A 52,961-nucleotide genomic window follows, 5' to 3' on the forward strand; every position below is an offset into this window, starting at 1 on the left:
GTAAAACTGAATTAAGTTGCTTGTATAGTTTTACTGTGTAATTGGGACCGTGTGTTCATAAGTGTCTTTCACTGTTAAAGTTGTGATCAGTGTTGACTTACAGAGACACCATCATGTTCATTTTTACTGTCAAATGTCACTGCTCTGATCCCTTTGTGCTAGTGTCACTGCTCAGAGGTCAGAGTTTATACACACTTCATTTCCTACATTACTGATTTGTCTCTTATCTGATCATCAGCAGCTTCCCCCTTTAACCATCCTGCCCTTCCCTCCAGCATTGTCACACCCTGTTCACCTGCAGGCTGAATGTTAATCTCAGTCCACCTCCTCCACCTTTCTCTGTCTGGATGGCCGCCACTCCTGCTCCTCCTCCTCCTCCTCTTTTTCCTCTTTGCTCCTCCTTTTTTCTCTCAAGACTCTGAATGCTCCGGTGGAGTCCGGCCCCCTTTTACTCTCCTCAGCTGCAGGAATTGGATACATTCACACACACTCTCACACACCAGCGCTCGGCAGCCAGCAGGCAAAGAAACACAGGCATCATGACCCTGCCTGAGGACACAATCCATACTGAATCTTCCACGACTGAACATCAGGCAGAAGAGATCAACATGATGAGGAATTTCTAAGGAAGTTTTTTCTTCTTTAAAAAAAAAACAAAAACAACAACAACAACAAAACAACCCTAACCCTACAACAAGTTGTACACCTCAGGGATTGTTACAGCAACATGAGTGTCAAGAAGAAAAAGGCAGGGCTGGTCATCAGCTGGCAGAAGTCATTCTCTATCCTGGCTCCTTGGAGGAAAGGTACAGTCACCTTTTTATCTTTTTTTTTTTTTTTTACACGGCTGTATCAGTGGCTTAACCTTCCCTACCAGCTTGTTATGTCTGTGTCTGCTGTGAAACTGAGACATCACAGTTCTTTCAGTCACAGGGTGTGTTTTATTTAACATCGCTGATCTCACATCAGCAGAGAAATCCTCTCATCACAAAGCAATGCTGCCTCCCATCATTCATTCATGTGCTTTTGGCATCTGCAGGGCTTTTGTCTCAGTAAGCAGAGGGATGATAAGCCCTCTGTGCTGGGCTTTGTACTGTACCTCACTGACATTCTGATTAAGCAGATCTTAAAGCCGTGGGTCTACAGGGGCATTTTGATCTGTAGCAGCTCCATCATATGACTCAAGACTCAGCTTAATTTAGTTTAACTAGATTCCCAGACAGTACATTAACTTAAATAAAGTGCACCCTGTAAACAGTTCCAGTGGTTGTTAACCAACTTATTGGATCTTCTCTCGCTGTTAGTCATAAAACTTTTCATTTTGTTTAAAGATGTGGTGCAAATGAAAATTGAGAGCTATAAATATTGTGTGCATACATGACGAGCACGAATAGCAACTGCCAAAGAAGGACAATTCATACAACAATGCTGTGTAAGAGAGAACTGTGCCTTTATGTCAGCCATGAAAGGGCTCACTGTTACTCCAGCTGTGTGGTTGATTTTAATATGACAGAATAAACATAATACAGATGTGGATTTAATTACATTAATGGCTGATAATGTGTTAATTAATGACACAGCTGTAAAATATAACCTATGGTAGCATTATTCATCATCATGTTATAATTAGATTTTAAAGCTGCATTAGTTGATTTTATGGCCACTTTGAGGCAGCAGAAATAGCTAAAAACACACATCTGTCATATACATTTTTTGTTAGCATGTTAGCAGACAGTTGTAATAGATTTATAATGTGTTTTTACCATTTAATGAATGTAAATCATTCAAATTAGTCTCCAATTAGTTATCATGTGGGAATCTTTGGGTCTCTTTTAATTAAATTAAAGAGTACAGTTTAGACCTGCTCTATGTGTAAAGTACCTTGAGATGACTTTGTTGTGATTTGGCGCTATATAAATAAAGATTGATGGATTGATTGATTGATTGTTTAGAAAACCAAAACATTTAGCTTAAAGAAGCGTAAAAAGCCTGATAGAGAGGTAGAGTTAAAGATCATTGTGGATCTCTTTGGAGCAGCAAAATAAGTTATCAACACTGAGAAAAATATCTGTCTCTTTAGCTGCTGAATGTTCCTCTATGTTCACCAGCCAATCTCTAACTGTGTCTGTCTGCTGTTTGGTGAGCAGGTGTATAGTGGGTTTATATCAGTAGAGCTGCAAAGTTCATATTCATTTTAATACATCCATTGTTACTATAAAAATATTGAGTATTGATGTTTAAGGGTTTTTTGAACAGTTACATTATCGGTCTGACAGTTCTACTTCTCACCGTTCTTTCATTTCTAATCCTGGCGTCAGGTTTGCTGTGCATTCCTCATACAGTCCTCACTCAGATATCTCTCTCAGCTTATTTACAGTATGAGTCTCCACACCTGCTGAGGTGCAAATCCTCCAGTTGTTTTGTTGTGGGAGGGATGATAAATGTGTTCATTGTTGCAGCTGCGAGGGAGCCCCGACGCTCCTTTGACAGCAGTCACATTGTTTGGCCATGTTACTAGAGTAGGAAGAAGAGAGCCATTGTAAAGATAACACTTACATTGTGTACAGTGCAGCTGGGAGCAGCTCCTTATTGGTGCCTGTCCTTTTTTATCGTTTCATCACTGTTTAGGTTGAGGAGAGAGGGGGATATTATCTGGGGAAGGAAAAGAGGATGAAATACCACTGTCTCTTTACCAAACTTTAAACACAAAATCACCGGCTGTATGATGATATTCTTTGTTTCAGGAGACTGCAGAAAACAAGTAGAAAACCCTCTAAAAAAAGTGCCATGTTTAAAGTCTCTGCTCATCATTAGATGACTAAATCCCTGAAAAATGCAGGACTGAGACACATTCAGTGGAATTCTGTAACACACAGGATTATAATGTAGAGTAGGGTTGTCAGACATTATTCAGACATGAGGAATTTGAGTTTCACACATGTAGAGGAGAAGGTTTCACTCAATGATTCACACAGAAGGTTCAACAATCTTCTCAAAGGTTGACAACGCTGATGTTTAGTGCTTTTACTGTGTGTAACTTTACCATTTCAGCCTAAAAAAGGTAGCATTGTGAGGGTGTATAAATACCTGCTTTGGTCAATTTTGGTCCCAGTCACAGTGGAACTATGAGTTTTGCATTTATTTTCCTTTGGGTCCAGATGTTCCTCACCAACTGGTTAGTTTTCATGGGTCCACTTGTTTCTGAGGACCCCAGACCTGACCCAGGACCTGAGTTGGACTGGGTCCAAACTACTCAGTGTCACTGGGTTAGGTAGGGTCGTGTTTTTTTGCTGTGAATCTCGGGTCTGTATGTCAATATGTCCAATACCCAAGTGGATCCAAATGGACTGGAGTGTACATGGTATTAGCTTGGATCATACGTCACAATCACTGGAGAAAAAAATGGGAAAGGAACATGTTAAAAGGAACAAGGAGGTAAAACCAACACTCACATACTGATGCTATTTGGAGCTGTCTGATTCAAAGTGACTGATTGAACTTAAAGAGTAAAAGAATAAAAGCTCTGGATATTCAGTAAGTGTTTTGGATATATGCAGACCTTACTGACTATCCTGAAAATAACTGGATAACTGGAAAATGACTGGCCTACATCCTGTATTTTGGAGGGATGGGAAGTCAAACTCTAAACTGTCAGAGGAAATAAGCCCAAAGACTTGAGCTGACTTGAGTTACAGCGCTTCTGCACATTCTTGCCTTATCCTAATGGTTTCTGATAGGACAGAGTGGAGTTGGGGGGCCCCTGTTCACTTTGATAAAGAAAGGGAGTCTGGGTATCATCCTTAAGGTTGATGACGCCACGGGGGAGCAAGTGGTGGAAAACAGAGCAGGGATCCCAGCTGGGTAACGTGTTGAGAGATGGGTCCAGAGGTGGACTGCTTCTCCTGGGTTTAGAGGATGGTGATAGTTGTGGGGGATGGGGAGAAAGTGTGCAGTGGTACATCCCATCTCATGCATACATCTGCTTTATGTCACCTGTACTGGCACCAGAGCTGATTATTAACAGTTGTCTCCTATGACTACAGAAGAAAAACAGGGTGCTCAACCTTCCCTAAACCTGTGGGTCCTCCACTTAAAGGTTTCTACTGCAGCTCCAGCAGACCAGTGGTCAGTCTTGACCACTGACCACCCAGAGTGCTAAAAGGGAGTTGACATACCCATAACCCACCTGGGCTGTAAAAATAGCTGGCTTGTTACAGCCTGTTTTTGACCTCTTTACTCAGGATCTGAGAGGCCAACTTAACCGACCGTTCAGCCCGAGGGCTTACACATGCCTGCATGTGATGCTCCACGCCAACTCCCAAAACCTAAGAAAGCCTCCTAAAGCCTTTCTTCTGCATTAAGCAGCAGCCAGACAGCACACACCTGCTGCAGAGTGAAGACTCTATCTGTAAATGGTGTGAACAGAGGGGAAAACACTGCCTTTTTTCAGTTTCATGAGTCATTCTGAGCAGCTGGAAAACCAATTTAGCAGAATGAAAAGGATTTTGATTAAAAAGCATGTGTTAATATTTGCAAATAACTCAGACAATGAGCTGAATATCAACATGTTTATGTCTTCCATTTGTGGTTTTGAGATCCCTTTGCATGCAGTTATTATTTATGTTCCATACATAAATCATATTTGTCTTGGGAAACGTGACACATATGGCAGGGCTGGAATGTGGAATGATGGTAGAAAAACCCCTGCAGGAGTTTCTGTGGGCAACGTGAACACACACACTCACATGTTGTGGCTCTTCTTTTTTTTTTGCACTTTAACAAGCTGCTGGAAATATTCCATTATAATGTTGGTACATGTTGACTATAGCATGTCACTCAGTTCTATTAGGATTTTGTGGCATATGTAACCTGTTGTTCTTTACAACTTGTTCTGAAGATTCACAACCCCCTACAACATTTGAGCCATTTGGAATTAATTTGTATTATATTTCATCATAAATAAGCAATGCTGCTGCTAGCTAACCATCTAATGTTACTCCTGACTTTAAATCCTTTTCCATAACATTTGATTTCAGTATTGCTATTGTAGAAGTCAGAAACAAGCAAAATCAGATAACTGCTGGTAACAACTTGGTTTAGTGTGAATATTAACATATGCATTGTGGAACTATGAAAAAAAAAAAAAAAAGCATGACGCCCTGTGCACATTTTAACATTTAGTCTAAAAGCAGCCGCCTGCATGCTTTACACCTGTGCTATATTTATATGTGACTCACTGTCTGAAGTAGCACCACTGAGTGTATTTGCTCATGTGTTTTTTGACTCCCAACACCCACTGGGCTTTCTTAACCCTTAGGTGCAGGCTTCCAGCCCTGCAGGCAGCTTAGAGCTTTGTTCTTCTGGTGTCCAGGCCCAAGGTTTCAGAGAGGGCAACAGGGCAATCCACAGACTCCTTCTAGTCTTGAAGACTCTATAAGACTATTGACTTTATAAGGCAGAGTCTTGGATGACACTTGCAACACCTGGAATGTGAAATGAATATGATGGGAAATGGCTTGAGGACGTATTTAGACAGAAAAGAGGCTTTAGGATGAGTCTGGGGCGGGAGGGTGGACTGTCTATAATTATATGTTGTGGAGTTTAGTCGAGCACAGAGACTGGAAATAGGCTGAGTCAGCCAGTGTGGACAATTACAGGATAGAATATCTGTTTGTGTTGTTTGGGAGGGATGAGGACAGCTGGATCAGGGTAACACCTGTCCGGCTGACAGTGATTGCATGGAGAGGATTGAAGGGGAGGACGGGGATTGTATCACAATAGCAAGAAGTCAGATTACACGGCTGAGTTGGCCAGATGACTTCAGCATGCAATTAAAGTCAACCTGCTCTCCTTCTTATTGTATGCTGGTAACTCACAGGAACAGACACGCACTGGAAAACTATGTAGGAGAATAAACAAACCAGAGAGCAAGTAGAGTAAAAATCCTGATGTTTGGTCTCTAGAGGAACAATGTGTTGTTATTCTGCATAATACATTTCACAGCTTTCACGTCCTGTTCTTTGGAAACAAATTCGTATGCTGTTCTGTCACTGAAAATAGATTGGCTTCTACTTAACACTGTTAATTGAGTAAAGATGACTTGGAAGAAAGGACGCTTAAGACGATTTCAACAGAACTGCAGCATACGGGCCAGTATTCCGAGGAATTACGTTGTGCTTAAACAGGAAGTGTTGTGCTTTTTTAGAGAGGCAGGAAGTAGGGCTAGTGGATGAATGTGTAGATCAACATTTGTGGAGTAGCTCTGTGGATGCCTGTCAGTCAGTTGTTTGGTCCGTCCACTATTTAGGTCCAGACTGAAATATAATTGGATGCATTGGACAGAGGATGCATCCTATTGGCTTTGTTGATGCCTTTACATTTCCTCTAGCGCCACTAGCAGATCAAACTTTTTCACAACTTTCACACAACCAATGACAGAGGTTCAGTTCTGCAGGATAAGTCAGCTGTAGTGAAAGCTTTATTGCCTCTTACTCACTGTTGACATGTGCTGTGTAACTGACAGATGATTGTTGAAGTAGGTCAAGTGAACAATGCAAATGCCATATATATTCTCAGTGGTTTCTAACGGCTGGTATAAAGTAAAGAACTGGTTGCTTACACACATTCTCTTGTAAAAGATAAAACTCCTGAATAAAGTTATTTTTGGTAAAAGTAGGCTTGAAACAAAAAAGATGTTATCAGTTTTATATCTGGAGGAGATCTGAGATAGCCGCTGACCCACATTCTATTACTGGTATTTTGTTCCAACACATACCTCACTTGTATGGAAAGGTGCATTACAATGTTCTGCAATACTGAGATTCCAGGCTGGCCGGTGAGTTACTGTTTGACGTCTTTGGTGAGGGAATCCAGTCGTCAGGCTTTTCATTGAAACTCCAGATGGATTTAAGAAGTCGAATGCCTTCAATTCTTTAAAATTATGCCAATAAATTAGCATCAAAACTTTATATAGGCTGGAAAGTGGGTCAGTGTAGGGCAATTTCACAGTTTGTGTTAACATACATGACAACACCTGAATACATCATTCATGGATATTTGGTAGTTGCTTGTTAACATTGTTGGTAACTGCTTGTTAGTACATGTTCAAATCACTCTAACAGTGTTAAGAAAGGCAGGAATCTGTAGTTACTCCAATAAGGAGTTTCACTTGTTCTTATGCTCATTTGTCACAGTCACAAAATCTATTGATGTCAAGTTTTTCTGCTGTGTTTCATGGTGGAGACATCCATCCAGGGGGCCTCCAATCATGCAACCTCTAATCTTAGACTCACCCCCAGGGCCAGGCCCCTTTTAGTACAAGGACCTTTAAAATAAGACAGATTTGTTTTTCGTGTCTTATCTGCAGAGAAAAAGCTCAATTGCCTCTTACTCACTGTTGAGGCTCCTAGATATCATGCTTATATTAGGGGTGTAACAGTACACAAAAGTCACGGTTCTGGGGTCATGGTTTGGTATGTTTTGGGTACAGCAGAAAAAGACATTGGAAATCAAATGTGTTTTACGGTCATTCTGAAAGGTTTCACTCAAAGGAGGAGTGAAAAGCAGACCGTCACAGAGAGGGGAGGGGGGACAGAGAGATGGGATAATCGTGCATATTTTAATAATAGTGTTGCACATCCAGCTTGCCATTCCAACTGAACAGGTACCCAGACTAACTTTTTAAACAGTAATTGTTTGGGTCATGGGTCAACTGAACATCCTGTGCTGAATGATTCGAACAAATACACCCCATTACACCCTTAGTTCATATAGATCTAAGTTGGTTTCACAGTTACATTATGTTGGGCATACAAGATGTAGGAGTCAGGATGGTTGAACAATGATGTGTCAACATTGTTCAGCATCCTACTTTTTTTAAGTTTGGAATATTAATTGCAACGTTTGTTCCTGCCAGTGTTCTGTCAGTGTAAAGAGAGGACAGAGCCTCAAAAGACACTGTGCCATGTTTCCACAGCTTCATCTCTGTAAAAGTAACAGTTTAAACTGCAGGTAACTTTAGAATTTCAGTTTTCACTTCAGTGGAGATTTTCATATCACTGCACTGCATCTGTGTTTATTTGTTTACCTCAAGTTCACAATTACATACATTACTAAAACTTCCAAACTAAACATATCTGAGTAAAGCTGTTCATTAACTCTCCATGCCTGCCTACATAGTAGTTACTGTACTGTAGGTTATCGCTGCTGCTCTGTCGCCCTCTTAATTCTCCTATCTCCAGGCTAAGTGTAGAACACAGCAGTTCTCCTGACACTGGCACTCATTACACAGCTGACCGAACACTTGATGCAGCAATTATGAGATTATCAGGAGCGGCTGGAGACACTGGACAGGGGTGTTAAGCCTTTCTGTCTCAGTGTTTACAGTCCTGTCCAGAATGAAGTCTGTACTCTGATAATACAGAAAACGCCCGAGAGTAGTTAATATTTGTTTGTACTTTAAGATTTCTCATGGAAACGTAGGATTTTGAGGTGTGAATAGCTTTAAATCAAATGTTAAAATTCAACACATTGGAAGGAGAAACAACATTGATCTCTTTTTCAGTACATGGATGAGTGTTCATCTGATGTTGGAAAGTCAGTTACATTAACTCAGTTCACTTGTTACCTACAGTAAACAGTTGTGTTTCTGGGTCAATGACGTATAAGGATTTAGAACAACTCAATTGTAGAATAATAAAAAACAAGCATATCTAATGCAGTAGTTCAAACATTCAGAATGTTGTGTAACTGAAGATCCATATTATACTTTTAAATTAAGTGATTTTAGTGGGTTTTTCAAGATTAATTGGCACTGGCCTTAAAAAGAGTCATGTGGTGCAAACATGATTCATCTTGAAATAAATTAATTTACTTAACACGCTTCACATCTTTTTTTTTTTTTTTTACAAGTTTTCAGTAATATAAAGTGTTTGGAAACAAAGTATTTGAATTTTTTTTTTTTAATCTTTGTAAATGATGATCTTTTATTTAGAAAAGATATTTCAAGATGAATCGTGGTCGCACCAAATGACTTTTTTTTCCAGGCCAGTGCCAATTAATCTTGAAAAACCCACTAAAATCACTTTCAAATTGTAATATGAATTGTCAGGTACACAACATTCTGAATGTTTGAACTACTGCATTAGATATGCTTGTTTTTATTATTTAAAATTGAGTTGTTGAAAATCCTTATACGTCATTGACCCTTCTAGAGCTTTGTGGCATCATTTATTAGTCAGGAAGTTGATTAAATGTCATTATACAGGAGTAATCCAGCTCTCTTGCTAACTACAAATGACCAAGCTCGTTAGCTTGGTTGCTAACCAGTCAGTAAATGAACCTAGGTCAGACTCAGAGGATGCACCATGATGTACACTGTCTCACTGACTGCAAACCATGCTGCATTTCTTCTATTCCAGCAGGGAAAGCAATGGTGTGACACCATTTTGTAACCTATGTTTCTCTCTCTGCCTGTTCCCTCAAATGTCAGCACTGTCAAACATGGTTGGTCACAGTACTAATTGGCTTCTCAAGTCTCTACTCTCTGTTTCCAGTCAGATTTACAAATTCACTGATTATAGTGATTCCATTGAGATATATGGTTTCCATTCTGAAATACTGCTGTTACAAACGCTGGCGTGAGAGGGTCCTTTGTCCAGTGAATGCTTGAAGTATAACACGGCTGAAACACTTTAAGTAACACTATGTTACAGCAAAAGTGTTTTATACCTGAACCATTTGAAAAGTTGCTATCACAGAGAGGGGTGTGATGTGATGAATCATTAAAATGATGACAGCACACACTTTCAGACAAACTCTCCTCAAAGACATTCCAGGGCTTCACTCAGTTGTTCACATAGAAACAGACAGTAGAATGAACTATGTGTATAAATAAGTGTCAAAGCAGAAAGGTTCTGGAGAAAAAAGCAGAGAGAAGGTTTTTCCTAAATGGATAATACCTCTGTGAGCTGAAAGCATTTTGTATTTCAAGACTATTGTTTGCATTGCTGGTGACTCTAAATCATTTTACATCACATTCTGGCTTTATGGGGTATTGCTCAAGAGACAGTCAACACTGATTTAGGCTACCATAGACATAAACACAGAAAGGGCTTTTTAATTCCCTCCACACAGTGAGGTCATTTGGAAAAACAATAAGCCACAGTGGTGCCCTGCTGAAGCCACAATGAAAATAACTGCATGCATTCTACTGTTTTTTCCCAGTATTCAGCAAAAACAGGAAATGAGTTTTCTAGCCTACACAGAGGAGAATTTATTTTAAGAGTCGTCAGCTCGAGTTGAATTTTTCTTAAAACTTCTTTAAATTGGTGGAATCTAGTAAAATAAATGTCACTGTACAGTTGTGAAGTTACTCTGCAATTTCATGGTAAGCAGAGGAAAATATACAGAGGGCATCATCATATCACTGCCTTAATGAGGCCACAATGTGATTTAGTCAGTGAGTTAACAGAGTAAACAATGGAAATTTAATTTCCTTCAAAAAAAGGGTCAAGTTAAATTCTTTTGGAAATCTAATAATAATTTCTGCTTAACTGGCATTTTTACTGTCCAATGTGCTGATTCAGTAGGAATATTGAGTTCTACAATTGTGTGTGTGTGTGTGTGTGTATGTGTTTATGTGTGTGTGTGTGTGTGTGTGTGTGTGTGTGTGCAGCAACACATACAGTATGTGTGGAAATGTTTGTGCCACAATCCAACAATTCATTATGATATCTGAATTTTCTGATAACAAATGACCACAAGTAATGTAGATCAATTAATTGTGAATATTCACAGTCAAATAATGATGGTTTTGCTATTCAGTAATTGCTGTGTATATTCCAACAAGACAATTACATGACCAGAGACTTTCATAAGGTCAATTGCAGCAGAGTAAAAGCCATCAGGTAAGTGTTATTTTAATAAACTCCTGGTGTACTTACAAACTTTCCAATGCATCGATTTATGAGTAAAGACCCTATTTGTACTACTGTAGAAGTTTGATAACAATCCAGGCATTATTAGTGGAGTAATTTACGAGATACTCTGGTGGGTCCGTTAGCGCCTGTACTAAGCCATGCGGCTGATGGCTCTAACTCCACCAGTTTGCGACAAAATGAAAAAAAAAGATGGAGCGGGTGGTTAGATAGACGTCATGGTGCATATGATCGCTTTAACAATGATTAATTGTTTGTTATTTTTCCAATGTAGCCACAGATGTCTTTCAAATTTGGGGTTTTACAGTCATTAAATCTCACACCAATCCCTGTTGTAGTTATTTAGTATTTAGATAGTCTGACATTTCTAATTGATGATGATTAATATCGTGGAATTCTGGCACAAATTTTCCTCTGTATATAAGCACTGTGTAAAAACAAGGGGAAGCACGCTTTAGCTTTTAGAAAGAGGCTGAGCTCTTTGTTTTTGTGTTGAACCGCGCTGGCTAAACACAGGCTTTGTTTGAAATGGGAAGAGACCTGATTTCTGAGCCTTTGGAAGCTGATATGGTACAATCAAACACTTACTATCAGTGTTTTGGCAGGGCTTTTTCTATTCATCAGCAGGGTTATCAAAACAATGTTGATTTTCTAGGAGCGGGTGCATCGCTGTTTTGTTGAGTGATTGACTTTTAAATCAAAACAGGATGTTTTCTGAGGAAATATTGCTGCAATACAAAACCAGTGCTTCCAGTTTTCATCAATTTGATGTACGTGCAATTTCATTACAGGCAAATACGGAGTAGTTCTCTCATGGTCCAAATCATACATATTTATCATTTACAGCACATAAAAAGTTTTGCCCAGTTACAATTAAAGTTATAAAAGTCTCCAATCAGTTCCACTCAGCTAACCTCCGATGTTTCTAACTAATTACTTGTGAATCATTCATCATTCAGTGTGGGCCTCCACCCTTCACAATCACAACATCCCCTCTGCCTCATCTAAGCCACACACAAAGAATTCCACAGTGATTGTTCACATCCACACTGCATCATTACTTTTGCTTTTGCTTCACTGTGCTTACTATCAATAAGCCAAATACTTACAGGTCTGTTCAAGTTCTCACAACATGCTTTTGAGAAAAATTTGGTCTCCCTCCTCCAAAGTTCCCCTCAGAGAGGATAAAAGCGTTGGATATACCACTTCAAAGAACTTTTAATCTCATATTTGCTTTGGCAAGGTCTTCAATTCACCCTGCAGGAAGTCGCCCAATCTCCTCTATTGTTGAGGTGAGATCTTGCACTCTGGATTTATATTATTCCAAAAAATGGTGCTTAACTGCAGTTTCAGTTCAAGTATTTTGACTAAACAAATAAATCCACCTTAAGCTTAACCAGGGCCCCTGCATTTCTCCCTGGGACGCTTTTTTTCCTCTTTTCTTTTAAAATTCAAAGGTTGGAAGGAAAGAAATGTCATTTGATTGACAGCGAGACATATCAAATTGCCCACAGTAAGAAAGAGGAGAGGACACATATGACTGCTCCCTGTAATAGTCTTAACTGGAGCATCAGATCAAAGCTGGACAGTCAGATAGGGGACACTGACAAATTGTATGGTTCTTGTGGTATTTGCGTTAAAGAATGTAGGATTACATAAATACCAGTCCTCGGGTTTCACTCGAGCATGGATATAATGTCTGTTGGTGTGTCTGTGCAATCCATGGTCTAAAGACTGGAATGGTGTTGACAGAATGGTTGAAATACACAAAGACAGTCTTTCATGTTGTTCTTAAATTGCCCTTACAATTAATCATAGCCGTACATCAGCCAGGTATTATATAATTTGGCTATTGTTGTTGAAATACTTTAAGCAAGCAAATCTACTCTCTGGCAGTCCTAAGCTACATTTTACCTTTGGCTCAAAATCAGGCATTTCAAGGTTTTTCTTTTCCTTTGAAGTAGTTAAGACATATTTATTCCTGCGTGAAAACATTACAAACTGGAAGCCCAGGTATGCAGATGGAGTAGACGGTCCTCCCAAGAATAAAACCCAACATCAGTCATTTTAGCAAATGCCCAATAATGAGATATATGCTTATGACGCAGATGTATTTCTCCAACAGTGATTTGTACAGTTTTAAAAGGCACAGAGAACCAATTGGGTTGTCCAATCAGAAACGGCTTGCTTATGTCACTCTAGAGGGAAATTATAGACAATGTATTTTATCATTTAATATGGAGGATTTGTTGCATATTTTTAACCCAAACCATGATACACTACTTCATAAACCATAACCAAGCTGTTTTGTGCCTTATCCAAACTAAACTGATCAGAACATTCTTTGTGGGCTGTTGCAAATGATGTATTAGTTGTTTAACTTGAAGGGTTTGTTGAGATGCAGCTATTAGAATAAACTTGTATTTCTTGATCTGTCCCTATCAGGTAAAGGAGACACATTACTGGACAGTGAGGTTGTCCTGACAAAAATGAAGCTTTTCAGCAACTTCAGCGAAGGACTCCTTAACACTGATGACTCTATATCCACCACCTCCACAGTGTCGGTCTCCAAGCAGGACATCTCAGACCCCACCAAAGCTCCTGAGGTGAATTCCCACCTTTATGTAAAGTCCGGACAGTCTCGGATGGAGTCTGGCTCAGACTACCTGACGGCAATTTTCTCAGACTCTCAGCTTCCGAGGCTGTACAAGTTTGAGTCGGAGGACTCTGGAGTGGAGCTACCCAGTGGAGCTAACTCTCCGTCCACCCCGACAGGCTCTGAGCAGAGCTTTGTGGTCCACAGTCGAGAGTCATCTTGCGACTCCTGCAACTTAAACTCTGACCCTACCACTCTCCCTGATGAACTATCCACACATGGACAGAACCCTGAGATTAAACCAGTAGAGGACTTGGTGGATAACAGTCTGAGTACAGCAGTGGATACTCAGGACGATGTGCTCATACCCTCAAATGAACTACGTTTTTCAGCTGAGAGAATACAAATGCACATAGGTGAGGACCTGGACGAGGACCTGGATGAGGAACAGTGTAGGGCTTCAGGAATCAGCCCTGAAGGAGATGAAGAGACATCTGAACAGCTTGAGGAGAACAGTGCTGTAACTGAAAGGATCTGTTCAGAGAGTACGAGGCTCAGGTTACAATCGTTGACAGAAGCCTGTGACGACGTGACTGGCAATGACTTTGAGCCGGCGCCTTTAAGACGGAGTGCCACCAGTGACAGCCTTGAGGAGTACATGGATGAATGCTGCAGACTCAGTGAGGTAAGAAGAACATCATGTCTAAACATGTTTACTCCAAACACTGACCTCAATCAATTTTGCATCCAAATGCACTGGTGCTGCCTAAAAGGAAAACTATGGTTTAATACCACCTGGGTCTTATTTCCATAGTTCTACTAATTAGGTAAATCAGTCATGCTAACATTGTAGCTTCATCGTCAAAGTAATTGCTGGGAACTCAGACAGCAGAGACAAGAAACTCGAGCGGTCAGACAATCAGACAACACTTAAACCTGATTAGCTTCCATTTCATTCAAAGTGAGCACACCTGTGATTTTGTGAATCCCTCTTTGCACAGAAAACACACAGCTGTGGTAAAGTTGGTCAAAGTTTATACTGTAATAGCTGTTTACAACCCATTTTTTTCTCTTCCAAATAATTTTGACTAACCTGCTTATTTCCAACTTGCCTGATTGTCTGACTCCTTGTGTTTCTAGACATGTCTGACCTATTTTTAGTGTATCGTAGGAGTATTACAGCATCTCAGCAATTTCCTTTGAGAGCTCAAAGTCCAGGATAATTACCTTTATATACCATCAGTATGCTCTTAAAATTCAATATACATTCAGTCTTAACAAACTTTAAGAAAGATTGTCTAAACAAGGCTATGTTGTCTAAGTTGGATGTTCTTAGCGTCTCAGGATCAAACACTACTGCTGAAACACAGTGAAACCAACACTTTGCATTCATACTGGATCATCCTTTTTGTGTGTTTGTTTTGTTGAATAAGGACAATTGTGGTTCATTGATGTTTGAGGAAAGTCCCCTTTGGATGAGCAACAAATCCATTTTATGTCCTCTGTCATTCTCTCTAATTTTAGACTCTTTCCAGCCTTCATGTCACCAGGTAATTGCATCACTGCAACTAAAATAAGGTTTTCAGAGTCAGTACTTATCTGGAGTTTATCATGTAATGGGAAAGTGTCCTTCAGTTATCAGACATGCTGCTTAATTTAGCAGCTGAACAAAATAATGTAAATAGTGCTTTCTGCATCAGGGGCATGACCAAAAAAACAACTGTACTCATTCATAAGGACCTGCAGGGGCATGTTTCATTCATGTTACAGGAAAAAAAGAGAGCCACTTTACTGTTCACATCCAAAATGAAAGGACAGAGTGTGCTCTACAAGGAGAGCACCTGACAGCTGTGGGAGTTGCTGAGTCAAAATCACCTGTTTGATGTACTGGAAACATCACAAAGCCGAGCTCTGACACTGTCTTTCATTATAGGTAGCTATCACCGTGACAATCTGATACAGTCACAAGTTTTCCATACTAATAACATGTTTGACTTTTGTGAGACAAATTGTGGAAATCATAAAAAAAACTGATAAAACAAAATGTTTAATATACGTTTGAAGCAACAACTGGCATTCTAAACTGGGAGTATGGTTTAGTATGGTGAATTTATTGAATTGGCATTTTTTTCTATGGACCTTTTTTCCACCAGTTTAATCGTTAAAAAGGCCCAAAACCTATGTGTTAGAATTTGACTGGAACCTGACCTAACAAAAAAAAAAAAGAGTAGAAGTAAATAAATTAAATTGACTTAAAACCAAAAAAAAAAATAAAAATAAAAAATACAAACCCACAGAAACACAAAAAAAAATATCAAGAGGAGAAAAGAAAATATAATAGTCAATAAAACAACTGATTACATTATTATAACAGTATTATAATGATTATTACTTTCGAGACAATGTTACATTATGTGAAATTTGATGCTAGAAATCTATTGAGTTACTTCCTAGACCATTGGGAGTTCATATAAGAATACATATAAATATAATGAATAAATGAACAATTTGAACGATTTAATTCATATTAAAGATTGAGTTGGTCTGTACATGTTAAAAGCCAGCATAGTGCTACAGTAACTCTTTGTGTGTTTTAATTTCACCTTTACTTGCAACTTTTCAATAAACCTGTGGACAAGGGGGCAACTGTCTTCAGGGTCCTGATGTTAGGAAGTCATTTAATCTGTCAAGTTATATACAGCACATATACCGAGGGCAGCACAATGCCCCCATGCTGCAGATCTTGGTACAGGGGGCACGGGGGAGCAAGCTGTTAGCAGATCTGAGGGTGTAGATGGAAGTTATTGGTGTAACCAGTTCCTGTAGGTAGGGAGAAGCAGAACTTGTGTTATGTGTGTTTTTGCATCGTGATCTTGGCAGTGCTGTTCTGAATGTACTGGAGCTTCGGGAGGCTCCTGCCAGGGACCCATGTAAAGAACACGTTGCAGTAGTCCAGTTAATATGGTATCGACTATAGACTTTTTTAATGGAAGACAGTTTCACATGTTACAGTAGGAGAGAGGCCAGATGCATAAAACTGTGTAGATTCATGACTAAAACTGTGTGTGCTCACAAAGTCAGATTTATTCTTTTTCATCAGATGTATAAAGCTGTGCATACGCATGGTTCTGTTTTATAAATCATAAATAAGTCATTATAAATGAGTCATTGAAGAACTGTGCGCATGTGCACAGGACCCAATCCCACTCATTTCCCTTTTCCACAGTTAGTCATAATTAGATGATGACACACCCCGAACCAGCTGTTTTCATATCAGTTGAAAACCGCCCGCTCTGCCAGTCTGTGCACCTGTCAGTGAAACAAACAGGAAAGAAGAAGTGCTGAATCAGCATTGTGCTGCACCGTCGAGGTTCTCCAACAGTATGAACGGCTGTCATTATGCCTGACCATTACAAACAGCTGTGCAGCTCTTTATAGCGTCCATTAATTCATAGTATAGACCTGAAAACCACAGTCAGCAGTGATATCTCAGAAATGTAATCAAATCAATTAGTTTGTAACTCTCTTGTCTTATCTTCACAAGGTGTGAAAGATTTTCACTCATCACATCAGCCTCAGAACGCTTTAGAAACATTTGTATGATGTTACCCATCATTTACACATCTGACCCTTTGTGTTCATGCTGGTTCACCATTACACTGCCATGACTTACTGATACACTTGATTGCAAAGTGGTGCTCTTACTTATAAAATAATCACTTTTAAAATGTGAATTTAAAATTAGGCACCAAATGTGTCAACATACTAGAACACAGGGTTTAAACAGCTCAAACCTTTCAAGCTTTTACTGTATTTCGAAGCTACAAATGTTGCGCCGCATCCTTCCCATCTCTTCCTCAAAGTCCTTTCAAAACAATGCCATGTTCAAAGACCTTGCTGTAGACAAGGCTGGCAGTCAGACAGAGGCCGTGAGGTGGGGAGGGCATGCGTTACAGTGTGCGGCAGCTTTTTCCTTTGGCTTGCATGTCATGCAGCACCTGTTCATCTGTGCTCAGAGACTGGAGATTTTCTGATCCTGCAGATACTATTGCTGACCGCCAGCCCCTCTCTCTCATCTGGACCCTCCCTGCTTTCCAAGCCCAGAGCACGGCAGCCTACCTGAGTGTATCAAATAGGTGTCAAATACTTCAAATGGCTCACATATTTACCCAGATAAAGGCTCTTTGATAGGTCTCTGGGGCCCTTGTGAGGTAATGACGTGTGGCAGTGGCTTTTCGGGGCCCAGCATGACAGACTCTAGGGGTACATTGTTGAAAGGCAGTAAGGTGGTATGCCCCCCACCCCCATCATCATCACTTGTCACCACATCTAATAATGTAATTCCTTTCCCTGCTAAATGGGACTCTGTAGTCCTGGGCTGAAGGATATTAGACTTTTCTTGCCTCAGATATTTGAAGATCAAGAGCTTTTCTCAGTGTTTACGCCCACGTCTTTTCTCTCCTACTCTGTTCCACTCCGTCATGCTGCAGAAGCCAGTTTACTAATGTTACAATGACAAGAAAACTCAAACACTGCCAGGTTGAGTAAAATACATCAAGAAAAAAAATCTATAATGTCTGCAAATCCCAGTGCTGGAGATATTACGTGCATAGCTGTCATATTTCCATCATCAGGCAATAACAAGGATCATATACAACTGCTTAGCGGTGTGTTTAATCTTAGTATCCACTTTCAAAGCATTCTTAACTCATCAGCGCTAGTGTAAAGTGTTATTATTAAATGCATCTTGTTTACTTGCATTCCTCAGCTGAACTTCATAAATGAGAACAGCACACACATGTTCTTGCCAGCTCTTCTGGAATGTTGTTTTCATTCACATAGCTACTCCTTGGAGGAATTCAAGTCCCAGAGAGGACAGCTTTGGAAAGCTGCAGGTAAATGATGTATAGGTTATATAGCACTGTCTATGTTATATCTATCAGAGTGTTCATTTTATCAACAAGAACTACAGCAAGAGAAGTTTGCTGATGTCTTTTCAATGACTAAAACCTTACCTAAACTAAATAAAAAGTATGTTTTAATAAACTAAAACATATAAACATTATAAAATATATGTACCATTTAGCAAAAGGTTAAACACAACAACGTAACTTTAGCAAAATACAAGTTTGTAAATCACTTTTTATTGCTCGCCAAGCGACGCCACACCACACCATACTATACCATACTATACCATACCATACTATACCATACCATACTATACCATACCATACTATACCATACCATACTATACCATACCATACTATACCATACTATACTATACTATACCATACTATACCATACCATACTATACCATACCATACTATACCATACCATACTATACCATACTATACTATACTATACCATACTATACCATACCATACTATACCATACCATACTATACCATACTATACTATACCATACTATACTATACCATACTATACTATACCATACTATACTATACCATACTATACCATACCATACTATACCATACTATACTATACCATACTATACCATACTATACTATACCATACTATACTATACCATACTATACCATACCATACTATACCATACTATACTATACCATACTATACCATACTATACTATACTATACCATGCTATACCATACTATACCATACTATACCATACTATACCATACCATACTATACCATACCATACTATACCATACCATACTATACCATACTATACTATACTATACCATACTATACCATACCATACTATACCATACTATACTATACCATACTATACTATACCATACTATACTATACCATACTATACCATACTATACCATACCATACTATACCATACCATACTATACCATACTATACTATACTATACCATACTATACCATACCATACTATACCATACTATACCATACCATACTATACCATACTATACCATACCATACCATACCATACTATACTATACCATACTATACCATACTATACTATACCATACCATACTATACCATACTATACCATACTATACTATACCATACCATACTATACCATACTATACCATACCATACTATACTATACTATACCATACTATACCATACTATACCATGCTATACCATACTATACCATACTATACCATACTATACCATACTATACCATGCTATACCATACTATACTATACTATACCATACTATACTATACTATACCGCACCATACTATACTATACTATACCATACTATACCATACTATACCATGCTATACCATACTATACCATACTATACCATACTATACCATACTATACCATGCTATACCATACTATACTATACTATACCATACTATACTATACCATACTATACCATACTATACCATACCATACTATACCATACTATACTATACCATACCATACCATACTATACCATACTATACCATGCTATACCATACTATACCATACTATACCATACTATACCATACTATACCATGCTATACCATACTATACTATACTATACCATACTATACTATACCATACTATACCATACTATACCATACCATACTATACCATACTATACCATACTATACTATACCATACTATACCATACCATACTATACCATACTATACCATACTATACCATACTATACCATACTATACCATACTATACCATACCATACTATACCATACAATACCATACCATACCATACAATACCATACCATACCATACTATACCATACTATACCATACTATACCATACTATACCATACCATACTATACCATACTATACCATACTATACCATACCATACTATACCATACTATACCATACAATACCATACAATACCATACCATACCATACTATACCATACTATACCATACCATACCATACTATACCATACTATACCATACCATACCATACTATACCATACTATACCATACCATACTATACCATACTATACTATACCATACTATACCATACTATACAATACTATACCATACCATACTATACCATACTATACCATACTATACCATACCATACTATACCATACTATACCATACTATACCATACCATACTATACCATACTATACCATACTATACCATACCATACTATACCATACTATACCATACTATACCATACCATACTATACCATACAATACCATACCATACCATACTATACCATACTATACCATACTATACCATACTATACCATACCATACTATACCATACTATACCATACCATACTATACCATACCATACTATACCATACTATACCATACCATACCATACCATACTATACCATACCATACTATACCATACTATACCATACTATACCATACTATACCACACCATACTATACCATACTATACCATGCTATACCATACTATACCATACTATACCATACTATACCATACCATACAATACCATACTATACCATACCACACTATACCATACAATACCATACTATACCATACTATACCATACCATACCACACTACACTATACCATACTATACTATACTATACTATACCATACTATACCATACCACACCACACTATACCATGCTATACTATACTATACCATACCATACCATACCATGCCATGCCATGCCATGCCATGCCATGCCATGCCATGCCATAACATAACATACCATAACATAACATAACATAAACTAAACTGAAATGGCTTTATCTGCTAAACTATGACAATAATTAAAGAACTAAAATTGAATCAAAATCAGGGGCTAACAGTACCAGAAGAGCATATCCAGGCACATATGTAGTGTTTTCCAGTTCCTGTCTGGGTACTTAGACAGATATAGTGCAGGGAATTGACTGCTGTTATAAAAGGATCGGTGTCTGGCTGGGAGAAGCAGTGTATGTGATCTACGTGTACCTTCCTCCCTATCTGGATGCTCCACACACATCTGGTGCTTCATTCCTTTCTACCACTGTCATGTTTAGGAAAGTATTTTGGATGCGGCAGAGATAATGGAAACATCTACAAGAGAGGGCCAGAAGAGGCTTGGGTTTTATTGTTTTATCATGCTCATGTTTTAAATGATGATGTTTTAAATCACTGATGTGAAATAAGGATAATGAAATCATAAAACCATGGTAACAGGAAAGATATTGTCCAATGTTTCACAAAATAACAAGGATAGCCCTGGTAACAGCTATACAGCAAATAACACTCACTCATTTAAAATAACGTCTTCCACATTTAAACATGGAAGAGTAAAATCTGTGAATGACTGTGTAGCCATACAGAGAAAAACATGGTTTCACCTTGGATTTATGGTGCTGTTGGTACCTGTAATAACTCGAAAACATGGTCATTAGTTAAAATAAAACAGGCAGCACAACAGAAACCTTTCTAAGCTTTACTCCACACTTAAACCCCTGAAACCAATTGGTTGGTTGGCTGGTCCGCCAAGACTGAAATTCCTCACCAACTATTGGATTGATTACCATGAAATGTGGTTCAGACATTCATGGTTCTCTTACATTGGATCTTATCCAATGGTGCTCTCATGACTATTCCTCTTGCACCCCATGAGGTTGAAATGTTTGTTTTTGAATGAAATACTTTTCCAAAGGAGGTATCTCATCATTTTTTTCCAGCAGGTAAACCTACTTAAAAGATTGACACAAAATTTGGTACACACATCCATTGTTCCTTGACAAGAAATCCAATTCACTTTGGTGATCCTATGACACTTTTGGTTTTTGGACCAAATACCTCAACCGACATTCTAATGGATTGCGATATTTGGTGCGGACATTTTTGTTCCCCCTGTCAAGATGAATTATAATAACATCTAGCACCATGATCACATCAAAATGTCAGTCAGACAATACCTTGGTTTGCGACCAAACACCTGCAAAACTAATGAAATTCCTATCATCCCCAGCTGGATCTTTGTGTTTGGTGCCTAACACACAAGGTCTGTCCCAATCTCATACTAAATATTAACTGTATATAAAGTGTACTGTTTTTGCAGTTGGTATACAAGAAATGAACATACTTCACAGTTATATATTAATATTATTAACTAAATACTTTTAGTCCCAATTTAATTTCAATCTAGAACCAATCAACCCATCAGTTTAAGGGCTACTATTCAAACAATGTGGATGGTCAATTTTTTTTAAATGTTAGAATTATCATTTGGACACTCCTGCTTAGCTGCACCATAAATAACCCTCAGATGATGATATGTAACATATATATTTTGCTCCTGGCTCCTTTTCACTCACGAGGCTCCATTTATCATCTTCCTAACAGTGGAACGAGGGAATTCCTTATCTGATCTTATGTTCACCTCAGACAATATTAGATCCAGTGTTTCATACTGTGCAGTCGCTGTAGGCCTTTAATATTATTCATACTTTATTTGTTATATCAGACATGCAGCTTTTCACATCCCTGTCACCTCCTCAGTCAGTCCATGTGTGAGACACTGTTGCCCCTTGACTCATGGAAACACAGAGGAAGTACAGCAGGGTGTGTGTCTGTTTGTTTGTGTGTCTTTGCCTTTTTTTAAATGGCTCTGTGCACGCAAAAGGGGGCATTCCTTAATCTCACTATCTCTTCCCGACTGTGGATCACTCACTGGTCTCTGTGGGGCCACAGATAAGATCAGCCCCACCCTCACCCACGCCATGAACAAGTACCCCTGAGGAAGTGAGGGTCATCTCCTGGTAGGAAAACCCGTCCTTATCTTAATTAGTCACCAATAAACTACTACAGGTCTGATAGACTGGATGCGGTGAAGAGGTTCTAATGACTCGACAGGAAATCCATTGGCTTACAATGACATAAACCTTTTGAGCCCAATATTGTGTCAACAATCACACCCCTGCATCAAAAAGTCTTAACTCACATCTGCAAATATACATAGACATCATACACGCACTGCTAGAATCAGCACTGTCTTTCCAGAGAATAAAGATCCTTATAGATATTTTTGACTATCATAAGTAAGCCAGATGATGCTGTGTGGACATCCATGGTTACTGTGCTAATAGAAGCTTATGTAGCATAAATGTGTGGTGCAGATTTGCCAAAATATAAAGAAATACAGGCCAAAAATAGGACTAAGCTATTTATTTTTGTTATTATATAATCTCCTTTTAGCTAGGGTTTGGTCTCCATCAACTCCTGAGAAGAATATCTGGTTCTTAAGCTGCTAAATGTCCCACTGCGTTCACTTTGTCTGTCTGCTGTTTGGTGATGAGCAGGTAGTGTTTGTTTTTTTACTGAAACATATGTCTTCTGCTAGAAACCTGGTTTATGGGAGCAAAGGCCGTGATTAAAAAAAACCCAAACAATGTACTAAAAGATGCTAAAATGCTCTGCCGTTAGTATGAGTGACATGATATGAGTCATTTGATCCACTGATCATATAAAATCAAGTTTCTAACTTTGTTAAAAATATCAAAATATATATCAGACATTTCTCAAAATATCATATGAGCTGCCTATCTGTGCTTATGCCATATAAAATACTGTCAATGAAGTCATACAACAGATATTAAATGGAATTAAAACATTGACTTTTAGTGGAACAAGATCTAACTCCAGCTCAAAGTATGCTGAGTTCCTTATTATGTTCTATGACACAATTAAAGTGAGAGAGAAAGCTGGAGGTATAGTGTCCTCTGCTTCACTGCTGTGTGGGAACTGGTTCATGGTCAAGGGCCTGTGTGATCTTGGAGAAGTTTGTCCATCAGAGGAAATGAGTGATGTCAGTCTTCCAGCCTGTTATGGCTGCTGGCCCATTGTTCAGCCAGTGTTTCCATCACAGCCCCCAGCTGACTGGAGTTTCAGCGTCAGCAGCACAGGAAAGGGGTTTCAGAGGAGGGGGACAAAGACCACGACCTGAGCTCACATATCCTGCTTTTGTTGGGACACTTTTAGGAATGTTGATGACAGGATAAATATTTGCTCAAAATTTCCTTTTTTCATAGTGTTGAAAAATGTGAACATCTGCACCTGCACTCACATTATCCCAACCGTACCGTACTCAAGCACGGTTACCTCCCACAAATTGCACAAAAACATATAGACAGTTTACTCTCATAAAACATACACAGGTGTGCGTTGGCGTGCTGTGCGCCGGTAAAACACAACACAGCCGATCAAGTAACACAACTCACTATGATTAAAAAGTGCAAGCTTGTTCTTCTGAGTCATGCCTGTGTAGTATGCAGTACTACATACTGGTGTAAAAGCAGACGTCCTGATTCAACCCTTTACTCCAGTAAAAGTAAGACTTAGTTTAATGACTTAGAAGTCGTCAAATGACTTACTTTAACGAATTTCCTTAGTTTATATAATGCAGATTTGTAAAATATTACTTTTATGAAGGTCACAGTCACTGACAATAAACTTAGCATTTCATAATTGTGGTAGCAGCGGTGCAGCAGATGTAATGAAGTCCACGCAGCACGCTGGATGCAAACTAATATTAAGCCTATAGCCTTTTCATTATAATGTCGATGGACATAAATTGAGTTCTTTTGCCTCAATAATGATACAATAATACACAATCTATCTATCTATCTATCTATCTATCTATCTATCTATCTATCTATCTATCTATCTATCTATCTATCTATCTATCTATCTATCTATCTATCTATCTATCTATCTATCTATCTATCTATCTATCTATCTATCTATCTATCTATCTATCTAGTATACAGTATGTTACATACCTTTCTACATGGAGCCAGCATAACTCAAATATCTGTAGATTTCATTACAACACCTTCATTTGTACTGTACCATGGAAATGTGGAAAATGAGAAATGTCAAAATGACATGCAAGTTGATTCTGAAATGGATGTAATGATTATGCAATAAAGTCAGGATGAAGGTTGAAGCAAAGATAAAGAGCGACACCCCTACTGGATGGTGTTAACATTCATTTATCTGGAGACAAGCAGCCAGTGGTAATGGAATGCTTATGTGCAGCTTATGTGGTTCACTTGTGAAAATGCTTTTAGAAACCAGAACATAAGACAAGAGCATCAACAATAAGGTTAAGGTTTAAAGTTTCCCTGATGTAAATTGTTGAAGCAAAGACTTCTACTGAGTTATTTCTTTTAAATACATTTCCCAGGCAGGGTAGGACTCAAACCCCTAAACAGTCAGTGTAAGTTTACATGTTCTTCCACTCATTTAGTTTCTCATGTTTACGTATGCGGACACCACAAGAGCATCCATCACCTGCTCTTACAATCACGATAAAATAATACAATGTGTAATGGTGAAATTTCAGACAAGGTATGTGATTTAATATTTAGGCCTCTTAAGTTGTAAATACATTTAGTAAGTAAGGGGTCATTTTCATTTCAACTTCAAGAGATACGTCCACTGGGAACTGCTCAAGGCCCTGTAGCTACATTGTAGTCTACAACTGTAAGAAAGGTGTGTCCTTAATGGGGACTTATTCATGTAGTGCACAGCATATATATAACCCTTTGGCACTTGTTTAAAGAGTGATATATTTGTAATACGGTTTTAAATGGTATTAGTAGCTAGGTTTACAACCACAGACAAAACAAAAAAACACCCAGAAGTTGCACATTTGATTTTTTTAGTGTCCCACTCCTCTTGGTATATTGTTTATTGTGTTCTTTGATAGAAAAAAAGTCATTATGATTAGCTTAAAGCCAATCAGTGTAATATGTTCTGTTATGTGATTATAGCATCTCTCAAATTATATTGACGGGACAGACTTTAAGCTTATGACACAATAATGTGATGTGGACAAGCTATTCTGACACTAAACATATTTATCTGTATCAACAATCATGCATCTGTATCAATGTGAAACAGATGTGGAGGGTCATTCCGAAATGCCAAGTTCAGTGTCACTCTGGCTTGAGTCTGTGGAATGGAGTTTTGGCCACTCCATTTAGAATGGGCTGGAAAGGTAACTAAACAAAGGCTTACAGTGTATGAGTCTCTCCTGCCTTTGAAATGATGTGCAATCTGCTCTCCTGCACAGAACAGCTTGCTAGTCCGTTATATCAGTGTCTGTGGAAATTTTGTCCCATGATGTTTTGAAGCTTTTCCATCCGGACAATAATAATACTGATGTTGACTCACCTGAATCATCATCAACATCACAGGATCCCTGCTGGACCCCCTGCAGATTGCCTACCGGGAAAACAGGTCAGTGGATGATGCAGAATCTGATTATCAGTTATCTGTGCCTGCCTCCACCTGTCTGTGGATCACAAACTTATTGAAAGTCAGGAAGCAGCAGGTGAGGCTGGGAAAATCACATCCTGCACCTGGACAGTCCGCACTGGTACCACCCAGGGATGTGTGCTCTCCCTTCTGCCCTCTACACCAATGACCACACCTCAGGAGATCTGTCTGTTCAACTCCTGAAACCAGCAGACAACACAGCACTCATCTGCCTCATCCAAGACAGAGAGGAGCCTGTATACAGTCAGGAGGTTAAACAGCTGACCCGGTGGTGCAGTTGTAACAACGTGGACCTTTCTGGGTTCCACAATCTTCCAGAAAGTGGGAATCCAACATCAACGCAGTCATCAAAAAAGACCCAGCAGAGGACGTTCTTTCTTTACTCAACCTGCCTCAGGAGCTGCTGATCCAGTTCTATTCTGCAGTCATCAAGTCTGTTCTCTGCACTACAGAGTCAGGGGCAATGGGCAGAGAAAATCACTGCAGACCCCCTCACATCCTGGACATAACCCATTCCACCTTTTTCCCTCTGGCAGGTGCTGCAGAAGATTGTACACCAAAACTAACAGAGGAATCATTTCTTGCCCCTCGCCATTAATCTTATGAACAGTTAACTCAGTCACTGTGACCTACAAATGATACATATTTATTTTAGTTTAAGATACAAAATATGCAATACATTTTACTCGTTACTGTACATAACTTTAAGTCTTCACTTCTTTGCACAAGTTGTATTCTGTTTACAGTTCACAGAAACAGTTCCACCTGTAGTCAGTCATTATGTATATTTCTAAAGATTGTTTTGTTAGTATATCGAGAGCCTCTAAACCTGAGTTAGATTTGTTGTATCCATGAACATACTTGGCCAATAAAATGATTCTGAATAAAGTACATTGTTAATTTATTGGAATGTGTGGCATGACTGCAATTGAATTAAAAGTACTGGGTATCAGTAAACCATCCTTTGAGATTCTAGCTTATTCAAACAGCAACAAAAGACTCATAGCTCACTCCTGGTGTCTGTCTAACATACGCACCTTCTGCTTATCCAGGGACAGCAGAGCTCCAACCCTCTGGGCTCTGGACTTGGATACCTGGAGCACATCTGCCAGCTCATTGAGAAGATCGGCCAGCTGCAGGAGACCAACCTCCGGCTACAGAGACAGATCTGCAGCCTGCAGAAAGATGGCAGGATGACAAAGACCAAAGAGGTGTGTGTCTGTTAACACTGTAGTGTTTTTACTTGTTTTTTTTTTTCAATTGTGAGCTCCACAACTTCATGAAAATGTAGTCTCTGAAGAACCATCTTAAACCACTACTGAGTAACTGATTGAAAGTAGCAAAATAGACATGAATTGAATTCAAATGCACCAGCTGCACTGTTTCACCAAATTCCTGAATTTAAATATCCATGTACAGTACAGTTTGATTTTTCAATGTGAACACAAACTCCAAGTGAGTGAGTGCTCAGGATCCAAGTGAGGGAACAATGTTCTGCATACAGCTGAAGTAATATATAGTAAATAATAAAAAGCAATCCCAACAGGCATTGTTTCTCCTGTAAGCATCATCAGCTGGTATGCCAGTAAGTTGCACAGAAAACAACGTGGGAAATAAAATCCACAGCCTGCTGTTGTTACTTACTCTGATCTCAATGACTACACCAGCTCTCTGTTATCTCAGTGCTCCAAAGAAAAACACAGGTAACTTGTGTTCTTTTCAAATGTTTTATCAGAGCTATGGTCTTTTACAGCAGGACAGCAACTGTGAAACCCTGTGAAGAAACATATTTTGTGTGGTTCATGGCTCCCAGGAGAGACCATTGAAGTCTCACTGAAATATACATTTATTTTGGCATATTTGATATATATTAGAATTAAAAATTTCTGCAGTGATGGCAATCTGAAAATCTGACAAAGTTGGCGCTAGGAAAATACTTTTTGTTTAGTGCACCTTATTCAAAGCTCCTGCTACAGTATAACTGTATGCTCCAGGTCTCATCTTCTCAGATCATGTCTCAGTTGTCATATCTGTTAAAGCAGTTTAAGTTTAAAACTGGCTGATGCACAGAGACTCCTTCACATTGATTTGTGCAGTATCAGGCACTAAAAATAGTTTATTGTATTATTTTAATTTAATAGCAGGACGTTATCCAGCTGGATGGTTGAAGTTGTCAACCTTGCTCTTTGTGATCTGAATCAGTGATTTTTTCATATTTCTGAGGTCACAGGACTAAACCTTCTGACTATATAAACATTTGTATTGAACTGTTCTCTAAATAGGAGGAATGTTGCTTTCTTGTGTGATGCCTTGGCACTAGGCACAGGATACTAGTCCAGTCAGTTTGGGCTCAGAGGCCGGAACAGCTTTCCTCTGGAGCATTGGGTAAACCCAGCAGGGGGTCCAGGACTTCAAAGCTTTCAAAGAAACCAGGCAAAGAGAGTGACAGAGTGAGAGAAGAAATGTATGTAATTTATATAAGCAGGTTTTTCAACCTTATAAACTCTCATATTTTAACATCCTTTAGCAATATTTCTATATCCGCATGAAGACGTAAAAAAGGTCTGAATCTTGACTCCTGACAGATGGACCACACTGGCAGCTCTCCCAACACTTTTTTGTCCAATCCCCTGCTGTGATATTGTCAAAGGCAAAATCCACGACTGGATACAAAGATGACACATCAAAAGAAGAGCAGCCCAAACTGGAACAATGCTCAGTGTGCATGTGACAGCTCCGGTCCACTTGTCACATCAGCACCAAAAGCACAGTTGAATGTACAGAGAGCAGACTAACAAAAAACAGTTACCAGTTACTCCCCACCCCCATCAAGCAGTGCAGTAGACCACCAGACCACCTCCAGTTACATTTCTCTTGAGTGGAGTCTCTTCAGTTATTTGGGGACAGTAAACAAAGGAAGTGACATTCCATGATGTCTTTTTTTCTCCTTGACTGACTGTGAGGTACCTCCAACAGCCTTACACTTTGCTGATGGGTTAAGGGTCATTGACTCTCCATGAGAATTCCTAAAGATGTGACAAACTCCTGTGTGGGGCTGTACCATAGTAGTGTTAAAGTGAATACTATTGTCTACTAAAGTCCCTCAGCATGCAAACAGTAAAGCCAATGGAGATGCATTAACTTAATATTAGCTACAGTATTAGCATAGAGCCTATAATCACTTTTGCTGAAATGCTAACATGCTTATATTGGCACTCAACCAGCAAGTTTTTTATTCACATTAAAATATTCCATGTTTTCATTTTCTGATCTGATGCCCCTATTGGTAACAAATCAATATTTAAAATATAATTCATAACGTTTTGTCAGCTTTAGGAACAAACCTATTAGCTTATAGTTAAAGAGATTATAGTTTGGGGTAGAATAACTACTTTTTTGTTAAAGATCCCCCCAGATATTTATTTGGTCAAAAACTGAATACCTAGAGGTTTAACAAGAACAAAAACCACGAGGTATGACAGCAGCTAGCCTTCACTTACCCCATAACTAATATAAATGACCAGTGGTTATGTAAGAAAGCTAGGAGAGAGGTGCTTTTCTGCTGATATCATGGAGGAAAATATGTGTGTGTAGGCTGATGTGCAGTTGGACGTTGCTCTAGAGGCCCATTTGAACCTTTGCCTCCACAGTAGGGGAAAGGTAACTCCAGAGCAGGCAAAGAGGTTATTTGGCTAAAATCAGGAAATGATTTCACACAATGAGCCGCTTGGGTTACATGATGAGCTGTGTGTGTGTGTGTGTGTGTGTGTGACTATAAATGTGATTCTACACAATAGAGCAGGAAAAACACATTTCATCCTCTGGCTTTAATCCAGGTGACACTGCTTTTGCAGGCGGCTCCTGCGTAGTTATTACTATTATGGGATCTGACGTGGAAGGGATGCCGTTTAGCATGGAATGATGTGAACTTCAATGAGACTGATATTCTAGGATGACTCAGATTATATTTTTCCTTCTTCTACTGAGTACAGGTCACAGGAGGAACATACAGTATACTGACACACATAATGGTGCATACCATAAAGCCAAATATGTAGGAGGATGATTGGTCCACACATGCAGGCTATTGAGTCATGGCTCTGTGTGACCACCCTTAAGACAATGGAAAATCGCCATGATGTTAGCAGAGTGGAGCAGTGAACTTGTGGCTGTGTGTGGGGAAGATGATCATATAAAGAAATCTGTTACAAGCTGACATCAGCTCAGCCTGAAAGTAGAAAAAAGTGTTGGAAACAGAACGTTCGTAGCAGTCTGAAGCTACTTCATTATTTGACACTTTGGCCACCTTTAATATGAACATTCAAGCTGATAACATTATATGATTAAAAATAAGGAAAAGCATAATAGGTCTCCTTTAAAAAAAAATATGCTAACTGTAGATCAATATCTGTTCTATTGTGAAACACATATTTGCAGAAATAATTTGAATAAAAATCAGTCAAATGTGAAGATATGACAACAGCAAATCAGTAGAAATTCATGAAATACAATACAATATCCAGCTGTTTATGTCTTCTTCCTTTCATCTTTGTTAACAGGACTTTTTTAATCAGCACTGCAGCTGTGGTGCAGCCAGTCTGGCCTTTCAGGACACACAGAAGCGACAGTCCAGAAGTGAATTTTTGTCACCCAGCGGAACCCTCTCTGACCTGTCCACCATCCCTGAGGTCACCCGGCACCCACTCCTATCAACCAGGAGAGGTAAAGCTGACACATTTGAGGTGCTGACCATCTTGTGCACAAAGGGCATCTCCGATCTCCTTTTTGAAAAGCTGGTAGATGAACTGTAAAGCACATTGTAGGAATCATACTGACACCTTTGGTTATGAACATACACACGTGCGCACACACACATTTTCCTGACATTTCAGGGGGATTAGATAGACTGGATAATCTTTTGGCTTCTTTTCATAATTGCCAACTTAAGTTACAGTCTCACTCAAAACTGATTGTTGTGAGTTCATGACATGTAGCTGAGTCCCCTGTAGGTCACTGAAACCATCCCAAATTGAACTGAGCATTTAATTACTAGTAGTATCACCACTTAATAACCTGCTCCAGTTGCAAGTGTCAATAAACACACATGGCACAACCATATATTAATGTTTTAATTTCAGTGTTTGTCTGACACTTTCCTGAAATGGATCTTATAGGTGTGTTATTAAAAAGCTTTAGCAGTTCTTAAGTTTCATAACCTGACCTCGCTGCAACCCCATGTGTTTTAAGGCCTCAGTGTTTACCTTGTCATCAGACACCAGCTCCAGGTGATGTTAGTCATTTGGGAACACAGTAATCTCCCCAAATGTTATCCTTTCTGTTGTGTTTTTAGAATGGCTCATGCTGCCTTAGGTTGGTTGGTGGCTGATAGCTCAGTGGCCCCCGCGGGGAAGATGAAATTATAACTCTAGCAGGGACACGGGCGGAATTCCTGGCATCCTGCTCATGACAGGAACTTATAATGTCCCGTGGACTCTGGAATGCCTCGGTTCTTCCTCTGACGGGCAGGAAACTGGATCTGGAGAAGAGGTTGAGAGGTCAGGGGAGATGGGGGGGCCCTTTGTAGGTGTAGTAAATAGAAATGAAGAGCTCTGCCAGGGCAAATATTCAATATGAGACTGAAGAATTGAGTTTTATTGTTGTATACTAGTCACAGATTATTAGAAGTGTTTACACAGGAGCATGTGTATGGATTAATGAATTATAGACTACATAAAAAAAAAAGAAAAAAAGGAGTGTTTTATTAGATTTGTTGAAGTGCAAGGTTAGAATAAGGTTGTTGCTGTCATTGACAAAGAGAGAAGTGTAAAGCTGTAGTCCTTATGTAGGGTTTTCATAGCAGAGTGTCATGGTCAGTAGAAACTGTTGAGCTCCTGTGATAAGGGAAGATGTATTTACATGTATGTGTGGGGAGTGGAATGAGCAGAGGTAAGAAAATACAGGCCTGTGCTGATTTCCATCACCATATGTCATAACAGTCATCACTCCCTCCTCAACATGGAGCAAAGGCCTCCAACACGTGAACAAACACTGCACCTCCCAAACCAAACCTACATACAGTATATGTACACTTTAAAAGTCATAACTCATTGAAATTAAAAAAGATCAGTCTTCACATATGTTGTAAGTCAGAGTAACCATTTATATAAATTATATATATGAACCATTTCTAAACTCTCCTGTGTGAATAAAACTGGCTTTGTGATGATACAATTTTGGGCCCTCAGCAGATCCCCCACCCTAGTTTCCAATGTCACCAATACTGCAGTTCCTTTCATCTCTGCGGAATTTTTTTTATTATAGATTAGATTTTCTAGCCTCTCATCAGCCTTATTTCAGCTGACAGTCAAAGTTATAAAATAGCAGTGAACACAGTGGATCACTTAGCAGCCAAAGAGACAGATATTTTTTCTGAGGAGTTGGTGAAGACCAAACCAGAGTTAAAAGTGGAGTAAATATTGTTAATTTGCAAGAGTCTGTAAGTTTTAACCATTACAGTACATACTGTTCATGTTATACGCCCTCACTGTATGTTATTATAATTTTGACCCGGTCTAAGAATCTCCTCATAAAAAGTGTCTATACTAAATGTTGAACCACAGATGTGTTTAGAAAGCATCAATAGTGGATCTGACTGATCAATAAATGTGATTAAACCTTGATTCATGTGTCAGAGAGCAGAGAGAGTGTATTTTTTAGCTTTTACACCACTAAACATCTCCTATCACACAATATCATGTCCTATTTTACCTAAGACATGAAAATATAACATAGCAATAATGATGTAAATGTATTTTATGTAAAGTGAAAATAACAAGAACTTTATGGAAGTGTGGGGTTTATTGTATAACCATTAGAGCCATCAGTCTTCACTGCTACATCATAAAAAGAAATCCTTATTAAAACTATGAACTATTCATTTACCTAAAACACATGTCAATAGATATGGATCAAATATGACCCGAATAGTTTGTAAGGGTTGAAGGTCCAATAATGTGTTTTGTCTAATGTTTTAAAAAGTGTATCAAAGTCACAAAATGTTCACACAATATACAGCATTTGCAAAAAATTCATATTGTTTCATTTGTTTTTTCCTTCAACATCTGTTTGTGGTAACTGAAGCATGATGTATATGTCTGTGTGGTTCTGTTCAAGTAACTTGTAGCACCTGGTTAGAGAAAGATCGTCATGGTTACCTAACAGTATAAATAATTTACTTTTTCTAGTAGTCTTACTTACCGGCATGTGGGAAGGAACACGTCACATGACTGTAGGTAGTACTGTGTAGACGAAGAATGTGAGTGAACATAAACAGCAGTAATGACACTTCTTCCAAAACATTGGTTTTTATATAAGAAATTGTGTAATACTGTAATGTGCAATACTTTGGTAAGATTAGAATTTAAATGAGGGATTATGTGATATAGTGATAGACTGGTGTCTACGACTTATCTTAATATCCTATGTGTATGTATGTTAAGTTAACCTTATCTTACCTTACCTTATCCTATCTTACCTTATCCTATGTTACCTTATCCTATCTTACCTTATCCTATGTTACCTTATCCTATGTTACCTTATCCTATGTTATCTTATCCTATCTTACCTTATCCTATGTTACCTTATCCTATGTTACCTTATCCTATCTTACCTTATCCTATCTTACCTTATCCTATGTTACCTTATCCTATCTTACCTTATCCTACCTTACCTTACCTTATCCTACCCTACCTTATCCTATCTTACCTTATCCTATGTTACCTTATCCTATGTTACCTTATCCTATCTTACCTTATCCTATGTTACCTTATCCTATGTTACCTTATCCTATGTTACCTTATCCTATCTTACCTTATCCTATGTTACCTTATCCTATGTTACCTTATCCTATGTTACCTTATCCTATCTTACCTTATCCTACCTTACCTTATCCTATCTTACCTTATCCTACCTTACCTTGTCCTGCCTTACCTTACCTTACCTTACCTTATCCTATCTTACCTTACCTTACCTTACCTTATCCTACCTTACCTTATACTACCGTACCTTATCCTACCTTACCTTACCTTATCCTATCTTACCTTACCTTACCTTATCCTACCTTACCTTTCCTTACCTTACCTTATCCTACCTTACCTTTCCTTACCTTACCTTACCTTATCCTTATCCTTATCCTATCTTACCTTACCTTACCTTACCTTACCTTACTTTACCTTACCTTACCTTACCTTACCTTACCTTATCCTTATCCTTATCCTATCTTACCTTACCTCACCTTACCTTATCTTACCTTACCTCATGTTTGCAGTTTGTTCTGTTGCCTCCAAGTGGTTAGTGGCAATGAATTCTTCCCAATGTAAGGAACTAGAAATGTTCTGTCTTTAGAGCAACAGTGTCAAAAAAAGACACTTTTGCTCCTATACACCTGGTTTGCAATTTAAAATGACCTTTCAAGATACTGAGAGAAACAAATGAAGCTGGTAAACGTATTCAGTTGTTTCCTTCTTTTTCTGTTTTCACCACAAAATGCAATGCAATAGAGTATAATACATGTCTATGTATGAACATGTCTCAGTCTACACAAAAACATATGCTTCCCCCCCCCCCCCCCCCCCCCCACACACACACACACACAATAACAGATTATTTTTTGTGATTTGCGTTTCAGACATGAGCAATGAGGGTCTGACACCCGTACCTCTGTGGAGGAGAGGTCTGAACCGAAGGAGTTACACAGAGGGGGAGGTCCGCTTCCTCAGTGACAGCACCGAAGGGCTCTCCGTCCCCCAGCGGAGGGTGAGTCATGTGCTCACATGCTGCAAGAATCTCAGTCAGCAAAGTGTTGATGGTAGTGAAGAGCAGGACCCTTTTCATATGAAGACAAATGAACCAATTTTCTGCCAAAAATGAGGAAATTTCAATATTACAGATACAGATTTCCTCCCGTCACCATCAGCTGTTTTTAGTTTCAATAGATAGTTTGCTATTATTATACTATTCATTCAAATATTCATTCAAATATACTAGCATCTAACATGTTTCATGATTCATTTGATTCATGCTTTTTTTAAAATAGAAAAATATTAATTTAGCACTTATTGTATTACAACCATCAGACGCTTTCAGCTAAAAAATCTGACTCTCAAGATATGGTTGGTGCCCCCTGCCCCCACTACCAGCCAGCGCACTCTGAATCACTTAAGGTTGTCCAACATCCACATCCTTCGTTTACTGCTTTTATTGCAAACAGGCACAGAAAAACTCTTACTGATGACTCATGATGAATGAGGGGTCCGGAGGAGTGATTCTTCTTCTACACGGGCCCCACTGTTGGAGACTGACTGTAATTAATGCAGAAATGCTCCAAACTGTTATTTTTAAAGACCCAATACAATACGGGCTTTAGCTTGATTACTTAGAATTTTTAAACTTCTAACTAGATCATCTACCTGATGGTGAACTTATGAGCTGTTTTTTCTGGGTTTTCAACGATGTTATGGTCTTAATCAGTGAATAGAGTTGTTGGCTCCGTCAATATGGAACTTTGGTCACATGATAACTAAATGGCTACTAGAGACAAGATATGATCTCCCCCCCATGTACGACCATTTGTTATCACATGACAAAAGTTCTATACTGAAATGATGTGAGTGATGAAGACCATTACATGTTTTAGATTTTCATGCTCAAGTCCTTCTAAGGGGTTTAAAGAGCCTAAGATTTACATAGTTAGCAGTGCATGTCCTCAGATTGAAGTTAAAACATGAAAATCACTTGTATTTAATTGAATTTAGAACTTTTTTGTTTGTTCATATTATAAAATAAAATGTTTATAATCTAATATATTTTTGGATATAAAGTGCCTTGTGGTTATTAAACACAAACACATGGACTGTGTTTGCTGTGTGTTCCTGCAGGGCCACAATGTGTTTGTCACAATTAAAGTACTTTAGTGTTCAATTGTTGCTCTTGTGTCTGTGTGTCCAGCTGAGTGATAACTACACGTGGGGCCGAGTCAAAGATCTAGTGAGGAAAACGAAGCTGAGGAACCAGAACAGACTGGGACTGAGCTCCACTTCACTGAAGATGTCCTGTCCACAACTGTACAGGTGAGAAAACAGCAGAAACAATACACAAGAGACCAAAGTCTGCTGTAAACACAATGGGCCTGATTTACTAAGATCCCAAATAGTAAATGAACTGTATTTATATAGTGCTTTTCTACTACATGTCACATCCACACATTCATACACTGATGGCAGGGGTTACTATGCTGGGTGCCAATCTGCTCATCAGGAGGAGACTAACGTTCACACATATTCATGGAGAGCACTTTGGGGTTAAGTTTTTGTATCATCTTAGATGGTTTTGAATTTGTGATACTCTTCCCTCCCTCATTTACTGTCATCAGAATATTACCAGACAGTGGAATGTGATATCAACATGTTAAGAGGTTATCTATTCTGAAATAACAGGCAGGCAACTGCTTTCAGTGAAAAAGCTCTAATAAACTTACTGTACACTACCTGTTCAGCACCAAACAGCAAACAGACAAATGAAGTATTTAGCAGCATAAGAGCCAGGTATTTCCCTCTGGAGTAGGTAAACAGCAACAAAAGAAAGAAAAAAAGAGCTAAAAGAGAGTGAATGTTGGACTTATATTGATCAGGTGGACACAACGCAACGAAACTCAAAATGAAAAATATCAAATTTGTTCGTCATCTCTCTGACGAAGCCCAGACTTTAGTTTCCTTTGTTTTTGCGGTGATGTCTCGGCTGACATGGCATCGGTTCAAAACCACTGAAAAGGGGCTGTGCTCACCTCCCTTGTTTGCTGAACAAAACCCCAAAAAAGAGAAAGAATGCAAGTTATTTGACTGCAATGAATAAAAGCCAGCATGAGGGGAAAGAAAGGCATTTTTGGGTTAGAAAAGTGACTGCAGTCTTCAGTGACTTTTGAGCAAGAAGAAGAGAGTGACAGGTTCCTGGCAGGTGGAGATAAAAGGAGCTATTAGATTCATTTTTGCTTGAGAGAGGAGGGGTCTGAGTGTGGATGAACTGTGGTATTTCTGTATTTGATAGGTTGTACAGTGTAGGAATCTGATGGGAGGCCCTTTAGCTTCTCCCTCTGTCTTGACCGGGGCTTGGCATCGACCCAGGCGGACAGAGGAGGGGGGTGGGGGTGGGTGGAGTGTTAAGGCCTGAGGTATGCTTGGAGGAGTGGGAGAATTCCCCATGGATTTAAGCTGAGACCTGTTGAGATATGGCTGCAGTCCAGGATTCATTAGAAAGAACACCGTCCTCCTACTGAGATGTGCATGCCAGCCTGCTGCAGTGCTTCTGTTAATTTGGCAATAATGGTCAACAAATGTTTTCTTTTACTCCCAGACTGGGCTGTCCCACATATAGAAATACTGTAAAAATCCAGAAGCTTTCAGTAATAATGGTGTTCTCTTCATTACAGGCCTGATCTGGGACCAGTAGAACCTGTTGGCAGAAACAGGAACTCCATGATTACCCTGGGCCATCAAAGCAAGTTCGACTTCCCTTGGCTACAATAAACATCCAGGTAATACACTGGTGCCATATGCTGTATTAAAAGTCTGTACCTGTAGCAAGATTGAAACAATCCTCACATATTTTTTCTGTTTCTGCAAAAAAACTGTAAAATTGAGGAAATATGGGAAGATATTATGAGCTCCAGGTCAAATTCAGATAAACTCAAACTGATCTCACTAAATTTCCTCTAAACAAGAAGGCATGTTTTCTGGTAGGACATGCTCTAAGCCGTGAATTGCCTATTACAAGCTCCACCAATTTAAATCTCATTCAGCCTTTTCTAATCTTCTACCTAAACCCACAAATCACTGGGAGGCCATTTCTACCTGGAGAAGAAAGACAAATAGTTGGGAAACAGTTTAAATACTCATGGTAAACCTAAATGACGACACATTAAAGTACTTCAGTGATTCAGAGCTTATAGTATGTTTGGTTGAAAGCATGACGCTGTGTCCACTGTGTCTCTGACTATCACGTTGCATCACATAACATCAGACGCCTTCTGTCCATGCTGAACATGTTAAACATAAACCCCTGATATAACAAACTCATTTTAGTTCATGGGCCACATTCATCCCAATTTGAACTCAAGTGGGCCGAACCATCAAAACCATTGCATAATAACCTATAAATAATATATAATATAAATGATTACTTTACTATAATAAACCATCTATTCACAAAACAGATGACCAGCCTGAGATGCCTTAAGTAAAATGAGTAATTTCAACACAGTTTTGTTTAATTGATGCTCATCAGAAAACACTTGTTAATAATAGATAAGTCGTACCAAACATGTACAACAGCCAGATGTGTCAGTTTGGGGTTACCCTGGTAAGAGATACTGATAAAAATGTGTCCAAGCCCACCGAGGCAAATTCGTCCTTCAGATCTGAATCATGTTTCAACTCAATTATCTCAAGTTGGACGTACACAGTAAGATCAGAAGTCTTGACTGTGAATGGCGAATGAAAATAAGTGATAATATTGGCACATTTTATTGAAAAATGATTATTATTATTAGTTATCCAGTGAGCCGGATTGGACCGCTTGGCCTAGAGGCCTTATGTTTGACACCCCTGTGTTATATCATGTAAACAAACTAGCTGTGTGCTAAAGATCAGGAGACCTGCTATTCTTTGTCTGTGCTTTTTAATCAGAAAACACACATTTTATATTGTACTAAGCTTTACAGCTACTCAAGCTCAGTTAAGATACCGCTTGTAAAAACTTGGAAATGACCAGTTCTGAAGCTCCATACTTAGGGATCTATTGCATTCATGTCTTCTATGTAAGACATGGATCTATATTATAAAACTATATTCTATTAGCAAAATAAGTTTTGGGGCAAACAGAGTGCCACCTGGTTAACATTTGTGTCATTATGTCATTACATAGTGGTAGTTAGTAGTAGTAGCTTTATTATCATTATAATGAAATTTAGATAGCACTCCCTGAGCATTAAAAACATTTAAGACAATTAAAAACAATTTAAGACATAAATAAAACATTGATAATCTATGAGGGCAATAAAATGCAATATGCAATATAAAAAGGTGCAAACACAGCAAACAGCAGCAATGCTTGTAGTAACAGTAGGCCATATGTAAGCAATTGAAACAATTAAAGGCACACAGGTTATATTATTACACGAAAAGAGTTTAGATTTGTAGTCCTCCAGTGTGTGTGTGTGTGTGTGTGTGTGTGAGTGGGATGAGGGGATCAGGCCATGTTCATTAGTTTAACAGCTTGGGGGAAGAAGCTGTTTTTCAGTCTTCTAGTGTGTGACTAAATTTGTCCTGTGTTGCCTGCCAGAGGGAAGTAGATGGAAGTGGTGGTAGCCAGGACACAACTCCACTGCATTTCATTTAGCTGAATCACTGTCCACTGGAGTTCTTCACAAAGGTGACGAGACGAGCGCTTTTCTAAACCCTGACCTCCATCTGTGTCTCCCCCTCAGATCAGATGGAGATGGTCTCAAACAGGAGGAGGAGGAGGAGGAGGAGGAGGAGGAGGAGGAGGAGGAGGAGGAGGAGGAGGACATGACACAGGGGAGATGATTTAAGACAAAGAAACAGTGAAGAAGAAAGTGGAGGGAATGAAGAAGAGAAGAAAAGAGAAGGGGGGAAGAGAACAACGGAATTAAAGGAGAAGAAGCTTGTATGGGATGCTGTTGCTGCATGTGAGGGAAAATGGGTGTTTATTTGAGACTTGTTAACTGTACATCACGGTGTACATGAAAATAAGAAGTCTGATGTTTTCATATAAAATAATCAAGATGGGGCTAATTATATACCTGTAAAATAATCTACACTGTGACATACTGCATTACATATGTTGATACTATTTACAGTAGGATAGGTTTCCATTAGAGTGCTGCAAAAACTGTAACAATCCAACTAATGTGAAATATACACATATTTCATATCTTTTCATTCTGTATTTAAGTTTGTAAATGTGTTATACGCAGACTGCTTTGTATATACAGTGTGTGTGTTTGTGTGTGTGTGTGTGTGTATGTGTGTGTGTATCTGGTGTTATATAACTGGGGGGTACAAGTGGAGATAATGTGTATAAGGAGTTCCAGTGTATAGATCATACATCATGTTAATGTATGAGGTGAAGATAATATGTCAGATTTGAACCCACAGCCTCACTGTGGGTTCAAATCTCCTCTCATGTAACCTTTCAAAAAACTCTCTTCCATCAAACAGCAGCATTTGTATTCTCCTTCTATAAACTCTGATTGTAGGAGGCTGCAGAGGGAACATCTGTCTCTTGATATAACTAGATGACGTATAATTAGCGTGTTTCATGGCATGCAGAGCTTGAGTTTGCCTCATTAAGAGCTGAGAGTTATGATATGTGCCAACTGCGTCACTGAAATTCTCCTGTCTTGTTCCAGATAAAAGTTTATGATTTTTTGCATAAATAATGTAAAGGTCAAAGTTTCTCATCAGATTGTCTAACAGCAGTCAGATTTTTAAAACTTAAAAAAAAAGCCAACAATATGGAGGAGTGAAAGTATTCTTCATACATCTGTCACTTTTTTTAATCGATGAGTGTGACACCATGAGTATCTTGGAGGAGAGATGTACGCTGTTATTCCCATGTGTATGACTCATCACGTTGAGACTACAATGACATGGAGAAGACAGAGAGTTCTTGGAGAGAGATCAGGCAGCAGTGGGAGGCTGGTTTCACTTCATCTCTGAGTGTCAGGCAGGACAGGCAGGAACACTTTGCACAACACAGTTTGTTTTGAAGCATCATGATGCCTTAAATGTCTAAAACAAACTCGTGTTAGCTTAATAAAAATACATTTGTTAAATGTTTTCTAAAAGGTTTTATGAGGCTTATGGGTTGCAAAATGGTTTCGAATCATGAAAAGACACCGTAATCCTTCAATATAGTGTAGATTTGAAAGTATAAGATTTTCCCCACATCATTTTTACATGCTGAAAAACCATAAAATGTGTCAAACTCATAAAGCAACTTTCCTAAACTGTCATCATTTGTTTCAGGAATATTCTTAAGGTGAGTTCAGATTGAATCCTGAATTGAATCGTTGCCATAAATGGTCAATGTGTGACTGTGCAGCCATCAGCTGTAGCTAGCTACCAATGTACAGATTCTACTTTTGTCTTTATATGTTCATGAATTTGAAACATAAATGTTCAAAGCAAACAAAACACAAGCACTCACAGATCAATCTTCTTATTTATAGTGGACAATAATGCGTCCATATAAGATGATAGATGTGTGGCAGCGGTTTGTTGGTTTTGATCCTTACTACACCTGTGCACCTGATACTTTAAGATTTGGAGCTGTGCACGCTTCTACTTTTCACTATAAATCATAAACATTCGGCATAAGCCCACGGAAAAAAATTCAATAAAGTCACATCTGTTAGCATCCAAGCAATCACAACTCAAAAATCTGCAGTATGTTCAGTCTGAATAGAGCATTCAGAGATAACCCAGCTGGTAGTTGGTGATTAAGAGGCTATTTGTTAGCACAGTGCTGCTGTTCAGGATTGTTCTCAGCTTGTCTACATTAAAGATATTAAATTGAATACTGCAAACAAAATGATGTGTAACTCCTGACTTGCCATAATTGTCAGCAACCTCTACTGTAAAGCTGCACTCAGCAGGACATGCAGGGAAATATGTCACAGTGTAACTAATAATACAAATAACAATAATGACCTTTTCTCTACAGAGAAACCAGGAAAAAAAAGTTTTTGAATGCCACATTTAATTAAGACAAAGCTTTCCATTGACTGCCACATCAACAGATATAGATGCTTAAGCTAAAAGAGCATTTCAGCTCTGATTAAAGGTGGAAATGCTTCAGCGATATTATAATTAGGTGTTATAATATCAAGGGATGCTACATAGTACGCTACTCTAATGTACTCCAAAGAGGTTAAAAATGTATTTACTGTATACTGTACAATAAAAGTGTACTCCTCTTATGTCAGTCAGCAGAAGAAGGGATATGTATAGAATTTTGTAAGGCAATAAGAATTGTCTGTATGTAAATTATAGCTGATGTTTCTGTGTATGACGTCAAACAGCTGTATCTGTATCTGTATTGTATGTTGCACCAATATTCAAATTTATTTTTCAAAATAAAGTTATATCAAAAGTAAATGTTTATATGTGCTGTTGTTGTGTTCGTAGCAGTGGTTTTACACCTGCCTTAGAGTAATGTGGAGTAACAATACTAAGAATATGCTCTTTAATATTTCAGTGATAAATCAACCACTTGGACCATGTTGTTGCCACAGACTGACACAGTGTAATCAGAGGCTGATCTTTTTCTTCAGACATTACATTTATAGTAAATGAATATTAGACCCGCTGTCTGCGCTACACATTACCAGTGTGTAGAGAAGAAGAAGCTATGATAAAATGTCTAAATAACTGCCTACTGTATAACTGTTATAGAGTCACAATGATATCTCTATAGCCAGGTTTATGTCCAAATTTAGCAGAACTTTTGACCGAATCATCTAGAGAAAATGCAAATGCAAAATTTGTGTTGTTTGTATGTTTCCATCAGCTGCTGTTAGTTGAATATTAGGAGTTGGTTCATAAAGCTAAATAGTTAGTGGCGCTAAGTCTCCAGTCTGTGCCATTAAACCATTGCAAAAAAGAAATTAAAAAGGGGACAAAAGAGCGGCAGTATACAATACAGAAAACATGATGGAAATATGACATTTCAGTTTGTTTCCTGTATTAACCCTTTGTACAACCTCGCAGTATGTTCCGGGTCAGTTTTGACCCGGTCATAAAAAGTGTCTATAACCACAGATGTGTTTAGAAAGCATCAATAGTCGATCTGACTGATCAATAAATGTGATTAAACCTTGATTCATGTTTCAGAGAGCAGAGAGAGTGTATTTTTTAGCTTTTACACCACTAAACATCTCCTATCACACAATATCATGTCCTATTTTACCTGAGACATGAAAATATAACATAGCAATAATGATGGAAATGTATTTTATGTAAAGTGAAAATAACAAGAACGTTATGGAAGTGTGGGGTTTATTGTATAACCATTAGAGCCATCAGTCTTCACTGCTACATCATAACTACTATCTTATTAAAACTATCAACTATTCATTTACCTAAAACAATCAATAGATACAGCTCAAATGTGTGTAATTTGTGTAGCACCCATACACAAAAGTATAACATTTTTTGCAAAATGTGTCAAAATCGACCCGAACAGTATGTAAGGGTTAAATTGTGCTTTGGCTTATTTAACTTTAGGAATAAACCAGCTTTTCCACCTCAAACAAGCATAAAATGGTTATGTGTAACAGATATTTTATGTGCAAATTATCGGAATAAAAACAGGTGGATAAACACATCTTACATCTCTGTTTTTCTCTCTTTCAGTACCAGCTGTACTCTGACCTTTCTCTTTCCCCCACCTTCCCCTTTTCTGTTTCTTTTTTCCCCATTCCTTTACTTCTTGACTTTGTGTTGGCTCCTGTTGATGCTTTATCTGTCACAACTAAAGATGAATTTTCAAACACGTAATAGTATTAGATCCACCAGCGGTCCTTCCTGCCTATCTGGATGTGAGCTGGGCTGTTGCAGCTGCCTTTAATCATCCATCAACCAACAAGGCAAGGCAAGGTTTTTATTTATATAGCGCATTTCATACACAGTGGCAACTCAATGTGCTTTATATAAAACAAACATTTAACAGAAAAAAATGGAAATAAAAAAAAAACATAAAAACATGGAATTTGAGAAATAAAAATAAAACCCAATTATAGTAAACACATACATACAACCCCCCCCCCCCCCCCAACACACACACACACACACACACACACACACACACACACACACACACACACACACACACACACACACACACACACACACACACACACTAATAATAAAAACAAAGTACAGAAACATAGAAAGAGAGAGAAATAAAATACTAGAATAGAGCATTAAATATAAGGTTGCAGCATAAAATAATGATTTGCTTTAAAATCATTAAAAGGACATAGAGTGCAAATGAAAGATTAAAATTTAAAGTGCTTTGAAAGAGCTCAATCATAAGCACAGGAGAAGAGAAGTGTTTTTAACCTGGATTTAAACATATTCACAGTTGGGGCTGATTTCAGTTCTGCTGGTAGTTTGTTCCAGTTGTGTGCAGCATAACAGCTAAAAGCTGCTTCACCATGTTTAGTCTGAACTCTGGGCTCCACTATCTGACCTGAGTCAGTAGATCTCAGAGCCCTACTGGGTTTATATTCTACTAACATGTCATTCATGTATTCTGGACCTAAACCATTCAGTGATTTGTAGACCAGTAGCAGAACTTTAAAATCTATTCTATAGCTGACTGGGAGCCAGTGTAAAGACTTTAGAACTGGAGTAATGTGCTCTGATCTCTTTGTTCTGGTTAAAACTGGAGCTGCAGCGTTCTGAATGAGCTGCAGTTGTTTAATGCTTTTTTGTGGGAGTCCAGTCAGAAGACCGTTACAGTAGTCGAGTCTACTGGAGATGAAAGCATGAATCAACTTCTCCTGGTCTGTTTGAGACATAAAACCCTTCACTCTGGATATGTTCTTAAGCTGATAGATCTGAGTCTATCAGCACGCCAAGGTTTCGGACTTCGGTCCCTAGTTTTTAGAGAGAGTGACTCGAGATGTTTACTGACAGCAATCCTCTTCTCTTTATTGCCAAAAACAATTACCTCAGTTTTGTCCTGATTTAATAGAAGGAAATTTTGGTTCATCCAATTTGTTACTTGCTCTAAACAGTGACACAATGACTGTATTGGACTGTAGTCATCCGGGGACAGTGCTAGGTATATCTGCGTGTCATCTGCATAACTGTGATAGTATACATTAGAGTTCTGCAGAATTTGACCCAAAGGCAGCATATATAGACTGAACAGCAGGGGTCCAAGAACTGACCCCTGAGGAACTCCACATGTCATAGCCACTCGATCGGATTCATAACTTCCAATTGTCACAAAATAACTCCGCTCCTCCAAGTAGGACCTGAACCATTCTAGGACTGTTCCACTGAGTCCTGCCCAAGTTTCTAACCTGTTCAACAGTATACTGTGATCCACAGTGTCAAACGCAGCACTGAGATCCAACAGGACCAGAACTGACACCTTGCCTGAGTCAGTGTTTAACCTTATGTCATTTAACATTCTAATAAGAGCTGTTTCTGTACTGTGGTGAGGTCGGAAGCCTGATTGAAATTTGTCAAAAAGGTCACTGGAGTTCAAGAAATTGCTGAGTTGATTAAAAACCACTTTCTCAATGATCTTGGCTATAAAAGGAAGATTTGAGATAGGTCTTTAGTTGGTTAACATGGAAGAATCCAGCGTTCTCTTTTTTAAGAGTGGCTTAATGGCAGCTACTTTTAGGGGTTTAGGAAACGTGCCTGATTGAAGTGAGCTATTTATTATTTGTCGCAAATCTGTTTGGACAGAGTTCACAATAGTTTAAAAAAAAGTCTGATGGCATTGTGTCAAGACAGCATGTTGATGGTTTTAGATGCTGAACTGTTTCCTCTATGGTTTTTTGGTCAACTGTTTTAAATTCTGACATCGCAGTTGAGTTATTCCTGGGAGGTCTTAGGGATTGCATCATTTTATTGTTTTGTTGATTTGTGTTGATATTTAACCTTATGGACTGGATTTTTTCACTGAAAAAGCAAATTCATTGCATTTATCTGTGTAAAGGAGTTCTGGAGCTATCTGTTTAGGGGGGTTTGTAAGCTTATCAACCATAGCAAACAGAGTGCGAGTGTTGTTGATGTTCTTATTAATAATTTCAGAAAAGTGTCGCTGTCTAGCTTTGAGTAACTCATAGTTAAAATTACAAAGACTTTGTTTGTAGAGGTCAAGGTGAATTTGAAGTTTAGTTTTTCTCCACTTACGCTCTGCTTTCCTGCATTCTGTTTTCAAAGCCTTTACCATCATAGTGTTCCTCCACGGTGTTTTCTTTCTGATTAAGGTCATCTTTACAAGCAGCAAGCAGCCCTGCTCCATCAGCTCATCAGTCTATACAGTCTCTTCACTTCATCAGTCATGCTACTGAGCTTCCACAGTTATCCCTGCAGGCTGAAACCTTCAGTTAAACCCTGAAGAGACAAACTGCCTCAGTAATATGTTCTCATTAAGTTGAAAACAAAAGTCATCTGGGTGGCATTACGTTTACTCCAAAACACATTTGTTGGTGGTTGTTGCAGATTAATTCTGTCTATTTCCAGAAGAGCGGGTTGCTTAAATAGACATAAATGGAACAGATTCATCACAATTTGTGCGTGGCATTGCTTTCCAAAGTGTTATGCCAGTCTCACGCACACTCAGTATTAGTAACGTAATGAGTGTTAACTGACCTCAGGTGGTCAGATTGAGTAACTACACTCACTGACACTTAATCCTCTTGAGGAGATTGGTGATTTGCAGATGAACTCTCCACAAGACTGGTTCATATTATTTAAAATAATAGTAAGGAGCCCTTGCTATATCATCCCGCACCTCCATCCATCTTACTGGGACCCTGATTCTGACCTCATACTTACCCTACACCCTCATCCCTTCATCCCTTATCCCTTCATCCCCAACCCTTAGACCCTCAACCCTTCATCCCTCGACCACTAACCCTTCTACCATTGTCGCAATAAATCTTAGAACTGTGTATCTGCATTGGCGTGGTCTTTGTGAAATGTTCAATACATTTGAACTCAGTAAAGTTCATATACAAAATATCTAGAACTGTCCTTGTGTTGTCCTGGTTATCCTTAATCACTTCCTCTTGTTTTACAGCTTCTTCATGGAAGAAGTTCATCTGAGTGTGCCAACTGAATGTATTCACTGTGTTACATTATGACATAAAATGCCCAATAAAAAAGAATACTATGAGAGCACAGAACATTTAGTAGTACCATCAGAACATCACTTTTTATTTTTTTCAAGGTTGTCCCACTTCTTAGAGATCTGGCCGACCTCACCCTCCACCTCCATCTGTTTTATTGCCCTGTAGAATTAAACACATGTAAGAATCCACCCAGACAAGACAATTGATCCAATGTGTTTCCCAAACATACAGGTAGCTTGTTCTATTCACAGCAATATGGTGAACACATACTGTATGGGACACTGCTATCAGGAGAAAGCAGCATTAATGGTGGTAACAGAATAGTTGTGTGGTGTATCATAATGTAAAGGGTATACGTTTAATTACAGTGAGATTAGGTGTGCATACCGAGAGGCTTTCTTTGCTGGGAGTGGGAGTCATTTTCAGTCCTCATTATTTATAGTTTGAGGGGTTTCTTGTGGTTTGTCCTTATAAGAGAAAACAGTTCTGTTCTGACATCTACTGGTGATCATCAGTAATACATTTACTGCACTAAGGTTACATTCAAACTGCAAGAGCTCAGACCTGATTTTTCATTTGGCTGTTCACAATATGTTTTAAATGTAGCCAGTATCTGATTCCAGTGTGAACTGGTCACAGTCCTGAACTAACCCACATGCACACAAGAACAATAATGTAAGATGTTACATGCAGAATGCTGTCTTACAGAAGTAAACATGGTAGCCACTGAAGTCAGCGTTTATGGTTTCACTTATAAGCTGATGTGCATTGGAAGTCAGCAAATTGATGAGCAGGTGACTTCTGAGGTCTCACACCTCACAGTCCCTCCACTGACAACATTCATCACAGCTGTCTCTCATGTTTGTATTCTCCATGTGACTCCTGCCAGCGCAGAATTGTGATGAATGTCGATCTAAAAGTCACATGAATACCAAAATGACTGCTTAGACTGAGGTCACATTGCAAAAAAAACTAAATCAGACCTGTATCTGATTTAGGTTACATATGAGAGTTGATCATCAGAATTGAAAAGATTAGATTCCATGTGGTTTGTGATGTTTACACTGTTATGGAAAAAAAAAGGAAAAAGATCTGTGACATATATGAGCCAAAAAAAAAAAATCATATTTGGGCCACTTTTTCAGTCTGAACATAGTCATAATATCTTCCTGACAACTGTTTGGCTGACACTAACATTTTGGCCATCTTTTTATTCCATCTCACAGTTCATGTCTTAGGTTAGTATGATGAGTTAGACACTTGATCGGATATGAAACATTGTTACATTTTGCGTTTCAATAAAAATATAAACTTGTGTTTCATTGTGGTAATGCAGAGCTAGTTATTAGACTAGCTACTTCTTCTCATCCATCATTCTTCTCCATGATTTTCCAGCTGTCTGCAGTTATGAATCAGAATCAAATGACACTTTGGTGACAACAATAAAATATTATAAATAAAACTATAAGAATCATTTCTGAAAAAATACTGAAAACAATTAAACTGTTTATTTTTTTGACCTATGCATCAGTGAATGTAGGATAATATATAACAGCTTTGGCAGCTGAGAATACAACATTGCTGCTGTCTTGTAACGTCTATAATTCCCACCCAGTCTGTCAGATTTCCTCATAACACACCACCCTTGGTACTGTGGGAAGGACAAATAATCAAACACTCACAGACATCTGTGGCACAATTCCAGCTTTGGACAGACGGAACATTTCTCTTTCTGTTTGGGAGGGAGACAATAAGCAGATTGTTTGCCAGAATCCACCTCCAGAGGAATTCAGAAACAAATGTGTAAGATGCATGCAAATGTGTTCTCCCACTGAGCTGTTACACCCACTGCAGCACATACCATGGTGAGAAGGAAAAAAGCTTTTTCAGTTACAAAAGATGATCGCATCAAGTTCATATTGACCTCATGAATAGTAGTTTTCCAAAACGAAAGGCTTTTCTCAGGTCTTCTTACTAGCATTTTCCCCTTGAACTTTCATCTACATCTCATGAGTTCATCAGCAGATGGGTTTTGGTTCAGTTGTTCACTCTGAGTCAATTGGCACAAAAGGAGGATAATGATGGACCAAACCCAACTTATATGTCAAGATAAGGTACTCCTTTATTTACAGCTCCCTCATGGACGAAGTTTTAAAAGGCGAGCATGCAGAAGCTTCAGGTTGCTTACAATGATTGTGTGAGGATTTTACTCAATAAGCCCAGGTGTAGTGACCTGTTCTTCAATTCAATTCAATTCAATTCAATTCAATTCAATTCAATTCAATTCAATTCAATTCAAAACACTTTATTTGTCCCCGAGGGGCAATTTAAAATGCACGAGGAGCAGCATGAATAAATATGGCCTTATTGAGGAGTTTAATGTACAGATTTATGTGTTGCCTGAACGTTTCTCAGAACATATTAGGCTACCAGCAACATAAAGGATTGGTACACAATGTATCACCCTGATTGGGACTTGAACTACCGATCTCCTGTGCCATAATGACTAGCATTAACCACTGAGCTACCCAGTTCTGTAAGTTGCCCAACCCTTGCTGCATTCACCAGCTTTCTCATATTTCACCAACTTTCTCATATCACAAGTGGTGCTGGTCCTGTTGTACCAGTCTCTTACAACCAACCTGCCTTACTCTTGAGTTTGCAGTTTCACTCATACAGGTCCTTCTCACAAAAAAAGTAAGATAAGAATACAAAAATGTTAACTTTCACTGTAGAGGTTTACACAACAAAGGAAAGATAACTAAAACTAATGTTAGAACAACAAATTATGTAATCTGGAATCTGACTGAATGTAAATCTTTTGGATCCATGCTAGCCCACAATACAGATCCACAAAGAGCACTACACAGTGCTGATGGTCATCAAGGGCCGATAATGTCTTTCATTACTAGAGGAGGCAGCAGAGGTAGTAATATAGCCTGCCCTAGACCCATATTAGATAACACTTAAAACTAAGGTCCTGGTCAATAATCATTGATTGGTTTATTAACTAAGAAACATTATTATGATATTGAGTTCTAAAGTCTACTGGTAGCTAAATGAGAGAGGTCAGCACTGGAGTAATGTGTTCCTGGTACTTTGTCTTGATAAGAAGATGGACTACAGCTCCTTGGCTGAGGACACAATTGCATGGATTGCATTTTTCACCACTTTCAATAGATAAAATATCTCTGACCATAACAATATTTTGTAACTGAAAAGGACATGATTGCACAAGTTTCTTAATATGAACAGAAAAATCCAGAGAAGAGTCAAAACTAATGCAGATGTATGTATTTTCCCGGGACAACAAAGCACAAAGGGTTGACAGTATGTTGAAGAATTCAGTGAAAAGGGCATGACGGGGTTTGGGCGGTTGGTAGACAGTAACACACTGAAGAGGACGGTCATAGTTGACTTGAAATGCTGTTGCCTCAAACCTAGAGACATCGTTTAAGGTAACCAGTAAACTGCAGGCATTACAGCAGCTGACACTTGAATTTAATCACACTGTGTTGATAGAAGTCACTACTGTTGCCAGGCGATGGAGGATGGAGGAGCTCTTGAGTTAAATACTTCTGGATGATAACTGATGAGGACTGTGAAGTCTGCAGCATGTTGGAGGACAGGAATTTATACACAGGGAGCAGAAATGGACACCAGGTGTAAATATAGTTCCATATTATAACCCTACAGACAGGAATGTTCAACATACTGCACAGATGTCTTTAAACCAAATAATATCTTGATCAGAACTAAGTGTTCTCAGGATATGAAGAGACTTCAGGAAGGTGCATGCTGTAACAGTGCCCGGCTGTTGTTTGTCAAGAAGTAGTTCCAGTACTTACTTTCTTTATCTGATTCATCAATTTTATTACCTGTGTTTTGTGTCAACTCTTCCTTTAACTGATTCAAATAGAATAGAATAGAATAGAATAGAATAGAATAGAATAGAATAGAATAGAATAGAATAAAGCTTTATTGTCCACCAAGTTGGAAATGTGTCTTCAGGTCACCAAACACATGAGACAACATAAAAGCAGACATACAATATAAAAGGTCCCATTCCACATTAGAATCAGTTCATATGTGTAGCTTGGATCTTATCTGCTGTGTTTTTAGTAGCCAGAGGGACTATATAGTGTCTTCCGGAGCTCGAAGGCTCAAACTGGCTCTATAGAGGATGGTAACTGTCTTTTGTCAGTGACTTCCTCCTTCTTTTAAAAGACTGAAAAGTATCAGAACCAGGACAGCCTGCAAACCCACTTACACAGAGGGACTGCATAAGCACTTCATTCTTAATTCACTAATGAGCTGTTTTTCTGATTTGGTTTGTAAGACACTGATAGTTTATCACAGACAGACATTGTCTCCAGAGAATGAATTATAACGGGTTAAGTTAACTCTCATCAAATTTAAATGTGTCCAATACTTTGGTTTATGATTAAATACTTATTATTTCCAGCAGCCTCAACCCTACTTTGTGTTTACTGCTTTACTAAACTAACACCATAAACATTACATCTGCTAAACATCAGCATGTTAATGTTGCTGTTATGAGCATTGTTAGCATGTAGACATTCATATTTAGGCATTCACACTTGGCTTTTGCACCTGTTTCATGCACAGATGTAACACATTCTGTCTCAGTGTGCTGTATTTAAACAGATGCAGCAGGCTGGTGACACAGTTAGTGTCATTTGTGATTGCAGTGTGCGTCTCTCTCCTCATTGCCTTTGCAATTAAGGGAACATTGTGAAAATAATAGGATCACATGTACATTATAAAATGACTTTTCTCTCTTGGAGTTTGGCTGCATTTACCTCAGCATTATGCTTATGCTTTGATTTTTCTCTTTTTCTTTTCCCATTAACATGCTCTTTTGCCTCCTAATGTATGCATACTTTGAAATATGCTCTTAGTTTTTCCCAGTTGAAATAAACTGAGGTCAAAGTAGGCCTCACATTATCATTTTTTTCTGAGCTTGATGATCTGATTGAAATCACACTGTTGAACTGCATCTGCTGAACTCTTCTACACTTGAACAATGTTTCTGGAGGGCAGTACCAACATCAGTCCAGTAGCTGACTGTGATGAACTGATGTCTTTATCAATCATATGCTGCATACGTTTATATTGCAGCCACAATCTCAATGACAATGCAACATTCATTTCCTTATAAATCCAACCTTTTCTTTGTGTCTTTTGTCTGACTACTGTCAACATGTTTATGGCAAAGCATGGTGCCAAATTGACAAAAATAGTGCTCTTTCGAATAATTA

General features: G+C 38.6%; 1 protein-coding gene across 1 annotated transcript; it reads left to right on the forward strand.

Moving 5' to 3' along the window:
- The first annotated feature begins 535 nt into the window (after window positions 1-535).
- On the forward strand, window positions 536-40,315 carry si:ch211-250c4.3 (uncharacterized protein LOC100535981 homolog). Its single transcript, XM_062430255.1, has 8 exons — window positions 536-806; window positions 13,383-14,218; window positions 27,776-27,934; window positions 31,283-31,445; window positions 35,410-35,537; window positions 36,729-36,850; window positions 38,206-38,310; window positions 40,261-40,315. Exons 1-7 carry the CDS (start codon window positions 728-730, stop codon window positions 38,300-38,302), a joined length of 1,584 nt encoding a protein of 527 aa, XP_062286239.1. The 5' UTR covers window positions 536-727; the 3' UTR covers window positions 38,303-38,310; window positions 40,261-40,315.
- The last annotated feature ends 12,646 nt before the right edge of the window (window positions 40,316-52,961 follow it).

Source organism: Scomber scombrus, chromosome 12 (genome assembly GCF_963691925.1).
Source record: "Scomber scombrus chromosome 12, fScoSco1.1, whole genome shotgun sequence".
Lineage (NCBI taxonomy): Eukaryota > Metazoa > Chordata > Actinopteri > Scombriformes > Scombridae > Scomber > Scomber scombrus.

Bases quoted from the DNA above. Each gene is read 5' to 3' on its own strand.
- si:ch211-250c4.3 (XM_062430255.1), top strand. From the start codon at position 728: ATGAGTGTCAAGAAGAAAAAGGCAGGGCTGGTCATCAGCTGGCAGAAG. The intron at 14,219-27,775 runs GTAAGAAGAACA...CTGCTTATCCAG, and splicing joins AATGCTGCAGACTCAGTGAG to GGACAGCAGAGCTCCAACCC. The intron at 35,538-36,728 runs GTGAGTCATGTG...CTGTGTGTCCAG, and splicing joins TCTCCGTCCCCCAGCGGAGG to CTGAGTGATAACTACACGTG.